The following is a 72,089-nucleotide window of genomic DNA, read 5'->3' as shown; positions in this document are numbered from 1 at the left end:
ACATTTCCTTTATTGGCTATAATTCTGCCTACCAAAACTAAATGCGGGGTGTCATAAATATTTCCCTTAAATTTCTTTTCATGCAGACTCTTGGTAGGCCATTTCACCTCCTGTCTATCACTGAAACACCAGTGACTTTCATGTCTATATTTCTAGGCTAGGTTACTCTACTAATATTAAGACAATGACTGACTGCTTACTCTATATTTTCACCCAGGTAAACAAAGTTACTTCAACACAACACACTCAAGCATAATCAGTATCTTCCCACACAAACATGGAATCCCTCTTCTAGTCCTTCCTTTGCTAAGCGGTACTGACACCCGTCCAGCTATCTGATGTAGAAATAGAGGAGATATCCTGGATTTTAACTCTTCCTCATACCCCAGAACCATTGCATTGCAGAACTCTTATGATCTCTAGTTCCTTAGTTTTCATGAACGCATCTTCTCCCCTCCTCTGCCCCCACCACTGTCTTTCTTTGAGTGAGTTACCCACCAAGTGGGAATGAGCAACTGCCTTTCCTCTGGGCACATTAATGTCTACCATACCATCGCTTTCCACGTCCTCTTTCCCCTTTGCACATCTTTCCTCTGTTGCAACCATCTTCCTCTTTTCTCATCCCAATTGCATTCCTGCTCAGACATTATGTTCTTTATAGTGCTTGTCCTGACTTAACTTAGGTTGTCATTCCCATCTCTGTGTTTCTGTGATATTTCTTGCGGCAGAGCACTTTTATCATTTTGTATTATAAAGATATATTTACTTCCTTCAAAACTATATTTTGAGCTCCCTTACAGCAAGAATTTTGTGCTTATTGTTAGGATTTATCCAGTATTCTTAACACCTGACACAGTGCTGGGCACATGCTTATAGAATGAATACAAGGAAGAATAAATAGCTTAACATTTCCAAAGAGATTAAACCCTTCCTCATAGCTATCTGCCACCCTTGTATTTCAGTTATTTAGTTGGCAAACAGAAAGAAAGTTAGTGAGTTATTGCATAATTTAGTGGAAAGAGCATTGATTAACCTTGAGGAGAACTAGGCTAATCCTAGTAATTAGGCATATGACCTTGGGCAAGGAGTCACCTCTCTGGATTTCTGCTGTTTTATCTTTAACATTAGAGAATAAAATTAGCTGATTTAGAAAAATACTTCCAAGTTTAAAATATTATAATCTAAAATGCGATCTTCTAAAATTCTAAACAAAATGGTTCTTAGTCTTAGATCCTTGGTTAGGATGTTTGAACTTCCATAAACTGTGTGAAATTGCATTCAAGTTTCTGTTGTTACATGCTGTGGAAGGGATTACTCATTGAGTAATATGTGTAATAATGTGTTCTCTTCCATTAATGCCATATACAAAGTTTTATTTGGTCACATGGCCACCCAGGAGACCCTTGTAGCTGGTCACCCTTCTGTTTCCTGGTCTCCCTTGTAGCTGGATGTGACAAAGTCACTAGGTTCTGTGTGACAAAAAGACTAAAGGAGTGTAAGCAAAAGTGATATAGGCAACTTCTTGTCATCCATGCCTGTCCTCCACTCTTCCCTCTCTTTTCTTAGGATGGAAGGTAAATATGATGATATTGAACCAGTTTGGGCCAAGAAGGGTGATATTCCAGGGGTTGACAGAACATTAAATCAGAAGGAACCTGGGTCTTTGAATGACTATATGTGGCGAAAGCTGTACCCCTGTCACCCCAGACTTCTGTGTAAGAGAGATTTACACCTTTTATTGTGTTTAAACCACTGTTATTTTTAGTGTTTAACAGAATATTGAGCCAATATCCAGCCTAGTAAATTTATATGTATTTATTTCTAGAAAAAGTGCTCGTAGATTTCAGCAAATTTGCAAAAGGATTCATTGGCCCATTATGGTGGTGAATTAAAGATTGCCACAGATTCTTTAACAGACTTCCCATTGAGAGTGGGTTTATGTCCCCTTTCCTTTTTTTTTTTTAATTTTTATTTATTTATGATAGTCACACACAGAGAGAGAGAGAGAGGCAGAGACATAGGCAGAGGGAGAAGCAGGCTCCATGCACCGGGAGCCCAATGTGGGATTCGATCCCAGGTCCCCAGGATCGTGCCCTGGGCCAAAGGTAGGCACCAAACCGCTGCGCCACACAGGGATCCCTATGTCCCCTTTCCTTGAATCTGTGACCACTTTGCCAAAATGAATACTGCATGTATAAAGGTGTGCCAGTTTCTAATCTAGGGCCTTAAGAGAATGGCAGCTTCTTCTTCTTGTCTCTTGGAAGATTGGCTTTTGGAACCTCACTGCCATATTGTCAGGAAGCCCAAATAGCCCAGGGAGGAGTCTGTGAGGAAATGCTCCATGGCCTCTTCTTTATTTCCTTTAAAACTCACAAGAAAACTATGAAGACTATATTACGATCCTGAATTACAAACGAGAAAAACAAAGGACAAGGACTTTAACTTGCCTGAGGCTACTATTAGGAAACAGTAGATTTCAGCTTTGAACCCTGGCAGTCTAATACTGAAGCCTTTATCACTGAACTTTGTTGCTCAATATGACACTAATATATGTTAGAAAAGTTATAAAAATTTAATAGATTTGTTATTTAACAGTCTCTTTCCTAATGGACCTATTAAATATTACTATGGTAAGCTAGTCTTCATATAATTCATTTCTATTTTGTGGCTATCCATGGAGACCCACAATAAAATTTTAAAATATTTTATTGTGATATAGCTAGCTATTCATCCTGCCCAAGAAAGCCCTGAGAGATGGAATTTTATAATCTTGCTAACAATTAACAAGTCCTGATCATTTCCGCCCCTTCCTTTTCCTAAGTATATATACTTTACGGTATCTTGGCATTTGAATTGCTTTCTACAACATGCACCTCATGTTCTATATTTCTTAGAGGTGTATGCCCTACATTCACATCCTTAAGTTAGCACTGCTTTTTCTGTACAAGAATCCAAGTGTTCAGTCTCTGCTCATGAGCCTCCTTAAGATTCTGTTGGAACAAGCCCAATTAATGCCTGAACATGACCCCTTTGTGTGGATTCATGCACAGTTATATGCACAGCCAATCTGCCAGTCCGGACCGACAGCCTCACACCAAAGCCTCCATTTCTCAGCAGGAATCCAGCAAACCAGATGTCAAGTGCATATTTCCTGAGTATTTTATGGGATCCACAGAGAGGCTCTCACAGTATGGTTCAGGCCTCAGTTTAGTGCAACTTGTCAAAATGAATTGTTTCATTTCTGTACCACAAATGCCAGGTTGAGGGAAAATTTTTTTAAAAAGAAATTCTGCATAAGAGTTTAGGCTTTCATGTTCTTAATGAAAATCCCATGGACTTGTGGTTGGGATAAGGTCCTGGGGCTGGGGGTGGGGAGTGTAAGAGTCTGCTTCTTAAGCAAGGTGGAGAGCAGGACAGTGTCCTCTGTCTCAGCTTATTCAACTATAAGGGAAAAGAGCTAAGACTCCCTTCATCAGTTCCATCACACCCCCAAGGTGGCTGGGCAGGTTTGTTGGCATTATGGCACAAGGCAGTGTTTTGAGGAGTTCTCCCTCCCTAACCTTGAGAAATGTAAACTATTGGCAACAGATCATTAGACAAATTCTCATTTGCTCTCTGGGGTTTTCTAACCTAGTGTCCACCATTGGATCACAAGTGGTGGTTTGCTTATTTCATAAATGTGCAGTAGAACTCTTCTTCCTAAATCCCTTGGCATTCATAAGTTAATCTTCCATGAAGAAGTTGCTTTTGTTGCACAATGGTTAAGAAGTTGGTGTCTGCATTAGACAGAGTGGGGTAAAATACTGATTCTGGAATTCCATAGTGAAGAATTTGGGCAAATCACAGAGTGGATTTTTACATGTCTAAGATGTGGATGGATATGGTACATCCAGTAGTACTGCCACTTAGCCAAGATATGATGTGTACTCTGCTTAGCTCAATGCATGCAGAATCAACACTCCACAAATATGATTATGCATTGCAAATGCTACTATTGATATTGATATTGCAATAACAATTATAATTATTGATTCTGATCCATTATTGCTCCTTCGTCAGCTATCGTACAAGATAGAGATCTTCTGGTGATGCAGAAGTTGTTTGTAAATTCTCCTTTCTAAATTACTAGTGTCACATTGTAGGTCCTCCATCCCTTTTAGCTGAGTTACATGGAAATGTTGTATTTTTCCACCATCACTGACTTTCTTTGTTAAGCCTAATTTTCAGTTACCCAGCAGTCAGCCACAGCCTGCCTTTCTCACCATAATGAGCTGTTGGTGCTGAGTGACACCCCATCTAACCTGTATTTTTGAGCTGGACAAGCACACTATTTCAGGAGGCTCAGAGCCAGCCACTGGGATTATAGGGACTGAGTATGGCTACTGTAAACTGGGTGTCTGTACTTGGATTATTCTAGGTGTTGACAAGGTCACCGTCTTTCCTTAACCCCAGCAGGCCATCGCTTTTGCTTTTTCTGTTTAAGCTCCTGGGAATCTTGCCTTTCCTGTAGGCTTGTCTCAAACTCCAATTTGTGTACTTCTGCTACTTATTTACTCTGTCCCCGCTATCCTATGGACTGATATCTAAGAACTATGTATAATTCCAAGAATCCACTTGACTTTAGTGGTAGCATTTACCACCTTCTATACATACTCACTCTATCCTTCCTTTAAAGTTTTTTGGCAAATTCTGTATCAAGTCCAGCCTACTTCTTCAGCCTTCCCTAACTATTGCAATCATCACTGATCCTTTGCCTCTTAGTATTTCACTTAATTACGAAATATATTTTCCTTTGTGGGTAACTTGTCTCCTTTATAGATAGAGACCATCCCTGAGCTTTCTCTGGTGAGTCCTTAACAGTCCTTAACTGATGAGTCCATTGCATATAATCTCTGTCAATGGATAGATCGACTAAATTGCAAAATAAAGAAAGGGCTTTCTGTGTTCCCATAACTGAAAGTCTTGGTGTCAACAACTTAATATTTTAGAGAATGAATGTATTTCAGCTAAAAAAATGCTAACATTAGAATCCTAGGACTTTGGTTCAAGTCTGAGTTCTTCCATCCACTCATTTGTTACAGAAATTCAAACGTTCTGACTCTTCATTTGCCCATATTTAAAATGGAAATAATGTATCTATCTACTATTTTTTTTCTTGAGAATGAAATTCAATAATTTGTGTGAAAATGTTTTGGAAAGCATGATGTTGTTATTACTGAGAACCCTCTATTTTACAAATAATGGTGTCAAGATGAATTCCTGGTATACCCTTATTGTGATTTTATTACCAATGTCCTTATATCATAACCAGATTATTAGTTTTGAACAAATGGCTTTGCTTCCAACATTTGGGTATGTTTGTGGTCTTCACTTGAAGATGTGTTATTGATTCAATGCTGTTTACCATTGGCGGCCTGTCAATTGAGAAGGTGATGGAGGCTGTCTTAATCATATGGGCAGATTCAGACTCCACAGAGGAAGAGAAGATAACTTCTAGAAATTTATGACTTCAAACATTGGTATAGAGAAAGGGAAAATTCTTTAAAAAAAAAAAAAAAAAAGGTAAGTGCAATTCATTGGTTTTACTGAGACCATCAGACCAAACCTCCATTGTCTCTGGCTTGAGTTGAGGTCACATCCTCTACTTAACCATGGGTAAGCTCTGAGAAGCAGAGTAGAGCACGGGTGATTTAGGAGCCCCTCACTGGTGTTGTGAACAAGAATGAAAGAAGCTGGATTTGACTTGGATTTTTCTCTTGAATCGGTTACTTTTTTAAAAGCTAGTTACTCCTAGCAAATTTTGTCTTTCCTATTCGGCAAATTTTTATTTAAATAGTCCTTCAGAAACAGTTCTTTGGAATTCTGTTTAGGAGGGTGCTTTGAACCTCTAAGATACAAAATTCACTTATTAGTTGTATGCTGTGCATTCCTAATCAGATCCCATTACACGGAGTCCTGCAGGCTCCGTGCTCAGGCAGTTCTCTTAAGAAATGATGATCTGCTCTTTTGCTCTTTTGGCAGCTGTGGCAGGGTTAGAAGCATAGTGTGCCACTTAACTGGCTTCTTTAAATACTTTGGGCAAAGCCTTTAGTTAACATTGTTGCTCAAGTAAAAATATTATTACACTTAGCACACTTGGTGAAGAAGAGGCATTAGGCTGGTGGACGAGGATGGTGGGATTTACCTATTGACGTAGACAGCTATTTGAAGACATGGCAACGTCACTTGCAGCATATCACAGCGTCTGGCAAAGGAACACAGTAAATGGTCACTAAATTAATGATCCATTCCATGGATAGAGCCCAGCCTCAATGTGATATTTAAGTCCTGTCTACAGTGTTCTTGCCACAGACAAAGTACTTGTTAGGCCTCTTCTAGGACACTTCTGATGATAGAGAGCCCCGCAATTCTGGACATAGCAAATAGGACTGAACCAAGCCAGAATGCAAGTGCTGGTTTTTATCTTCCCTTTCTGTCTCTTGCCTTCCATGATGGCAAGCACCTCAACCACCTTCCTATGCCAAGGTGGTCTAAATTCTCTCAGCACCTCTCCCGCCCTATCGAAATTTACTCCTAAGAAAGGCTTTGACAAATCCTTCCCTCTGAGGTATAAACAAGCAATTGTAGCTCAGAATATTACTTCCCCTTGGGGTCATTTGCATTTTATCAGAACATAAATCTTTAAATTTAAAGAAGTTAATCTCGAAGAGTAAAATTTCAGGCTTCTACCAATGGCTGGAAGAGAATGCCTCCATTCTTCACCTGTCAGCCGTAAGGCCTTCTGGGACCCTGAAATCATATCTTGTGGGCAGCTGTCTTACATCGTGCAGAATCTAAGAGGAAGCATAAGCAAGTATCATGGAATGCTACGGCCTCAAGGTTAGCAAAGTCCCCATTATTTTCTCCCAGGAATTTGCATTCTCCTTTCTGTTTTACCAACAACAAAATCTTCTCCAATCTCAGGGCACTGATGTATTTTATTAGTTTCCTTAGTAAGTCATTTTCTATGATTTTGGAAATAAAAAAGGTTTCTGGACTATCCCATTGGTAAAATATTCCATCTGGTTTTTGTTTTTGTTTTTGTTTTTGCTTTTGAGGCTCTCTATCCCCCTAAGGAAATAGAAACATTTTTACATTAAGGGAACTATGTTGTGGACACTCTAATGAATCCTAAAGAAAGACCCCTCAGTTTGAGGGAATAGCCAGCACACTGAACTGAAAGCAGTCTTAGCGCCAACCTTGGACCCAGGGCTGGCAATTAGCAGAAGCTCTGAGCATATGCCTGGATAATGAAGATTTGTAAACCGGGTCCTGCTGGCTCCCCAGTCCTTGTGAGGCCCGCTGCAGTCTGCAAAAGGTTTGAAGTGATTTTTGTCCCTGCTCAAAGATCTGTAGGATATGCCAGCAGAGTAAGAGGAGGGCAGAATTAAAAAGAAAGAACGTAAAAAAAAGAAAAGAAAAGAAAAGAAAGAACGTGCACATGCCTCCTGTCGCCAGATTGGTCCTGGTATGCGTACCTTTCCCCGTGGAATCATCGCGAGGCATTTCTAAATGGGGGTCTTGCACAAGGCTGAGGGGAGTCCTGCTATTGTTGCCATGAGGGAAAGTGCCTAAGGGGTAGATTCTATTTCCAGCTAGTTGCTTCCAATCAAGGATACAAATACGCAGATAGCAAAGTGGTGGTGGAAACAGCAAAACAAAAGCACGGAGTTGGCAGTTTGAGCACTTTGGGTATAGAGAACAGAGATTATTCCAGAGGAGAAAAGACAGCCTGCAGATTATCAGGGCACTTATAGAGACATGGGTAATGGCAAGAACATAGTCACAAATATTAATAGAGAACAAGGATGATTGCAGTGCATCTGAGCAGAGCATACTGAGCCTGAAAGCCCTTTCCTACTTGCCATGGTGGATCTTTCAGGGGAGGGAAGCAGGCAACATATTTCCCTCCCTTGCATAGTGAGTGTCTAGGATCATTAGGACCCGAAGTAGAAAAATGGAAATAATTTGACAAAATGCCCAGAGGCACCACATGATATAAAGCATGACATTTTTCACATATGTGTAGGCTTGTTTCAAAATGGGCATTGCTTCTAAAAAAGAGAGCTTTGAAAAAATGCAGATACAGAGTCAACTTTTAGTTATCTGAGCTAACACAGTTGTGGAGGGTAAGCAGGAAAAGTAGATTTTTTTTTTTAAGGCAGATAATCACAAGCGTGCATGTATGGTTCTACAGAGCAGTGTGTGTGTGTGTGTGTGTGTGTGTGTGTGTGTGTGTGAGTGTGTACAGATTTGGCATTCGGTGAGTTGCTTAATATTAAAATGGATTTGTCTTCTGTGGATACAATATAGGATTACTGAAGAAACATAATATGAGAGCTGATTTCTAGTATCCATGCTTCTGGGTAACCCCAGAGAAGTTAGATAACCTCTCTGGCTATCACTGACAAAGTGAAGGAGTTGGTCTTGCCATCCCTTTGAGGTACGTGGCAGCTATAAAGTGTGATGATTTTTTTTGCTTAGAGTTTCCAGGTATGTTCCAAGTGTCCTATGATGGTGAAACTATATATATATATATATATATATATATATATATATATATATATATATATAATGTATAGTATATATAATGTGTATACACACACACACACACACACGCACACACTAGGGGACATATGGAGAGGGCAAAGAAGAGGAAAAACAATTAAATTATCCCAGTGATGGAAAGGAAAATGAGTATTTGAGGGCAAAAGAGGTCTGGACTCAGAAGCAGGTACTGAGGGTAGGCCTAATGGTCTTTGCTGCAAGTATTTGTTCCGTGCTCTTAGAGGTTGGGCTCTGCATGAGCTGGGACTCTGTCTTTGCCCACAGGAATGGGGTGACCTGCTGTCTCCTGTGCAGGGAGGTTGGGGTATTATCACTGCTGGCCTCTATGCCTTCTTTGGCCAGTCCTCTCCCTATGGCCCAAATTGCAGAGGGAAGGCCAGCTCCCTAGCCATGCTGGGCAGGTCCTTCCCCTTAACCATGGGCCCTAGCAGAACACTATGTCTCCACCCACACACACCATGCTGGTGCAGCCCAAATGATAGTGAAGAATGGAAGGCAGTTTCTAGGAGTGTATGAAAGGGAGCACATGGGCAGAGGGTAGAGTTACCATTCAAAGATTTTTTTTTTTTTTTTTAGTTTTAATAAATCCAGTATCTGGCAATAGAACGATTGTCTCCTAATCCTTCCCTTCGAGTTATGTTTCCTTATGGCTGTCTAGTGCTCAGGCTGAGTTCTGAAGCTCCTGGCACTAGAGAACTGCCAAGAAGAAAAGACCATTGCTCATCCCTAGACAAATCTATGAAGAAAATCCACACAAAGAGGGAGAACTGGGTAGATTCCATCTTAGTTTTACCATGTGTCAGGGACTGAGGGAAGTCAGAATGGGATGAGGAAAGTCCATCCACTGAACTTCTGGGATTGGGGAGATGGAGGGAGAGATGCAGGACCTGGACCAGAGGGCCCAGGTGGGCCTGCTCTAATAAGTCTTCTGCAGGTCTCCTGGGACTATGAAAAGGTGCAGAGTTTCCCACACACACCCAGGGGAGAAGAGGGCATTTACCTGTGCAAGTGGGTCCAACGATATCACAGGGGAGTGGAAACCAACCTGGAGTTGAGGACCGTCATGTAGGCCCATGAGCAGGGTGATTGAGTCTCTAAATTCCTTCCACAACATGAGTTTTAATAAGCCACATGCTATTCACTTGTAAGATGTGCCTGATTTTTATTCAAAAGACTGCCTATTCTTATGCATTAGAGTATTTCCAATTTCTTTACAAAATTACACTTTAAATCAAGAACATCAAGGCAGTGCTTGGAAACATTTAATTTTCTTTGTTATCAGTGAAGTAGTTACTCCATTGGAGAGCCATAGCTCTGTGGCCTAGACCTGTGGAACATAAACACAAACTGAAAGAAAACAGACCTGCTGCATTGGAACAACCAGAAGGGGAATTACTCAAGGGTTCATGTGCTTTAAAGACTCCTCGGGTAATTCTGGTGGGAATCCAGCTTTAAGAACCTGTTTACTAACAAGGCCACTGAGATGTTATTTTCTATTTATAGATTTAAGAATCAGTTTGTTTTTAAGTCTATTCCCCTTGTGGTGTAATATTAGACAAGTTTCTGAATTCCTTGAAGAACTAAGCAAAGAAAAAACTGAGCCTGGTGGTGTTCGCTGAGAAACATGAATTTTTGCCAGCCTTGTGTCATGAAGTACACAGTTGGGTTTACTCTTCAAGAAGGGTATAGAAGCTCTCTTTTATAAGCTTTATGGGGAGATGGTGCCATCCTTGTTATTTTCCATGTGGAGGGGAATATCCAGAGAATCAGGGAGGTAGGTGAAAGTTTAGGAGCATTTCCCAAATCATACTCCATGCAATACTCATGTCCAGAGAGAGAGGGAGGATAAAGTGTGAAGAACAAATTAAATTTGTAAGATGAAGTATATGTTCTCCCATGTGAAGGTCACAGTTGGTATCAGAAATGTTTAAACTGATGGGATAGCCTACTGGAGGAAGAATTATTTATCTGTTTTTTTTAGCCAAATGATACCCTTTATCTTAACATTTTGTGGGGTGCTGGTCTACTGTGGGAGAGTCGACCTAAGACATCCTATGGGGAAGGCTTAATGCATAGCTCTCCAGTTATTATGGAAAAACAATGGCTTATCCTCCAGCTGTATAAATGATTATGGTCTTTCGTTCTGTTAATACCAACTGACTTAATCTTTCAGGCCCTCAGTATCGTTGCTTCTAAAGTAGGGACAATATTGGGACCAAGTGAATTAATTCAACTACGGTCTAGCAGAGTGTCTGCCATAGTGTGGATGCTTCACTGGTGCTTATATCTGGTTCTACTCCTTCAGAATTTTCATAAGGGTGTCTGAATTTATACCATGGCATCAAGTGCAAGACCAGTCCACCTACTTGCCTTGGTAAAGGCTCAGACATGTTCATACTTATTTACCTGAACTTGTTCTCCTCATACAAGAGCCAACTATGCCTCAAGCTCCTTTGAGGCAGAGGCTATGTTTCATTTACTGTTAAATTCCAGTACAAGGAGGCACCTGGGTGTCATAATAAGTTAACCATCTGACTCTTGGTTTTGGGTCAGGTCATGATCTCAGGGTCATAAGATCGAGCCCTATGTTGGGCTGCGTCCTCAGCTTGAGTCTGTTTGAGGTTCTCTCTCCCTCTCTTCTGCCCCTCCTCCTCATGCTCTCTCTCTCTCAAATAAATAAATAAATAAATAAATCTAAAAACCAAACGAACAAAAAACCAAGCCCACTACAGGACTCTCATGGTCTTCTTGGAGCTGTGTAACGGAGCAACCCTGCTATAAACAGTCTGATACATGGTAGGAATTTGGTGTTTTCAATTTTTAGTGGTTACATTCCTATCCTGCCTATTCTAGTTAGATATTTGGGGTTCCTTCCTCTTAGTGAAGATGAAGTTTAGTTTTTGGTGCCCTTCTCCAGACTCAGAATTAAGAATGGATGAAGGCTGGCTGGTAGGAACTTCAAGGTAGACCAGACATTACTCCTTCCTATCTGTGACACTGCAGTGTCTTCCTCCCTCATGTACATTCTGCTGTCTGCAGAACATACTATTCTTAAATCAAATCTATATTCATAGCACATAGTCCTAAAAGCAAAGGGTGGGGAAAGAGAGAAGGGACTGGACACTTAACTGATCATGTCACATATGTAGGTCACTCTGCCAGGCACTTCACTTTTGCTATCTATTTCAACCCTCACAACAACTTTGAGAAATAGATATTATCATCTTCATGTTAAGTGACCCCAAAATTTAAGTAAAGTAGTAAGCATACAGTGTAGTCATATCGTCAATAAATTAGAGTCAATATTGTTGTTATTCCCCTCCCTCCAAAGGAATAAACAGGCTCAGATCCATCAAGCAATTTTTCCAAGGTTACAGACTAAAAAAAGAAAAAAGGCAAAACTAGATTTTTAAAAAAATATTTTATTTATTTATTCATGAGAGACACACAGAGAGAGGCAGAGACACAGGCAGAAGGAGAATCCGGCTCTCTGCAGGGAGCCCGATGTGGGACTTGATCTCAGGACTCTGGGATCATGCCCTGAGCCGAAGGCAGACACTCAACCACTGAGCCACCCAGTTGTCTCCAACCAGATTTTGAACCATGTATTCCAACTCAAAAATATTTGCAGTTTCTGCTCCAATATACGGCCTTCCAGAATAGGTAAGGAATAGGAGCTGGGCTTTGTTCCCTAAGGTAAAATGCTACTTTCTTCCCCTCTCTCTTTTGTTTTGACCTTTCAAAATTGGGAAATATAACACAAATACAGAAAAAAAGAAATAATCATGAGTATATTGTCATGTATTATTAAACACCTAATTCTGTGAAAGCACCATCCCAGGCTTGAAGGAGAATATTTCCCAACTCCAGAAACTTCCATCCCAACCTCAGGCCCAGGCAAGGAAAGGATAACTACCCCTTTCTAGGTAAACTTCCTTGTTTTCCTTTATAGTTCATATGTCTCTAACCACAGGAATTTAACTTTCCTTGCTTTAAGAATATTACTTAATGGATCATATAGAATGTTCTGTTCTGGATCTCACTTCTTTCAGTCAGCAATATGCTTATGAGATTCATCATCCTATTGCATTCATCTGGATGAAAACTCATCCCATTCTTCCCAGAACTACCCTTTGCTTTTTTAATTTAAATTAATACACTTTATTTTCAGAACAGTTTTAGGTTCACAGAAAAAGTGAGTGTAAAGTGTAGGTATTTCATATCAGCCTGTTCACACACTCACACAGCTATCACTATTCCATACCATGGTGGTACATTTATTACAACAGATGAACCTCCAGTGCTTTATCACTATCACCCAAAGTTCATAATTCACATCAATTTTGGTGGTTGTACATTTCTATGGATACAGATAAATGTACAGTGACATGTATCCACCGTTATAATATCACATAGGGTAGTTTCACTGCCCTAAAAATCCTCTGTGCCCTGCCTGTTCTTCCCTTCCTCTGTCCAACCACTGGTAAGTCCACATATTTTATTATCTCCATAGTTTTGCCTTTTCCAGAATGTCAGATAATTGAAATCACACAGTATGTAGCCTTTTCAAATTGGCTTCTTTCACGTAGTAAATATGCATTTAAGTTTTCTCCATATCTTTACACGGCTTGATAGCTCATTTCTTTTTAGCACTGAATAATATCCCATTGTCTGTATGTACTACAGATTATTCATTCACTTACTGAAGGACATCTTGGTAGCTTCCAACTTTTGGCAATTATGAATAAAGCTGCTATAAACATTGTGTGCAGGTTTTTGCATGGACATAAGTTCTCAATTCCTTTGGGTAAATACCAAGGACTGTGATTGCTCGATCATATGCTAAGAGTATGTTTAGTTTTGTAAGAAACTGCCAAACTGTCTTCCAAAGTGGCTGTACCAGTTTTCGTTCCCACCAGCGATGAATGGGAGTTCCTGTTGCTCCACATCCTCTCTAGCATTTGGTGTTGTCAGAGTTCTGGATTTGGGCCATACTAATAGGTGTGTAGTGGTATCTCATTGTTGTTTTCATTTGCAATTCAATGATGACATATGATGTTGAATGTCTTTTCATATGCTTACTTGCCATCTGTATATCTTCTTTGATGAAGTGTCTGTTCAGGTCTTTTGCCCATTTTTAATTGAGTTGTTCATTTTCTTATTGTTGAGTTTTAAGAGTTTGAAGTATATTTTGGATGAGTCCTTTATCAGATGTGTCTTTTGCAAATATTTTCTCCCAGTCTGTGGTTTGTCTTCTATTCTCTTGACATTGGCTTTTGCAGAGCAGCAGTTTTTAATTTTAATGAGTTCTAACTTATCTTTTTTTTTTTTTTTACTTTTATTGTTTGCACCTTTGGTGTTGTATTTAAAAATCATCATTAACACGAAGTTCACCTAAATTTTCTCCCATATAATCCTCTAAGCATTTTATAATTCTGCATTTTACACAAAAGTCTGTGATCCATTTTAAAGACAGAAAATCGGTGTAAAATCGGTGTCTAGATTTATTTTTTGCATGTGGATGTCCAGTTGTACCAGTGTTATGTTTCCAAAATGCTATGTCTAAGATTAATTCATTATATTTCTGTTGGTCAATTTCTGGGCACTTTATTCTGTTCTATTGATCTATTATTGTCTATTATTCCCCTAATACCACACTATCTTGATTATAGTAAGTATCAAAATCAGGTAGGGTCAGTCCTCCAACTTTGTTTTTCTCCTTTAATAGTGTTCTGACTCTTCTGGGTATTTTGCCATATAAACTTTAGTATCAGTTTATCAATATCTACAATAACTTGCTGGGAATTTTTTTTAAAGATTTTCTTTCTTTCTTTCTTTCTTTCTTTCTTTCTTTCTTTCTTTCTTTCTTTCTTTCTTTCTTTCTTTCTTCTTTCTTTCTTTCTTTCTTTCTTTCTTTCTTTCTTTCTTTCTTTCTTTCTTCTTTCTCTTTCTATAGAGTATGAAATAGAAGAAAAGGCAGCAGAAAAGGGAGAGAGAGAATCTCAAGGAGACTCTGTGCTGAGTGCAGAGCCTGACAGGGGGCTTGATCTCATGACTTTGAGATCATTATCTGAGCAAAAATGAAGAGTCAGACACAAACCACTGAGTGACCCAGGCACTCCAACTTGCTGGGATTTTGATTAAGTTTGCATTGAGTATACAGATAAAATCAAGAAGAACTAACATATTGACAATATCCAGGGACATGGAATATTTTTCCATTTATTTATTTCTTCTTTGATATCTTTCCTCAGAATTTTGTCTTTTTTTATATGTATAATATACTTTTTATTAGAGTTATACCTAAGCATTTCATTTTTTGGTGCCAATATAAATGCTAATATGCATTTATTTCAAATTCCACTTATTCGTTGCTAGCATATAGAAAAGGAATTGGCTTTGTATATTAATCTTGTAACCTGACCATTGCTATAATCTCTTATTAGTTCCAGGGGATTTTTTTTCTCAGATCTTTCAGATTTTCTACATAGATGATCATGTTGTCTGGGATCAAAAGTTTTATTTCTTTCTGCCCAATCTATAGATTGTATTTCTTTTTCATGTTTAATTGCATTAGCTAGGATTTCCAGTACAATGTTGAAAAGTAGTGGTAAGAGGGGACATTCTTGAATTATCCCTGATCTTAGTGGAAAAGCATCTAGTTCCTACCATTAAGTTTGATATTAGCTGTAGGGTTTTTGTATGGAGGAAATTTCCTCTGTTTTTAGCTTGCTAAGAGTTTTTATCATGAATGGATGTTGGATTTTGTCAGATACTTTTTATGCATCTTTGGATACCATCATGTGATCTTTCTCCTTTAGCCTGTTGATGTAATGGACCATAGTAATTGATTTTTGGGTGTTGAACCAGCTCTGCACAACTGGGCTAAATCTTATTTGGTCATGGTGTTTGATTCTTTTTATTCATTGTTGGATTTGATTTGCTAATATTTTATTGAGGAATTTGGCTCCTATGTTCATGAGAGAAATTGGTCTGTGGTTTTCTTTTTTTAAAAAAGGTTTTATTTGACACAGAGAGAGCGCATAAGAAGGGAGAATTGCAGAGGGAGAGGGAGAAGCAGACTCCCCACCGAGCAGAGAGCCTGATGTGGGGCTCGATCCTAGGACCCTGGAATCATGACCTGAGCTGAAGGCAGACACTTAACCAACTGAGCCACCCAGGCACCCTATAGTTTTCTTTTCTTGTGTTGTCTTATTCTGGTTTTGATTTTAGCATAATGGTGGTCTCATAAAGTGACTTAGGAAGTTTCTCTTTATTTCTGTTTTCTGCAAGAGAGAATTAATGTAATTTCTTCCTTAAATGTTTGGCAGAATTCACAAGTGTATTCATCTAAGTCTGAAGCTTTCTGTTTGGGAAGGTTATTAGTTATTGATTAAATTTCATAGATATAGACCTATTTCAAAGGTTTATTTCTTCTTGTTTCTTGTTGTATGTGTTTTGGAAGAGTTGGTCTTTCATTTTTTTTCAAAGATTTTACTTATATATTCATGAGAGACACACACACAGAGAGAGGCAGAGACACAAGCAGAGGGAAAAGCAGGGTCCATGCAGGGAGCCCGATGTGGGTCTCAATTCCTGGACTCCAGGATGACGCCCTGGGTCAAAGGCAGGCGCTAAACCACTGAGCCACCCAGGCATCCCAGATTTGGTCTTTCAAGGAATTGGTCCATTTTGTTAGGTTATCAAATTTGTGGGCATAAAGTTGTTTATAATATTCCTTGTTCATTCTTTTAATGTCCATGGGACATGTGTTAATGTCCTCTCTTTCATTTAAAATATTAGTAATTTGTTTCTTTCTTTTTTCCTAGTTAGCCTAGGTAGAAACACTGATTTTATTGATCTTTTCAAAGAATCAGCTTTTGGTTTTATTGATTCTATGTTTTAAATTTCTTTGGTTTCTGCCCTAAATTTTATTATTTCATTTTTTTCCTGCTACTTTAGATTTAATTTGTATCTCTTTTTCTAGTTTCCTAAGATGGAAGCTTAGATAATTGATTTTAGATCTTCTTTTTTAATATATGCACTCAATGCTAGAAATTTTCCTCTACACACCAAATTTGTTGCATCCTACACATTTTGATAACTTGTATTTTCATTTTTACTTAGTTTAAAATAATTTGAAATATCTCTTGAGATTTCATTTTTGACTCATGTGTTATATAGAACTGTATTATTTAATCTCCAAGTATTTGGGGGTTTTCCAGCTACCTTTCTGTTATTAATTTTTAGTTTGATTCCATTGTGGTCTGAGACCTGATGTTTTATGATTCCTACTCTTTGAAGATGTGTTTTATAGCCCAGAATGTGGTCTATCTTGGTAAATGTTTCTATGAAGTAAGAATGCATATTCTGCTCTTGTTGGATGACATAATCTTTAGCTGTCAATTATGTCTAATTGATTGATGATCCTTTTGAGTTCCATGACATTCTTACTGATTTTCTGCCTGCTGGATCTGTCAATTTCTGATATGGAAATGTTGAAGTCTCCAAGTATAATACAGGATTTATCTACTCCTTGAAGTTCTCTTTAGTTTTTCAATTTTTCTTTTTCAGTTTTTGCCTCACATATTTCAATGTTATGTTGTTAGGCAAATACACATTAAAGAATATTGTATCTTCTTGAAATATACATATACACACATATATTCACAATATACACACACACATATATATTTCATACATATATGTATATATAACTTTCCTTGTTCTGAAAACTGCTCTGTCTGAAATTAATAGCCATTCTTGCTCTCTGTTGATTAGTGTTAGCTTGGTATATCTTTCTCCATGCCTTTACTTTTAATCTATATGCTTCTTTATACTTAATGTGGGTTTCTTGTAGACAAAATATAGTTGGATCTTACTTTTTGATCCACTTGGACAGCCTCTGTCGTTCAATTTACAGTGCATTTACTTAAGATGAATATTGATATATTTGGAATAATATCAACCACAATTATTACTCTTTTCTACTAGTTGCCCTTGTTCTTATTCCTATTTCTGTCTTCCACACTTCTCTTGCTTTTTGTGTTTTTAATTAAGCATTATATATAATTCCATTTTCTTTGCTTTCTTGGAATATCAATTTTATTTATATGTGTATATATATACACATATATATTTTACAATTTTTAGTGGTTGCCCTAGAATTTGCAATATACATTTATAACTAATTCAAGTCCACATTCCACCACTGTTTCATCTTAGTGCATGTGCCATATAATAAGAAAATTTTCCAAATTCTTCTATCCCTTCCTTTATGTCATCACTGTCATTCATTTCACTTATACATAATCATACATAAGCATATATGTATACTTTTGTATATGTATACATATATATGCAGAGATAATTGAATACATTGTTGCTATTTTTATTTTTAAAAATATTTATTTATTTATTTTAGAGAGAGAGATTCAGAGACAGAGTGAGCATGAGTGAGGAGAGGTTGCAGAGGGAGGGAAAGAGAGAGAGAGAGAATTTCCAGCAAACTCCCCACTGAGCACAGAGCCAATTGCCAGGCTTGATCTCACAACCCTGATATTATAACTTAAGTCAAAATCAAGAGTCAGACACACTTAACCAACTGAGTCATCAAGATGCCCTGCTATTATTATTTTGAACAAACTGTTATTTTTATATCAATAAAGAAAAATAAAAGTTAGTATTTTACCTTTATTTATTCATCATCTGATACCCATCCTTTCTTCATGTAGATCCAGGTTCTTTACTTAATTATTTTCCTATTCTCTGAAGAATGTCTTGTACCATGTTTTACAAGACAGGTCACTAGCAACAAATTTTCTCAATTTTTGATGGTCTGAGAAAATCTTTATCTCTCCTTCACTTTGAAGGGTAATATCTCAGGGTGCAGAATTCTGGGTTAGTGGTTTTCTCCTGTCAATTCTTTATTTCACACTACTCTCCATTTAATTGAATGATTTACGAGAAGAAATCAGGTTAATTCTTATCTTTGCTCCTCTATAGGCAAAGTGTTTTATTCTACTGGCTTTGGCCAAGATTTTTTCCCCTCATCTTTAATTTTTTGAAGCTTGAATATGATATACCTAGGTATATGTATATTTTAATTTATCCTGATTGGTGTTCTCTGAGCTTCCTAAATCTGTGGTTTTGTGTCTGACATTAATTTGGGGGAAATTCTCAGTCATCATTTCTTCAAAAATTACTTCTACAATTGATCCTTTAACAACGTGGGAGCTAGGGGCACTGACTGCTCCCCACCCCCACATACAGTTGAAAAGCTATGTATAATTTTTGAGTTGCCAAAAACTTAACTACCAATAGCCTCCTGTTGACTGGAAGCCTTACTATTTCATACTATATTTCTTACAATAAAGTTATCTAGAGAACAAAATCGTAAGGAAGAGAAAAGAAAATTATAGTACTATACTCATCAAAAAAAATTTTGCCTAGAAGTGGGTCCACACAGTTCAAACCAATTTTGTTCAGGGGTCAACTGTATTCTTTTTTTTTCTTCTTTTTCTGTTGTTCCTATTATGCACATATTATAGGCTTAGTATTTGTCCTAGTGTTCTTGGATAGTCCCTCCTCCTCCTCCTCCTCCTTCTTCTTTTTAAATTTCAGCCCTCTTTTGTCTTTCCTTGTCTTGTCTAGAAGTTTCTATTGTCATAACCCCAAGTGAAGAGATTCTTCGTTCAGGTATGTCCACTCTACTTATGAGCCTATCCAAGGTATTCTGTTACAGTGCTTTTTATCTCTAGCTTTTCTTTTTCATTCCTTCTTACAATTTCCATCTTTCTTACATTATCCACTTGTTCTTGTGTGTTCTCTATTTTTTTTATTAAAGCCCTCAATATGTTAATCATAGTTTTAAAAAATCCTTGTTTGGTAATTCCAAGATTCCTGCTATATCTGAATCTGTTTTTGATATTTGTTCTGTCTTTTCATTGTATATTTTTTGTCTTTTGGTACACCTTATGATTTTTGGTTGAAATGTGGACACAATGAACTAGGTAGAAGGAACTGTAATGAATAGGCCTTATTCGTGTGGTGATGAGTAGGGGGAGATGAGGGCACATAGTCCTTCAGTTAGGTCTCAGTCTTTAAATGAATATGTGCCTCTGGGCTGTGATCTTCACAGGAACTTCTCTTTTTCCTCCAACCCCAACTCCATTAGGTGGCACAGGATGCTAGAGGAGCCTGGAGTTGGGTATTTCCTTTCCCCCCTGTGGAAGTTTACTACCAAGTAGCATCAGGTATTTGCCTTCCCCAGGTCATTTAGGCTCTGATAAAACTGCAGCACATAAAGTTTCTCCTGAGGCCAAGCCAGGTTTCTTTTCTCCGTCTTCCTGTAGGAAACATGAGGGTGTTTCTCTCTAATATTCACCAGGAGAATTTTACAGAATTCCTCGAGATAAAACTCACAAAACCTGGGTCTCACTAGAATTTTTACCTCTTAGGATTCTCTGGACCACCCTCAGCCTCCATAGACTCCTCCTCTTGGATGTCAAGAATTGTGGAGATGGGACCTTGCAAGGCATTCAGCCACTGACCTCTTGTGGCCTGTCATCTACCCCAATAGCCCTGATAAAAATAGAGACTTAAGATTTAGAAAGAAGTTGTATAGACATTGGCTGTCAAACCTGCTCATTCAAAATATCTGGAAGTTCTTTGCCCTTGAGGTGCTGTAATGACCATCTCTGGTCTGTGGAGTGGAGTTTTCCTCTCTTTTTTGACTCTTACTTTCTCTGAGAAGACTGACTTATTCTTCTGTCTGTTTTTGCCCTTTCTGACTGAATTGATGGACCAGCAATGTCTCAAGCTTCTCCTTAGCCATGCCTACTTTCCCTAGTTCCTCATCTTGGATTCCAGGCTGACAAGATTTTGAGCCTCCATGACTCCCATTGTGTGAAAATTTGGTTTGTTTTTGTGACTCCTTCACAAATATTGGGGCCTGCCTTGGTGACACAGGAAAGAATCATGCCTCTTAGCCTTCCCAGGAGATAAAACATGGACAAAGGCAGATGTCCAGAGATCTTTACAGAGAGTTGAATCATTTTCAGGGTCACATGGCTCATTAATACTCTATATAGATAGGCATGGAAGCACATTTGCAAACCATGTTCTTAGAAGAACTAAGGGTGAGCAGAATCCTGGGACTTACAAGGAAAGAAACAACTCCCTCCACTCTTCCCACGTATCCAAATTCAAATGCTGTTTATGATTTTTATAATGGTATATACAATCACACAACAGAAAAGTGCCAGAAAGGGCTTCTGGCTAAGATAGACACCTAAAAAGTGAGGCATTTGTTTGAAAAACTTCAGGCTCTTGCCCTCCCCCCCATCCCTGCTGCCAATCCTTTCCTATGCTTAATATCCAGAGACTTGAAAGAAAAAAATACATGTTTTATTAAGTGTTCAAGAGCTCTGGGTAGCTTACTGTAGTTGCTTCCTACAGCCTCAGTCTGAGACAGTGACACTAATCCATGAACTGCCTTATCTCCTGGTGAGAGTTTTGCTCACTGCTCTGAAGATGAGGCTCCAGGGTCATCCCAGGCCACTCTTTAGCTTGGAGCGGAGGTCTACACACAGTGGATTTGGCTGTCTCACTGTAGCACCAGCTGGTTGTCTCTGGTAGGAAAGAATTGAGAGAGTATTTTACACCATGGAAATTGTCTTCCAGGCCCAGATGGACCGTCGCTGTTCTAGCTTTGACAGGCCAGGATAGATATATTCAGAAAGCCTTCCAGCTATTTAGTTACTCTTCCAAAACACTGTCAGCACCCATGCTAGGATGCAGGGAGTGGGAAGGAAGTCTAAGTAGGGAACTAAGCCTAGTTAGTATATATTTGCATAATTATCCTGCAGTGAATGGATGTGTGACTGGCGTCAGGGCGGCGGTCGCCTGTGGACACTAGAAACCAGAAGGAGTTGAGCTCCCCTGGGTCAGCATTTGGGACCCTTCACGCAAACTCCTGTGCTTTTTAAGTGTCAGGTTAAAAAAAAAGCAGAACTCCAATTCGGCTCACCTGGGAGCTAGAGAGAGGCGTGTGGGCCCCAGGCCCTTGGATATTCTTTCCTGTTCTCTCAAGGCCAGGGGTCAGCCTGTGACCACCTCTACTTGTGGCCTGTCTTGGAGGTGGGAAAGAAGGACTGGGAAGAGCAGTAAGCTCTTCCTGGTCACTGGGGAGCAAAGATGCGGTGCAAAAGCAAGTGTTTTATAAAAAAGATTATAGAGATACTATAGAATTCATGGCAACAGCACCCTGAATTTAAATATAGCTCTGTGACTGTTAGCAAAATGATGTGGTTATGAGCTGACTATTAATATAGCTGTTTGCCTGAGACAGACAGATGGGGGGGTGGGGAGGGGGGAGGGGGGAGGGGTGCAAAAGGGTGGGGGAGGGGAAGAGAGAGGGACCTTCACCTAAGCTATGAAAAATTCACTTAATTTTAGGTGAAATATGACCTTTTTAGGACTAGCCTTCACTTTTTGCTTTTTGCAACTTCTTAAATTAGAGCTTCCCCCAATTTTTAAATTGATCAGTCAGGCAGACTGAGGGAAGTAGGGTCAGAAAGTGATGGCCTTGGTTTACCCTACAATTCTTGTTTACTCTACAAAACAGCTTCCTAGGTTGTGGAAATTCCTAAAATGTCGAATATTGCCCCCATTCATGTCATTGTAATTTTTAAATGAAATTTCTTCAAGCTCCCTCGACCCACACATTTGAAAGAAAGGCAGTGCAATTCTTGATGTGGAATTTAGTTGTAGTGCTTTTCCATAAGAAAACCTTGAGTGTTTTTTTTATCTATATCTCTATCTTATCTCTATCATCTATCTATTGTTTTGCATCAGTCTCTAAACATATAGAATTAGACTCTGGTGTCACAATAATCTATACTTAAAAATTCGCTTGTGAAGTAGTTTTACTGCTTTACCGTTTTTCATTCAGCACATTAAACAAGTTACTGCTCTCTTTAGGTGGGAATTACTAATTGTGTTTTGACGGACCAGCAAATAATCACGGGCTGTTCATTGCCTTACCTAACTCTATTAATGACCCAATGATGGCTGATTATGAATAAACTTGAAATAAACTTCCTTAAAAGAACAGCTCTGGAAAGGAACAGGCTCTCTCAGGTAAGGCAGCTGACTTATGCTCCATGCAGTAAATGACTCTGTGTTTTAAGTGAAACACCAGACTGTTGGCTATTAGCCAGTTTCATGTAAATAGAAAAAAAATACTCTTCTCCTGTGGCAGTATTTCCATCACTTCTCTCATTTAATGGTCCAACAGGGTCTCGATTTTGCCCAAGATATTCATTAGAGGGGAAAGGAAAATATGAATATTATATTTTCCAATGGAACCAAAATTAGGCAACTTAATTGGGCTGGCTTTGAAGCACCACAACTGCCCCCAATTTTCTTTTTTTGTTTTAAGTTAACATTGCTTTGACTAATACAGATGAAGTCAGAGAGTTCATGAAGAAAAATAGACATTTCCTCTAAATAATCAATCCAAAATGAAGTCTTCCCTTGTCATTAGGGTTATGAATCACAAGGATAAGTTTTAGACTAGCTCTTTGAGTCCATTGAAATCATTTCCCTCATTCTAATCAGTGTACTAATACTGAGCACTCACTTGAGTTGGTGTGCAGTGGGCAGAGAAAGATGTCTGTGTCTGAGCACTGTCTCCAAGGGAGGGGTGTGAACATTCAGGATTGCACATGACCTACTAGAGAACCACTCCTTGCAGGAATTTATATTTCTTAAGACTTTTGGGTGGTTAGTTTCCCCTCAAATCCTTCCCCTGAAATTTAATGTATCACCTGGAATGGAATTTCTGAATGTATGAATTTCTGAAGGAGATGAATTCCTGAAATTCCCGACAGTATAATTTCCAGTTGACTATTTGCCTTTTCTAGTTTTGAAATGCCTTGGGCTAATGGATTTTCACTATCCGTGTGAAGTTTAAAATGAATGACACTACACTCTATAGTGAGAAAGGTCACAAAGGCTCTGATCATTCCCATAAAACACTCATGTGAACTGTATGTACAGTTGGCCCCTGAGCAACATGGAGGGGAGTGTAGGGGCACCGACCCCCCTGCAGTCAAACTTAACTAATAGCCTACTATTGATGGGAAGCCTTACCAACAACCTAGTCAATTAACACATTATTCTGTATGTCATATGTATTATATTCTGAATTCTTAGTATAAGATAAGCAAGAGAAAAGAACAGTATTAAAAAACATAAGGAAAAGAAAATACATTTACAGTGCTGTGCTGTATTTATTGAAAAAATTGTATGAGTGGAACAAAGCAGTTCAATCCTGTGTTGTTCAAGGACAATTATACTCGTGTGTGAGACAGACTTATATTTCTGTTAGGTCAGTGGTCATTTATTGATATTCCCTACAGAAAACACTATACTTTATGTTGTTGTTGTTTTTAAATAGATTTACTTATTTATTTTAGAGAGAGAGGGACAGCGTGAGTGTTAGGGGCAGAGAGAGAGGAAGAGAGAATCTCAAGCAGACTCCTCGCTGAACCCCATTTGGGGCTCCATCTCATGACCCTGAGACCACACATTTAGCCAAAACTAAGAGTCAGATATTTAACTGACAGCGCCACCCAGGTACACCCTTCATAATTCATATTTAAAAAAATACTACCCACTGAAAAAGCTACTCAATATTTTAAGATGCTTCTAACACAGGAGCTGTAGTATTGTTGTTGTTGTTGTTTTTCATTTTATGCCCCTTTTCTTCCTTCGTGTAATCAAAGATATTTTGACTTTAAGTTCATTGAAATCACTGGACATGCTCTTCATGATGGCCATGTTTCTACAAAGTATTTTGCAGATGAACATGTCAAAAATGTATGTTTGAACACAGCCCTCTCTGTATTTGGTTTTGACTTAAGTTCCAGTTACACTAATTACTGAGGCAGAACTGGGATTTCCTTTTCTCATTATTAAAGCACACAACCCCAATCATAATGGGTTACATTCTCCTGTCATCAAGACACTGATTCTCAATTGCTTAATGCCTTGGTCAGAGCTTATTAGCCTCTTGTGAGTGGCTGCTGGGCTAGCAGAGGCTGCAGAGAGGGAGAGGTTGCCAGAGGGCTTGACCTGCCTCCCAAAATGAGGGAATGAATAATGTCATTCCAGGTGTTTATAGAAAGAAAGAAAGAAAGAAAGAAAGAAAGAAAGAAAGAAAGAAAGAAGAAAGAAAGAAAAGAAAAGAAAAAAGAAAGAAGAAAGAAAGAAAGAAGAAAGAAAGAAAGAAGAAAGAAAGAAAGAAAGAAAGAAAGAAAGAAAGAAAGAAAGAAAGAAAAAGAGACAGAAAGAAAGGGAAAGAGACAGAAAGAATGAGAAAGAAAGAGACAGAAAGAAAGGGAAAGAAAGAAAGAAGGAGACAAAGCAAAGAAGAATCACATTATTATTGCAATGTTCCCAAACACCAGAGTCTCATTATGATAATGCAGTTTTTCTCCATCTGCATTTAAAATTTCACCTGAAAAACCCTTTATGCTTTCTTCCATTTAAAGTTTAAGTTAAAACAGAATCTGGCCAATGTCCATCAACATGAAGGAGGCAGCCTGGGAAAATGAGCATTCTCCCCAAGAAAGAGGTACTGCTTGCTGCCTTGCATGTTAAGAGGAAGACAGAGGCAGCAGGATTCTAGCAATTTTCAGGAAACCAGTCTTTGTGATGCCTGTAAAGAGGTTCCACAGATATTTATTGAGCAGCCTTGGGTGTCAGGCTCCTTACTAGACACTGGGAAAATTGAGTGTTTGTAAAATGGATGGAGTCCCTGATCTCAGGAGTGTCCTGGGGTCCACCTTGCGCCTGGTCACCTCTTTCTCCAAGCCCGTGTTCCATCACGTTGGGAGTTTGAAACCAGCCATGGCAGGTGGGTTTCTACCACCAAAATCAGCAAATACTGGGAATCAGGTTTTTTTTCCTACATTCAGAGAGCTGGTTGTTAAGCTCTCCCTGCACACCACTATTTACATTGTCCTGGAGGCCAGAGGGGAAACAAAGAATAAGTAGTAAGTCACATGGTGATTATACTCAGAAGATGAACAAAGCATGGTAGGGGATGGATGGAGGGATGGCTGGGAATGCCTGAAATATTCTACCTTCTGCTTGTTTTAGGCATTAGTAGATAAAGTCCTGGAGAAGGGGAGCCTGGAGCTTGTCCGTGCAGTTCTGTGATTTTTTACAAGTTTTACCATTTCTGAACCTCCGTTTTCTCATTTATGGCATAACTGGATTGAACCAGATGCTCCCTAACATTGCTCTCTGCTCTGCGATTCTCTCCTGATTTTTTAAGCTGAAGGCCTCAGTGGAACTTCTCTGGCTAAGCCAAAAAAATTCTATGGGGCAGAAACAAATAATATTTAGAAAAAAAAATCATCACCAGATTCACTACAGGCCTCCAGATATCTAAAGGTATTTATGAAAGAAACAGGGTCTCAGGGATCAAGAGGAATCAGGTGCAATTGCTACATGACCCAGATTACAGAGAAAAAAGGGGGCCTAGACTTTCTGGAAGTGTTACCTAGAAGACTTTGACAGAAGAAAGGCCTGCCTGTGTCTTTACAGCAGGGAACCAAACTCCATTGAAAAATATATATTTTTTCACATCTTTGTGCCCTAGTGATGAATACAGCAGGGCCCCAGGATGCTCCAAAGTTTCCAAATTGCGCTGCGGCCCCTGCTCCCTTTCCCGCATGGCCCAGCAAGCAGAGGAGAGAGACCACAGTGCTAATGGAACATGTCCTCCTTACCAGTGACCGGCTTCCTAGGGTCTGAAAGGCATCTCCCTCCCTCTGCAGGTGAGTGCCCCACAGCAGGGAAGGTGGCTCTCCGCCTTGCAGTCCAGACTGCGGGAAGGGATATGGTGCAGAGAGCCTGGACCCCGAGCTTAAAACTCACAAATTCAAGTTACCTTCTGCCGCTGCCTGTGATGTTTTAGTAATTCAGTTAAGTCTTTTGAGGCTTGGGTGTGTTTTTTTTTCTTTTTTTCCATCCATAAAATGAGAAGAAGCCTCATTGTCTCCTAGAGCTGCTCAATGGATTAAATGGTGATAAAATATACACTAGCGCTTGTGATAGTGCAAACTGTGTAATTATGAAGTATTATTACTGTGACATTTCCCCCTAATTAGTAGAATATTCTTTCTTCATAGGGGTTCCCCATTCTGGCTACAAATATATCTGATGCCACTTAGATCAAATTCTAAAAGGAGAGCGGATGGCCAGTCTTCAATGAGAGGGACGTTTTGTTATGGTTACGTAATGGTAGCACGGGGAGTTGTGGAGACAGGGTAGGGAAATTTGATGAGCCAGGCTCTCCTTAACACCGAAGGGATGTTTCAAAGCTTGGAGTAATTAGAGTGTAGATGCTGAACCACAAATAAACATATTTCCAATGATGAAAATAAGCCCCGTGGATGTCTGGATGCAGTAATTCTTTTCTTTACAACTTTGGAGCACTCTGCTCGCTGAAAAAAATAAAAAATAAAAGGGTGATAAAAGGAACCATGAATATGAAAACTGCCTTCATTCCCATCTTGATTTTTTTTTGTCCAGAAGCTTATTGTAGCCGCACACTGTCCTCTCCAGCATCACTAAAGCTTTTATATGACTTTAAATTTCAAAGCTACAGGTGGCCCACGAGTGCCACACTTCAAAGACAGTTTTGATTAAATGAAACAATATTTGTGTAATACAGACCCTGGATCTTTGAACTTTTCCTGTTCAATTCATCCTACAAAGGTTCAATCAGGAGAGATCAGAAGACAGTGCGCCCTGAGCCATTTCCATCTGTCACTCAAGTTTGTCTTTTCAAATATCTTTTATATCAATCCAGGAACAACAATTTATTTTGAGGATGTAATAATCATAATTCAAAAGCCACTTTCAAAGAGGCAGTGTCCTTTGCTAGCAAGGGTGGCGTAGGCCCACATAAGCACTATTTGAAGTGAAATTTTAAGCCTTGGCAGCCTTGTGATTCCTCGTCATGTTACAACTTGTCTTACTATTGATAACTTGCACTTACTGCCAACAAAAAAATCTAGCCCAAGAGACCCAGCGTTTGGTGAGTCTTTGTATCAGTGACTGGAGCATATTTCACTTCTGAATCTTGTGGTTTTGCCTTCAGTGAAAGAAAAACTGATCCTAACAGTTTTAAACTTGTTAATTCAAGCCATATGTCAGAAACCCAGTCTCCATATGGTGCCATACCACCTTATATTTACAGGGGGCTGCTTTTCAAAACATTATTCTAAAAGCTATATTTGCCCCCAAGTTAATATGTGTCATCCTGTGCTATTGAATACTGTTTTTAAATATCGCAGGCTAGGAAACTGCATGCTGATATAGCAAAAATATACTGGTTATTAAAAACTAATTACTGACTGTTTTATTGGCAAAAATGTGCTAATCACGTCCTTGAGTAGGAAGTGTACTGAAAAGGAGAACGCCTTGCCAATCCTCTCTCGGCAAATATGGCAAAAAGAAAAGAAGAAACAGAGAGAGGAAAATCATAACCTTGTTGATTATAAATAAGACTTGGATGTTTCAGTGCAAAGTGTCCACAGCAGAAGTACAGTCACAACCAAGAGACAAAATCTCTTTCTGGTTTCGGCTTTGAGGAGAAGGTGGAAATGAGGTGAAGACACAAATATCCTAAAAATCCAGAGACCAGCAAGTACCTCCTCCACTCCCTTGCTTTTGCACTGGGGTCTCCAGCCGGCAATCCTACTGACCTGAAATATTAAGGACGATTCTCCTATTGCCTATGGAGTTCACTTTCCCAAACACCTACAAGGAGACTACAGATGGATTAGAGCATAATTATCTTCCAACAGCTTTGTTTGCTCTGCAGAGTCCAAGCAAGCATGGTTTTGATTTGAGAGATGAGCTTTTGAACGCAGTTGGCACTATATAGACAGTCGGTGCGTGTAAAACATATCATTTCTTTCTTTTTTGAGATTTAAAAAAAAAAAGTGTTTTCCTTGTGTCTGTTTCCTAGTGGGCATTTGTATCTCAGTCTTACTTTGGAGACTCGCAAAGTTCACTGGCAGGATTCTTGTCCGTGGAGGACGGCTTGTTCTGCTATACTGCTCTCGCGGCTGGCTTTGATTCGACTCATTCTACACTGAGTCAGTTCTTCTCTTTTTGTGTTTATTTCTCACTTTTCTCCCCTGTTCCTTTATATCCTTTCTCCTGTGTAACTCCTTACCTTCCTAGATCCTTCTTTTCCTTCCTTCTGTCCGCCCTAATACGGGAGAAAAAAAAGGTAAGGACGAAAGAGGAAAAGGAGAGATCTAAGGAGATGAGGCGCCGAAGAAAATGGAAGGGCCCGCCAAGACAACTAGGGGGGGTCCCAAAGGAAGTTGGAGGCTCACAACTCAAACAAAACCAAACCCAGGGGGACAGGGCGGGCGTTTTTCTTCTTCTGGAGGGCAGCTTCGGGAGTTGCTCTTGCGTTTTCTTCTTTTCTTTCTTTCTTTCTTTCTTTTCTTCTTTCTTTCCGTACTTCATTACATTGTGACCTTACTTCAGTCCGTTTACTGCTGCCTCCCTCACAAATAAAAAAAATGGTGTGAGGTTTTTCTTTGAAACCTAAGAAATGATTCCAGGACATTTTCTAAATCATAAAACTGAATGATCTAAATCACATAGTTGTTATAAATATTACAATGCATTTAAGACTCTTCCCATGACAATAAAAAGGTTGTTATAGGCATAGTGTCCAACTGGCCTGTTCGATCAAGAGAGGCATAATTTGAGAGTTCACCCTTTTCCTTAGGCCTCAGCGAACATGCAGACCAATGCCTCCACTTTAAAAGCAGGACAAATCTGTAGTGGGATGAGAAACAATGGATGCATTCGAGGGAATGATAGGTTTCATGACTTTAGTAAATCTTCATGGTTTCGGTAAACCCTCACTTCTAAGAACAAAACTCAGCAGTTTTCTGAAATGAAAAACACTTATATGTGAATGGTCTGACTCAAGGATGGAGAGAAAAAAACATGCATTCAGGATATTCCCAGTTAGTTTGAGTTCCTAGCCAATCAAGCCAGAAGGGCACACAACCCCCTTAACCACTGTGGTGCAGGAAAGGGTGCAGTGAATGGGATGCGTTGCCTCTTACCCTGCGTCCATGCTGGATGGAAAGAACTCAGGCAGCACTCAGTGCAGGATTGATGGAGAAATTTAGTGCTTTTTCTAGACCAGTGGGTAAAACCCAACCCAAATAACCAACGACTTGATATGGTGCTCTATCATTTGCAGCTGACGTTCAGTTAAAACTGAGAAGTAATAACAAACTATGATTTCTGATAGCCGATTAGCCTGATCTATATCTTAGTCTGGGAAAGATGTCTTTTCTGATAATGCTCACTCAAATTTCCTGTCCTATGGAATGAAAGGAATGTTCCCAAATTAGTTCTGCAGTGAAACTGCTTAAAGCTTAACTCATAACCAAGGGAGAAAACTAACACCTTGCAAATGGATGTTTCTTAAAGATTTCAAATTCTTTAGTTGTTTTTTGTTTTGTTTTGTTTATTTTTCAGCGTTTCCCTCCTTCTTATGTCTCTCACAATACTGATGCTCTGTCTTGCCTCAGAGGCCATTAGAGAAACTTGTAGATCACTCCCCCCACTTTTTACTTGGTATTATAAGAAAATTCTGGTTCTGATATACATACACTCTCTAAATCCAAAGAGACACTTTCTGATTGATGCACACAATAAATACCACATGAAATTTTGTGAAGCTGAGGGCTCTCAAGTTATAAAAACAAGTAAGCTTTGGTCTTGGAAGAATGAGATGTTTTTGCATGGTTTAAGAATAAAAACATATTACCTTAATAGAGCCCTGTAATTGTGCATTCTTGGTATGGTGCTCTCAGGAAACATCTGGTACTGCCACTGAGGATTTATGGAAGACCAACCTGAGCACAATCTAGTATGTGATCGAAGCCCCCACTGTTTCTAGGATGACTCTCCTAGAACTTATGTGGAGGATGGCGGGTGATGGAATTTCTAAGGGAGTCAACTGCTGGACTGCTAGTGAATTCTATTCTAACAAGCTGAGCCACTCAGGACATATTAGGTTAACTGACCATCAGCAATGATTCCACGAGATAAATTACACACCGTGAAAGGCCCCCCAAGGCTGCAGCTTCTGATAAATTATTAATGTCACCGAATCAAAATGATTAAGTTGTAAACAGCATTGTTTTTTTTAAACTGAGGCTATTTGAAATAGTCTCCTGTTTTTTTTTCACATTTATCCTCTGATATTACCACTTCTGTTGTTTACAATAAGACTAATAAAATAATTGAGTCTTTAAAACATAAATAAGTAATGACATCATGTTGGAGTAAATAACAAATAACAATCTGACAGTAGTTTCTCCCTCCTCCATATTAATGATAGTTGCCTTTTCAGAATTTTACATTTCACTATATGTAAGCAAGAACATTTACACATTGTCACTACCATCTAGGATTTTGTTTTAAAAAATATAGAGTTACAGATTATGGCCTTTTGAAATAATGGCGTGACACTGATACTGTGGAAGGGGACTGATGTTTTACTAGAAACCGGAAGCGGGATACAGAGTGGTAACATTAATCATTTCATTTTCTTAGTCTAAGAAGCACTCTGCATATTTCAAAACTGCAGATTAGAAAGTGCTGGTCTGAAATATACATAATTTAATTTTAAAGAAAATAGAATCAAAGTCCTAAATTACATTTTCATATCAATTGCATTCGATATATGCAGTCCTAGTCTTTGTTTTCTTTATAAAAGTGAATATAGATGTTTTAAAATGATTTTTTATTGTTCTATTCTCCTTGGATAAAGAAATTTACTCTAATTTTTCAATCAAGCTATTACACCTTGTGAAATAAAAATTCTGTGATCAAGGTGCCTGGGTCACTCAGTTGGCTAAGTATCCAACTCCTTTGGCTCAGATCATGATCTCAGGGTTGTGGGATTGAGCCCTGAGAATCTGCTTGAGGATTCTCTCTCTCCTTCTCCCTCTGCCCCCTCCTCTGCTTGCACACAGACTCTTTCATTCTCTCTCTAAAATAAATAAATCTTGGTGCACCTGGGTGGCTCACTTGGTTAAGCATCTGCCTTCAGCTTAGGTCATGATCCCATAATCCTAGGAATGAGCCCTACATTGGGCTCTCTGCTTGGTGGGGAACCTGCTTCTCCCTTTCCCTCTGCTGCTTTCCCTGCTTGTACTTGCTCTCTCTCTGTGAGATAAATAAATAAAATCTAAAATAATAATAATAAAATAGATCTTTAAAAATCATATATATGTTAAAATTTTTTAAAAATAAAAATTCTGTGATGAATATGCAGATGCGTAGTGGTTACTCAGCAGCCATTCACCCTTACCCAACCTAGGCCTCCTTATAAATGGAACTTTGCTTTGTCAGGCATCTGGATGAGACCACTTGAAGTCAAGGTCAGCAGACCTTCCAGGCCAGCCTAAAGATGAGTCCTGATGAATGATGTCAGTTACCCTAATCTTCCTACTGGCAATGACTGGTTGAAGAGTCAGCATGTGTGCACATATACTCAGCGCAGTCAATGAGACCTAAGGGGGAGATCTACTTGGGGGTGGCAGCTGGGGACAGGGGAATGGGATAGGAGATGGATGGGAGAGAGAAGGTTTCTTTCCTGAATAAAAAGACAAAATCTCTTGAGACAAAAATCCTCCTGTCTGTCTCCTCCTTTTGACCTTAAACATAAATGTGATGCTGGAGATGTAGCCACTTCTGTGCTTTTGATCCCTGATGGCATCACAAAGCCAAGAAATCTATGCCAGCATCTGCCTCCCACTGGGCTTCTTGTCATGAAGACATAAGCTCCTGGCTTTTTTGGTCACTCTAGTTGGGTTTCTTGTTGCTTGTAGCCAAATGTGGCCTAACTGATATAATTAGTAGGAGATCGTGCTCTTTAAAAATGAGACCAACCAGTCTACCAATGTCCAATATTAACTCATGCAATGATATTGTAATTGCTTTTCCAGTAAAGTGACTATTTTAAAAGATACTATTTTTGTACAATTTCTCTTCCCTAATAAAAAAAATGTGTTATTCTGAAATCTGGGGTGATACTTCCTGAGTTAATCCCAATTAGATTTATTAGTAGAAAATGCTTGATATGTCAGAGAAAACAGAACCACAATTATTGCAATGCCTTGGAGGGACAGAAGGGCCTTTGTCAAACTTTCATCAACTTCTATTAACTCATTTGTTTGAACCCAGATGTCTGGATATTCCCCAAGTCTTCATGCCTACTAGAGTAATGCTGTCCTTTAAGAATTAAGGAATGCTCTAACACTTATCCCATATGCTGTAGAAATAGTCTTCTCCCTGACTGTGGTCGGTGATATTGCATTTATCCCAGTGGCCTTGGGGCTGATCTCAGGCTTCTTTTGTTGCTGTTTCCTTCTCTCCCCAGTAGTGTTGACCCAGGCATAAAATACAGTTACTTTCCCAGGGCTACATTTATTCTTTCAAAATATACTTTTTAAACTTTCAACTGTGTGGATAAAGATTCATGTTGCTGAGATCAAATGAAATACTGCCTGGAAGTGCCCAGCACGAGTGTACACATGAATGTCTTGCTTTTCATAGTAGAATCCTGATTATTTGCACAAACTCTGGCTTGATGGACCTGGATTTCAGTCCCTGCTCCATTCCTTTTTGACCCTTGACAGTATATTTGGTCTCTCTGAACCTTAATAAAATGGGACCATAGTACCAGCTAACACTTACAGTAGCCGAAAGGACATAATGCAATACTACAAAAAAACTACCTGGCAAATACACTATTATTATTATGGTTTTGACTTTTCTCCCCCCTCCAGCCTCTCTCTAGCAGATGCATGCCTGATATCACTCCTTCCTTTCATCTTGTGCATTAGCCCATGGATATCAAATAGCAGTTACAGTGCAAACTTACCCTAGAATTCATGTAATCCATGATGGTGTCTATGATTTATTTCATTAAAACAGAACCTTGCTAGGTATTGAGGATCTTATTTGATTTTTGTTTTGTTTTGATGTGTGGACTACATATTGCTTTTGATGTCCTTAGTGCTTTTACGGGCTCATTTGATGGGAGTTTGTATTTGATCTGGGGCTTTTACTTTCCTGAATCTCAAATATGTTTGCACAGAAAGAAACATTTATACTCTTTACGAATCCTCTCGCAAAACAACAGAATTCATGAGCACACAAGATGGTCTGTTTTGAGTTCAAAATTAGCTTATTCTCTTAGACTCTTCAGAAACTGGAAGATTCAATGGCCTTCAGTAAACTCCAGTTTTTGTCCTTTAGCTAAAAAGGGAACATTCTAAATATAATGAGTTCCTTCTGGGAGAGTTTTATTCATTGTGCTATACTCAAGTCAAAAACAACTGTCCGAAAGGTTTTGATGGTTCAACACATTACTGCTCATTTGGGTAAGGCCAACGAGCTCATTTGAAGATCAATTAGTTTATATCAGTGGAGTAACATACAGATTCCTAGGTGCCTTCACAGAGAATATTTTAATACAAATGCTTTATTTTTGTTTTCTTTTTTTTTAAAAAAAAAAGAAAAGAAAATGCCATTCTCTACATAGGAAAGGTGACATTTTTGAAAATCATTGACATTTTTCTGTATCCTGGGCTATTTCAAGCAGTGACATTATTAAATTAATTCAGCAGAAGTAGAAAAGTTGCCCACAGAGTATTCAGCCAAAGAGAAAGTCCAAATGTGTAAATATGATCAACTGCTGAAGAATTCACATATTTAGAATTACCCTTAATTTCCTGACCTTGAGCCTCCTTTTATCGAGTTGATAAGAGCAAGCAATAGGATTGGATGTAAATGTATGCATCATGTTTTAGCTCCGTTATTTCTGTTCATATGAACAATAGTTTGTATGTAAAAATATTAGTAAAAAAAGTATCAGTACACATGCTTAGAACAGCTATATTTCTGAAAAATTTATCTTCAAAATGGAATTTTATATATGAAACTCTATAAACAAATTTGAAGTACTCTGTGAGCTCTAAGATCACAAGAGATTTCTTTGTTATAATCTCAAAAAAGCCAAACTTAGATACGTAGATACTCTTCAGTACAAAGGTCATAAAGTGGACTTTGGGGAGAGAGCATAACAATTAATTCCTGTCTATAGTTACTTAACTAAAAAATAATTTGAGTTTAACTAGTGTTTAATATATAAACAATCTCTCACTCTCACTCAGTGTGAATGTTAGAGTCTCAGGGATGTACCCCCAAATGAGCACTGACCAGTCAGACCAGTCAGGATGAGCAGCAGCGACAGAGCTGCAGATGTTACTTAGATGCTATATCTTGGGGACATATGAGGTCTAGGAGAAGGGTCAGATTAGTAGGTATTTGGGGAGGATCAGGACAGTGACTATTTATATCCGGAATGAAACTGACTCAGTTCTGTATTTTAACAACCACTACTGCATTTCTCCTGCGTATCAATCCCACATGAGTCCCATATGGTGTCTGTGGTAAATGGAGAGGGACAAAGCTCTTCCATGTGGAGCCATGGATAGGGCAGTTTTACTCCTACAGGTGCCTGATACATCATCATGTAGTGAACACTGTTTGTGTTCCTAGCTAAGATGTAAGAACTGGATTCTGTTGTTTCAAGCAGACTGACCAGCACAAAATGGACAAATGATTTCAATTATTCTTGTAAAGAAACCAATTCATTTAAGATGCAGCTGGTGACATAGGCCATGTTAGCCAGTCAGTGGAAGAGCTGGTATATGCCACTCCTGGCAAAGCTCCTCTTCATTCACATTGAGACATTTAACATAATTAGTGACAAGTGGCTGAATGAAAGGAAATAGGAATGGATCAATAATATTTAAAATATGGATTTATGTCCAATATCAGTAATGTTGAACTACATTCTGAGTGTGTCCTGTATTTTAGATAATATAGAAAGACATGTTGTAGTTAGGGAGACATTTAAAAACATTGTCTGTAATCATCATCACTGACTCAAGCTTTTAAAAAGCTAAGTTTTAGAAATTCTAGTGCATAGAACTTGGTTAATTTCCTTTTTTAATTGCTCCCCCATGAACCTTTCAAGGTCCCCTTTTGTTTAAATTATACTTTTTCATATGCTATAAGAAGCATCCATGTTCATGAGTATACATGAATCTATCACCCAAGGCAACTAATGTTACTAATAATTTACATATGTCTATATCCCAGGCTTAAAAATTTTTCTATTTGGTATATGGGTATATGTTTATAATAAACATAATATAGCAATACAATAGTATTCTCCTTTTTGTTCTCCGAGGCCTTTTTTAAAAATTTGCAGTAATATCAAACCATCCATTTACAAATGTTCTGGTCTTCCATCAGCTGTAATTAAGTAGATATGTCTTTGGGATCATATAGTTGTTGGTATTCACTTTGGTAGATTCAGGAAGGGACAAACTAACAGAAGTGTATCACACAACTTCAGCTGGAAGGAACATCTGAGCATAACACACCTGAACTCTTAAGGGGGAAAGGGAGACACTTCATTTGTTTTTGAAGAGAATTTGTTGGAAAATTAGTGAACAAATAAATAGTCATCATAAATCAAAGGTATTAATCACTTAGACCTTCAGCCTAGGAAACAAAGTTTTTCTTTTTATAATACCCTCCCCTGAAATAAATTTACCAGTGAATCCTAAAGATTTAGTACAATAACTATACTTCATGGTTGCTTTATTCTTTTCTAGAATTTGGCAATATTTCCAATCTTCATGGTGAAACCCAATAATTCCTACAGCAATTTTGGGGGCTGAATGTTTATGAAAATTAGCCCTGGCTGTCTGAATTTAAGGCAGTGCAAATTTTAGAACACATTGTTACAGAATTTTCATCCAAAATACTGTCATTTTAGTACACATGTGTGTGCAAAGACACGTAAGTGCATATATATGTATATGCCTTAAGATATAGTCCACCCATTGCCAATGTAATGAAGCATATTAAAGGGGCCAGGAACCATATCTGTTCTACTTATTATTTTTTCCTCAGTAAATTATTTAGCAGAGTAAATGGCACATTCTAGATGCCTAATACATATTTATTTATTGAATGAATGAATGAATGACTATATATTTATTGAGTGAACAAATGAATGAATTAATACATAAAACTTTGCTTTGTTGATAAACTGTCTTGAGGCATATGTGTATCCTGTTTTTTTTTCTTTCTTTCTTTTTTTTTTTTTTTTTTCATATGTGTATCTTGTATACAGTTCTGAGCTTCCAAAACCTTGGCTGCAAAGTCCCATTTCTTACTCAACAATCCTCAGTCTCCCAAATGTTTCTGTTATCTGCAGTGACATCTCTGAAGGGCCATGCAGCCAAAGCTGGGAGACTGATTCTGTAATGCAGAGACGTCAGAGCCATTCCCAGTACCCATGGCAGGACTTTTTCCCTCTAAGGCACTTATAGATTTTTTTTTTTCATTCTTTGAAAGAAGTTTCTAGGGACAATTTTCCAATTTGGGGTATTATTGTATTTTCCATCAGTGTATAAATATATCTACCACATATTTACCACAATGTCCAGTCTTTAAAAGAAAACATAAAACCTCTCCCTAGAATCTAGACTTTTTCTCCCAGCTATAACTTCATGTTTCTGATATTGTCCAGGTTAAAAAAAAAAAATATATATATATATAAAACACAACTGAGCATAAGTTGTCTTTATTTGTCTTCTGTTTTCTTATCTCTTATTCTCTTTTTAATCCATTCTGCTCACTATTCTGTCCCTACTCCACCAAACTCCCCTCATCAGGGGGCATCAGTGAGCCCCTGTCTCACACCAGTGACACTTTCTAATTTTTATTTTCTTTGAAGACCTCAGCCACAGTTGACTTATTGGGCCCACCCCCTGTCTTCACTTGCATCATGATGCAATGCGACATTCCTGGTTTTCCTCCTGCTACTCTTTTAATGCTTTCTTCCTCCCCGATGGATCCCATTTTGTTGAGAAGCTATGCTTTGCATTGTAGGGAATCCAAGCTGTTCCACAAGTGTATATTTCTTCTAAATAACTTCCAAACTTTAAATTCCTAAATTCTTTCTTAACTCTCCAAAGTCATATATCCGACTATCTGGTTGAAATATCTACTCCGATGTTTGCATCACAAACTTTATATGTACCAAGGAAAGATCTTGAACCCTTATTCCCCAGTGCATTCCTCCCCAAACCTCCCCACCTAGCAATTAAGTGCACCATTCATAAGGAAGTCTTCAAGCTGGAGCCCCCATATCATTTACGATACTTTCCTTACCTACATTTCTCCATATGGAACTCTTAGCAATCTTTTGGAATGTATCTTCAGGATATAGCCTGAGCTTATGTTTCATCAACCCCATTTCTACCACATACATTTAAGGCATTATTTTTTGCCTCAATAATAGCCAATAACCTCGTAACTGACTCTTTTGCTTTTCTTTTTTTGCTCCTCTATAATTCATTTCCCCCAGTAAAGTCAGAAGGATTTTTTACATTCATGACTCATTCTCTTAATACTTCCTGCATCTCACCATCATACTTTGAAGTATGACCAAACTCTTGTGCAGAGCTTACAAGTTCCACAGACCTGGATTCTGACTCATTCTTCTTCTTTATCTCCTGCAACAACTTTACCTCCTACACCCCAACCCGAGTACAACCTTCACTCCACAGTGTTCTTGCTGCCTTTGAACACACCCCTATTTTTCTTCCAGTTTTTGGGCCTTGGAACCAGCTGTTCTCTTTTCTTGGAAAAATCTTTTTCCAGATATTTCAAGGGATTATTCATTTTTGTCATTCAAGATTGAGCTTAAATGGCATTTTCTCTGTTCCTTGTCGAAAGATCAGCCACATAATTGAAGCTGATAGACCCTCACCAGAAAAAAAAATGTCTTTATAACACATCAAGTTGCTTTCCTTTAACATTTCCCAATATATGACATTATCTTCTTTATTTTTTGCTCATTTGTCTTCCCCAATGAGGACAATGGTTTGACACAGGGTATGTATTGAATGAATACTTGTTAAAGTGATGTCTGGAACAAGGGAGGAGAGTGTACATTCCATCTAAGCATTTTTAGAGATACAATTTTTAAATTGAAAGTATTTCTGAGGTACAATAGATACACAATATCAGGCTTCTTCCTCAGCATGGTTATCTTATGTTGGTATTTTGAACAAGATAGCTAACTTCCAGGGGATGCCTATAGATTGCTCTTTGACAGTTGCTCAGGCCCAGCCTAGCAGCAGAGTTCCTTAGAATCAGTAGATTTGTGTAAAATTTCACTGACTTTCATATATCTGAGAAGTCCTATTCAGGAAAATCAGTTGCAGCATTGGCATCACCATGACCATACCCAATTTTAATTTTTCCTAGCCACCCAGTTAAGGGATTTTATAGAGTAAACAAGCATGAAATGAATTTTCCATAGTAATTTAGTTATTTAAGGAAGACTCAAGGTCTGGGAACACTTTGAGAAGTGGTGCCAAGTTCTAGACTTCCTCTTTTCCTTTTTCAACATTGATTTTAGTTTGACAAAAATACTAAAGACTATTAATTTGTTACTAAAAACAATTATAACAATTATAATATATAATCATGGTTCTTCCTTGGTAACTCTAGACAGTTTAAGATGGTTTATCAGTGTTGAGCATCCTGATAATAAATTGTCACAGCTCATTGAATGATGCTGGCTCATCTTTCGAGCCAGACGTGGCTTCATTACTAGCCCATTTTTTCTAATATAGAAAATTAGAACTTGGGAATCGTACAAGAATTATTTATATTAAATCATCTGTGAAGAACTGGAGGGTGGGTCTTATCTACCATCATTAGAATTCAAATGCTATGTAAATCATCAATTTTAGATTATTTGGATCTGGCACTAACCTGCCTCTATGAATACCCTAGAACTAACTTCCTGACCATGCATTTTACATATTTCTATCATGAAACATTTCTATTTAGGGCTAGCTCCCCGCCTCAAGTTCTTCTAAATATATGGCCATGTTCTCTTCTTAGTAAAATGGAAGAAAGATCCAATGTTCACTGTCAAGTCTACTAGAGAATTAAAAGGTGAGAGATTCTGATGACCAAGTCCATTTTCTTTAAATGAGAGAAGAAATAGACAAGTCAAAACCTGAATAGTATTAATAAATTATTTGAAAATATATGTATTAGGAGAGAGATAATTAATTATATAAATATAAAAAGGGACAAGTGTAGCCAGCAGGTTAATAATGAATATTTCAGAAGCTAGTGCTTAAAAAATATGTTTCTTAATTATGTTAATTTACAGATTTCTGAAAGAGAGGGTGTTAATGGGATAAAATAATTTCAATACGTAATATAAAGATGAAGCAAAATGAATCATGAGCAAAAAATAAGAGCAGATGACATACAAATAGGTTGTAAACATTATGGTCTCTTTTCTCATACATATACACTGATATAAAATGTTCTCTTTGTCACTTTAGATTTTAGAAATTGAAATTTAATGAAGTCTTTGACAAGAAAAGATAAACTCTAATAGCTTCTAGGATTTTTTTTTAAATATTTACCTCAAAAAACTAGACTTCTTAGAAGAGAATACTTGGTAGCCAAAAATAAGATCAGATTTTGCCTACAAAGCAAATAAACAAAGAGCTCTTTAACATTCAAGGAATTCAGGATCAGAGAAATCCATTCTGGGATGGAATCTATTTTACTGAAACTTTAACATCTATTTTCATATTTCCTTAAAAGGTATAGTCAAAGTATTAATATCAGTGATTGTCTATGGATTTGAATTGTGATTGGGCACCACAATTTGCTTCCATCTGACCTTTTGAGAGATTCTATTCCTTTTCATTCAAATGAAAATCACAGAATAATAGAGTTAAATTCAAGTTTGGAAATCACTGAAGATGCTAAATTCCAGGCCTTTTATTGTCCTTCACTGAGATAGGCCAGTTCAAACTTACTGCAAATGTTAAAAAAAAAAAGAGAGAGAGAGAGAGAAAGTTCGGAACTCTCTTCAAGGGGCCACCATGCTGACTCACTAGTCCAGGTCAATGAGAAGCTTGTGTCTTGGGCTACATGGGCATGCTTGTGGCTCATCTGCCAAAAGAAGCTCCTGTGCTGAGTGCCTAATGGGTGCCCTTCCTCTTACTTTTCTATCTGTACCATTTCTCTGAAGACATTCAAAAAAAGCATCACATTCTCTCAATAGAGAAAGAATTACAGATTAGAGATTAGTGATTTGAAAACACTCCTGCAGGCATTGAGCAATAAAGGAGAAAACCAATCCTACGTATCTTTTATTTGCAGTGAGATATTCTCTAAGAAATAGACACTGTAGTCTTGGAAAGGTCAATTCCAACAAATACCAGGGCTCAACTGCTGAACTGCCTCACATTTCAATTAAATATTTTTCTGGTGGTGTTGGGAGGTAATTCCATTTATTTACTCCATGTAAAAGAATTTACCCAGCAGGTTTTCCTGGAGGTGGTCTGGCCAAGTCAATTTTCTAAATATAAAGAAATATAAGAGTGTAGCAAATCTTGTTGGTTGCGAGGCTCTCCATGGAGCTCTTGCCTTTTTCTTCCTAAGAAAGCATTAATTTGACTGGGGGGTCTCTGTCTTTTTCCTATAACCACAGGCTTTCCTGGGCCAGTCGCTGAAGTCTCATGTCCCTTCAATGTGCTTAGTTTTGGAACAGGTGTGGCATAACTCAGAATGAGGTATGAGGGAGTCTCCACTGAATTATTTTTGAGGAAGGATTCCTTCTTATAAAAGTGAGAGTGAGGAAGACATTTATCTGCTTCCCTTGGACGCTGTCACGCCTGGATGTCACATCCAGGTTGACACAGCCATTTTTTACTGTGAGGGCAGCCAGCTGGAGAATGGAGCTGAAATGCCAGCGAGGGTAGAGAGCAATGACAGAAGGAATGCTGGCTCTCCGTGACATCACTGAGGCCCTGCTGTCACTCGCCCTTTCACTGTGATGCCCGAGGCTTCCCATTACACAAGATAATGCCATTTTCTTCATTGTTTAAGACAGCTAATTGTGAGTTTTCTGTTGTTTTGTAGAGAGTCCTAAGAGATATACAAAGAATATAGAAGTGGCCTTTTTCTCTGATATTTTTAAAATATGGTGACCCCTATCAAGGACTTCATACTTCCATCACTAAAGATGATGCTAAGAATATATAGTTGGCTAGATTACTATCCTCAGTGATGGAATATTCAAAATCTAATCAGTTTTCAGTTCAAGGAAATAACCGCTAATAAAAAAAAATACTTTTGGATCATTTCATGAGCTAGAGTACTTTATTCCATATGGCATCCTGCACGTCCATATGGCTTCAGGAATTAGAGAGGTATATTTGTCAAAATATTCAATCAATTGCAGCCCTTAAAGTTGATAATGTTATGTGTTTGGAGCATACACCATCTCTTGAATATGGGGGAAAGTCAAAGGAGCAAATGCCAGCCAAAGGAAAATCATAGTGAGTTTATATTCAGCAGAGAGAGAAAAGAAAGAAAAGAGCCCCGCACTGCTGTAATTTAATCTAAATCATGTGAACGATATTGACTCAATGCTGCAATAACCTACTCACGGGTAAAAGCAATGTGTAATAAGGTTTATTCAAATAAGAATGGGGCAGGAAATTCTGATTATTTTACATTTCAATTGGCATAATTTCAGAATTTCAACCATATATAAAGCAGTTACCTTGGAGAAAAAGACTGGTAATAAGCAAACTTAAACACCTTTAAAATATTTCAGGTTTTTTTTTAAACTCTTCTGTACCACTGATCTTCCCAACCCTACTTCAAAGACTGTTCTTAACCCCTTCTGGCATTGGCTGCCTGTAAACTGTTTGAGTTGTGACTGATTTGTGAATTCTTCTGCAAATTGGGCTTTCCCGATCAAGGGCTCAGGGAGAGTCGGCTGCCTGTGTGAAATGCACCACACCACCGACACTGTCCATTTTTACATCCCATCGTCTGCATCTGGCAGCTCTCAGAGTGAGTGGGGTAGGCCGCTCAGCAGGGCAGGCATAGGTTCCTGGGCAACAGGTTTTTTTGCAGGGTGAAAAAGACAAGCAAAGGAAAAGGGTAAAAAATGATTACGAGCTGAAGCTGTACTTCAGTGAAATTCTCCCAAGAGAGAAAAGGCACAACATGTAAGAGTCCAGGGCTATGTAGAAAAGAAAGCTACCCAAGAACAAGATCAGTTCCCCTGGGGGAAAAAAAAAAAAAGACTCAAATACATCAGTTAAGAGGCAGAGAAGTCTGTAAGGGCCACAAGGCACAAAGAGACCAATTTTGAAATCCATTTCATTTTAAATTAACTGCTCTTAGAACCGGATGCAGAATAGAACCAGAACAAGTTAGGTGAGTAGATGCAATGTTGTGTGTGTGTCTGTGTGTGTGTGGATGTATATACAAAGGAACTTCGACATGACTCAATTCAAAATACTTTTCGCTTTATCAGAGAATTATCCTCCAGATATTGTAGTGAAACTGGAATACCACAAGCATGATCTAATTCCCTTCATTTCGGCGCATTTTTAGCACTTGTCCATCATCAGAACCCCAGCAGTGCCCACCTCTGGGGTTCACCTTACAAATTGGCAAGATAGTGCCTTTCAAGCAACACAATGAAACTCCAAAGTTTGAGCTACAGCAGGCATGAACCTATTAAAAAGCGAACAACAAGCCAAGGTCTATTGAGCCTAATGAGGTGGCCTATGACATCAGGACTGATAGTACTCTCTCTTCCCCAAGTTTTGTCTAAACTCTTTGATATGTGCAGATCACATCTGAACACAGTTGGCCTGTCACAAGCTCATATGATGTGAGCGCCTGGAAAACAGTGCCTCCCTGCACCCATCAAGGGCCTGCTGTCCCTCTGGCACTGAGACACGGATGCAGGCATGGACTGAAGGCACCATGGGGTTCAGCCCCATTGTGGGGGGATGGGGTCTGTCCCACGCCTCCCTTCTCTGTGGAGACTTCCCTGACTTCCTCAGATCCCACTGGTTCTTTCTTTTGGAAACCTCTAGCTCTGAGTAATTTAGTGTTTAGTTACATTCTTCGAGTCTCTTTCTCCTCCCTCATCTCTCTGAACAGTTGCAAACTCCTTGAAGTAGGAGCCATGACTATTTTTCTCTTAGTTGCTTATCTTCAGTGTTCAGTGTGGTGTTGAGGATTTGTGAAGATGGTTAATTTGGGTGTGAAGAAAGAGAGCATTTCTAAAGCATGAGAGAAATCCTGCCCCTTGGGGTTTGGTGGGAGCATGGGCTGGGGATGAGACATAATGACATGAAATTAAACCACAATGACACCAGCCTGACTATACTCAGGGGGTGGCTCGAAGAGAATAGAATCAGCAAGAATTTGGAAACAGAAAAATCTGGGTTCAAAGCTTGACTTTAGAATTTATGACCTTGTAAAATTGGGCAAATAATCTGTTTTTTCATGAGGAACACTGGAATAATATGAGTTTCTTGCGTCTTTTGTGGGGCTTAAGGTAAACAGGGTAAACTCATTAGGTAGGATCTAACAAGAGCAGAGTGTCGTTCTCATTACTTCCTTCCTGCACTAGTAACCAGTGAACTTTTTTCCTGAACTTTTCCCTGGAGCTAATTTTTTCTTTCTTTTTAATGATTTTATTTATTTATTTTGGAGAGATAGGAAGAGCAGAGGGAGGGGGAGAAGGAGAAGTAGGCTGCCTACTGAGTTGGGAGCCTAATGGGGGCTCGATCCCAGTATCTTGTGATCATGACCTGAGGCTGAAAGAAGACACTTAACCGACTGAGCCACCCAGGTGCCCCACCCTGGAGCTAATTCCTGTTACCCTTGATGTTAGCTTTCTTGAGAAAATCCATAAGGAAATTCCTGTGAGGAAAGTCTAGGAATTCAAAAGCCTAGAGGGAACTGAATTACTGTGGATGATTAGTCCAAAGCTCCCTACTTATTAGATATATGGCCAGCAATTAGCAATTCCTAGTCATGTGTAAACACACACACATACACACAGGCACACACACTAAATTTCAATATAAACTTGTATCTATATAAGTAACCATAAACTACTGTGTTAGTTTTTCATTGCTGTCACAACAATTACCACAAACTTGAAACGATGTGACACAATGGATTATTATCTTACAGTTCTGTTCACATGGGTCTCACAAAGCTAAAATCAAGGTGTTGGCAGGGAGGCGAGTTCCTTTCCGGAAGGTAAGGGGAGAAAGCATTCCTTGACTTTTCTGGCTTCTAGAGACTTCCAACAGTCCTAAGCTCATGGCTTCCACCTCCTTAAAGGCAGCAGTGGTGGCCTAAGTCCTTTTCACTTTGCTCTCTTTCTGCTTCTCCCACTATGGCCAGGAAAGGTCTACTTTTAAGGATCCATATGATTATATTGGCCCATCTGGAGAAACCAAAATAAGTTCCATATCTTAAAGTTGTTAACCTTACACCTACAAAGTCCCTTTTGCCACATAACATATTCACAGACTTGCATGGTGAGGGCATGGACATTTTTTGGGGTGGGAGGGATTATTCTGCATACCACAATTAGGAGGCATGCATTTCAAACCTCAGGCATGCAGAATGCATATAACAACTGAGAATTTCTAAGCTACCTCCATCTATAAAACCAATCCATCTCTTCTGCAAACTTCCAACACTTCAAAACCCTTCTCAGGCTAGTGTGTCTGGACTCCTGCCTCCTCTAGACTTCGTTGCAAACATGAGAAGTCTCTAAACAAGTACTATAAAAACAAAACTCTCTGGGTCTCCTATTTCTATCTGAACCACCATCTTCTCTGTAGGACCTACCTTGGCCTCTAGTTGCTCAAACTGGGGTCTTGTGAGTTTACATTTCCTGAAAGCTTCAGGATGTGCAGAGCTATTGGAGACATGACCCACTCCCTATACTTCCCACCCAAGGTACCCACACTCTCAATCTGATGTCTCCAGGACAAGAAGGAGTCCGGGAAGAATATAATTCTATTTTTTGGGATGTTGCCATCCTATTTCTCATTGTAGGGTTATTCTTGCCCTGATCCTTCTCCTGTTCCTGCACATCCTCATCCTTTTTCTAGTCTCTTCATGCTACACACTAGTGCCCTGCTGGAAGATCATCTGCTCTGTAGCCCTCGGTCCACTGAGGCTCCAGCATCAGCATGTCCTGCGTGCTCTACTAAATTCTTACTCTTCATGTTAGGACAGGAATAGGTTTTAACCTAATTTGATCCCATTGCAAGGAATCCTGAGCTTGGATGGGAGTCCTGGGGAAGAGATGCTTTCATTCCCCATTTGTCTCGTCATACTGCAGGAAAGGTGAGGCTGGTGCCATCAGTGGCCACCACACAGGCCCTGGGATGAAGCCAACACAACAGGCTCAGAGAAAACATACAGAAAAGGTAGATCCTATTGGCATTGATTGACATTCAAATTCCAACCATTTCTGAAGCCATAAACTTGTCAGTTATATGTTACAAAATCTTAACAACTGTGTTCGTTTTAACTGGATTACTCCTCACTTTTTCTTTCTTGAAAATGTCAGTAATGCCTTCTCTCGCTGGGCCTCGTGTCTTCCTAAATAATATTATGCTGGATTATTGTCTTGTATAATATAGTTTGGGCTGATACAGCTGCTCTAACATTTATTTATTTATTTATTTTGAAAAATAATAACAGTGGTGAAACTGAGAGGGTGGATGATTAGGCCACATTCCTCTAAATGAAAACATACTGATGAAATCTGCAAGTCATTTTTTCCTACTTTGGAACTACTTGTGTATTTGCCTGGTTTTAAACATATGAATACTATAGACATTCACGTTTCACATTATGATTTTGTTCTGAAAATAAGAAGAAAAACACTTTTCTTAATATTTTCCAAGAAGATATCTTTGTATTTAAAGCCCTGTGTTTGATAACTTGAAAAATATATTTTCCTGAGAGGTAAGTATATGTCTCTTCCTACAGTGACTCTTTTCAGTATGAAGTGAATATTTTTCCTCAAGTTTGGCCAAGATAAGTACTGATTTGATGAAACAATTAGCATTTCATTTATTTGTCCCAACTTCTTTTTCAGAAATGAAGTAGATGGTATTAAGGGGTATATTGTGTTTTTTACAAAAATCTATCTGACCATTCATATGCCCAATGGAAGCTCTGTTTTTCTTTCCAATTGCCTAGCTTGCTATTCAACCGTGAGGTCTAATATTTTCCATTGAGGTGAAATTCAAATAATCCAAAGTAATTATTTAAAGTGTACACCCCAAAAGAAAACGCTATGCTCATTAAGTAGTCATTCCCAATTCCCCACTAATCCCAGGGCCTGGAAGACACCTCCTTGCTTTTTGTTTCTGTGGATTTACCTATTCTGGATATTTCATATAAATGGAATCAAACAATATGTAACTGTTTGCATCTGGCTTCTTTTACTTAGCATGATATTTTTGAAATTCATCCACACTGTAGCAGGTATCACTATACCTTATTACACATATATGCCATAATCCATTTATCCTTTCACTCACTCATGGACATTTGAATTTTTCCAATCTGTTGGCTATTGTGAATAGCACTGTTCAATTTTTTGCATGGATACCTGTTTTAAAATCTTTTGGGTACCTTTCTAGGAGTAGAATCACTGGGTAATCTGGTGATTCTATTTGACCTTTTGAAGAATCAAGAAATTATATGCCACAGTGGCTGCACTATTTTCATCCCCACCAGAAATGTGTGTTCCAATTTCTCCATATCACTAGATTTGCTAAATTTATTAATTCTAGTAAATTAAAAAAATTCTTTGGGACTTTCCATAAGTAGGATCATGCCATCTGCAAATAGAAATAATTTTTCCTTCAACACTTAGATGCCTTTTATTATTATTTTTCTTGTCTAAATTCTCTGGGTAGAAGAACTTCCAGTATAATGTTGAATAGCAGTGATAAAGGGGGGCATCCTTGCCTTATTCCTTAATTTGGGGGTGGGGGGAACTTTTAATCTTTCACCATTAAGTTTGGTGTTTGCTAGGCTTTTATAAATATCCTATATCATGTCGAGTAAGTTTTCTTCTATTCCTAATGTTCTGTTTTTATCATGAAGAGGTATTGAATTTTGTCAAATGCTTTTTACACATCAATAGGATCATCTTTGATTTTTTTCTTTGTTATGTTATTGTAGTGTCTCACATAAATTGATTTTCTTATGCTTAACAACTCTTACATTGCTGGGATAAACCCCACTTGGTCATGGTGAGTAGTCTTTTCCGTGTGTTGTTGCGTTCAGTTTATTTTTGTTGAGGAGATTTGCATCTATGTTAATTAGAGATGTCAATGATTTTTCTTTTCTTATGGTGCCTTTCGGGCTTTAATAACAGGATAATGTTGGTCTCAGAGAAAGAATTAGGAAATATGTCCCCCTTCTTGTATTTTTGGGAAGATTTTGAGAAGTATTGGTTGTAATCCTTTGAGTATTTGGTAGAAGTCATCAGTGAGCCATCTGGTCCTGGATATTTCTTGTTTGGAGGTTTTTGATTACTGATTCAGTCTCTTTACTTGTTAGAAATCTGTTTAGATTTTCTACTCCTTGATTCAGTTTTGATTATTTCTAGGAATTTTTCCATTTTTTCTGTCTATGCTAACTATGTTTGGTGTATAGTTGTCCTTAGTATTCTCTAGTAATTCTTTTCTGTAATATTAGCAGTGATAATTTTCATGATTTCATTTCATTTCACCTTTTTCATTTCTGATTTTAGTTATTTGCATCTTGTCTCTTTTTTTCTTAGTCAGCCTAATTTTTTCAAAGAACAAATCTTTGGTTTCATTGGTCCTTTGTGTTTTTTTTCCCTGTACTCTATTTCATTTATTTCCACTTTAATCTTAATTATTTCCTTCCTTCTTCTAGATTTGGGTTCAGTTTGCTCTTAGTTTTCTAGATTCTTAAGGTGCAATGTTAGGTTCCTAATTCGAAATCTTTGTTTTTAATGCAGGCATTTACAACTATTAATTTCCCTCTGAACACAGGTGCTGCATTTCATAAATTTTCCTGCATTTCTAATTTTTTTTTTGAGACAGCATGAGTGCATTTGTGTTTTCAGTGGCAGGGGAGGGGCAGAGGAAAGAGGAGAAAGAGTATCTCAAGCAGTCTCTTTGCCCAGGGCAGAGCCTGACAAGGGGCTCGATCCCATGACCCTGATATCATGACCTGGGCTGAAATCAAGAGTCAGACCCTCAGCCTGATTGAGCCACCCAGGCACCCCTCTAATTTTCTTTGTGAATTTTTTCGACCTATTTGTTACTTGAGAATGTGCTATTTAATTTTCATACTTGTGAATTTTCCAGATTTCTTTATGCTATGTGATTTTTAATTTATTCCATTGTGGTCAAAGAAGACACTTTGTAGGATTTCAATTTCTTAAAAGTATTGAGATTGATTTTGTGACCAAAATATATACTGGAGAAAGTTCTCTGTGTACTTAAGAAGAGTGTGTTCTGCTGTTGTGTGGAATGTCTGTTTGTGGGTTTACTGGGTCATTCAAGTGCTCTATTTCCTTAGTGATCTTCTGTCTGAATCATCTATCCATTATTGAAAGTGGGATATTAGGGTCCCCCACTATTATTATAGGACTATTTCTCCTTCAGTTCTTCATGCATTTTCCAGCCTTGTTGTTTGGTGCATCTATGTGTTGTATAATTTTTACACCTTCTTAATGATAGAGCCTTTAATGTATTACATATTTGGTCATTTATAACAGTATTTGATTTAAAGTCAATTTTATCTGATATTTGTATAGCCACTGTAGCTTTCTTTTCATTATGATTTGCATGGAATATCTCTTATTATTCTTTCACTTTTGACTTATTTGTATCTTTGGATCTAAGGTGATTTTCTCATAGACACATAATTAGATAGCCCTATTTTAACTGGTGTATTTGGTCCATTTATATTTAAAGTGAATACTGATAAGGAAGAGCTTACTTCTGTCATTTGGCTACTTTTAAAAATGTCATATATATATTATATATATATATATATATATATATATATATATATATTATATATATATAGTTCCTTGGTCCCTCTAGTAAATACTGCCTAGCATAAATACTTCTTTGTGTGTGTGTGTGTGTTTTCCCTTTCTCATTTTCGTTTTCTGTATATATTTTTTAAAGATTTCAATTTTAGTTAATCTCTACACCCAACATGAGGCTTGAACTCACAACCCTGAGATCAAGAATCACATGCTCTACTGACCTGAGCCAGCCAGGTACTACTTTTCTGTATATTTTTATATTATTTTTTTAGTAGCTAACCTGGGGATTACAATTAACATCCTAAATTTATAACAATCTCGCTTAAATTGATGTCATCCTAGCTTCGATAGCATACGTAAACTCTACTTCTATACAGTTCTCCCCCTCTCCCTTTATGTCACTGTTGTTGTTACAAAAATTGTATCTGTATACATTGTATGGCGATTAACATAGATTTAGAATTTTTTTATGATTTGTCTTTTAAATCCTATGGAAAAGAAAAGTAGAGGTACAAATCAAAAATATAATTCTGGCTTTGATGTTTACCCATATAATTACCTTTACTGGTGTTCTTTATTTCTTTATATGGCTTTGAGTTACTACTAAGCATCCTTTGATTTAATCCTAAGGGACTCTCTTTTGCTTTCCTTGCAGAGTAGGACTACCAACAACAAACTCCTTCAGCATCTGTTTATCTAAGGATGTCTTAATTTTTCTTTCATTTTTAATTGATAATTTTACCGGGTATTGAATTCTTGGTTGAAAGTATTTTCTTGTACACTTGAAATATGTCCTCCCCATCGCTTTCTGGCCTCCATGGTTTCTGATGGTAGTTGGCTATTAACCTCATTGAGAATTCCTTTTATGTAATCAGTTGCTTCTCATCTGCTGCTTTCAAGACTCCCTCTTTGCCTTTGTCTTTCAATAGCTTGATTAGAATGTATTCACTGTAGGGGTGCATGGGTGGCTCAGTGGGTTGAGTGCCTGATTTGGTTTGGGCTCAGGTCATGATCTCATGGGTCATGGAATCAAGGCTCACATCAGGCTTCCTGCTCTATGGGGAGTCTGTTTGGGGATTCCTTCCCTCTGTCTTCCACCGCTTGTACTTGTGTGCTCCTCTCTATCAAATAAATACATAAATAAATCTTTTTTTTAAGAATGTATTCACTATAGATCATAGATCTTTTTTAGTTTATCCACTTGAAGTCCTTTCTCCTACCAGAATCTGCAGATTCATGTCTTTCAACAAGATTGAGAATTTTTTAGCCATTATTCTTCAGCGTACCTTCCATCTCTTCCTCTCTCTTCTGGAACTAATATAATGTGTATGTTGGTAGACTGGTGATGTCTCACAGGTCCTTTAGACCATTTATTTTTCTTCATTTATTTTATTTCTGCTATTCAGTCTTGATCATTTTAATTGCATTATTTTTAAATTTACTGATTCTTTTTCTGCCTGGTCACATCAGCTTTGAAACTCTCTAGTAAATTTTTCATTTCAGTGATTGTGTTTTTCAACTTTTCCTATTTGTTTCCTTTTTCTAATCTATTTATCTTTACTGACATACTCTATTTGTTGATACATTATTGTCCTTAACTCCTTCAGTTCTTTGTCCATGGTTTTCTGTAACTCTGATCACACCTGAAACAGTTGATATAACATCTTTGCCTAGCTAGTCCTGTTACTGGGCTTTCACAAGGACAGTTTCTGTCCATTTTTTTCCTACCATGAATGGGCCATAGGTTTCTATTTCTTTGTACGTCTTGTGATTTTGTTGTTGGTGACAGTACCTGCACATTTTGGGTATTACAATGTGCTAACTCAGAGATCTGATTCTTCCCATGTCCCACTGTTTCCATGTTGTCTCTTTCAGAGAGTAATCACTTATTTGGTGAGTTTTCCAAACCATTTTTACAGAGGCAATATTTTTTTTGTGTGTGTCTTTCCAAAATCTGTGTTCCATTGTCACAGTGATCAGCCAGTGACCTAAAGTGATTTTCTTCAGTGACAACAAGCACTGTCCTAGTTTTGTAGCCTGAAAGTTTTGTAGCCACTTTTTCAGCACTAAGCGAGGCCACTTAGAACTCTACCTTTGTCTTTATCTTCTAGCACAGAGCCCAAAGATCAGCCAGGAGTGCAAGCTTTGTGTTGTCTCTGGTCTTTTCTGTGCAGGAAACCAGTCCTGGGCTCACATATTGGACTCCAATTGCCCAAGTGTTTGCAGTAGCCTTTCAAAATCCTTATTCCCCTGAGAATCTTCCTTCTCAGCTTCCTCCTTCCTAAGCTTTTTGGTGTACTTGCCACTTGCCCCAAATGGCTCTAGGTTGAATATGTCTTTAAATGCTTCCAACAGATACCACCTCAGGAAACCAAATGGGAGAGAATCAAAGGCAAGTCTTTGTGTTTGTCCCTCAGAGCCATCAGATAGGTCAAAACACACAGCCCTAAGTTTTAAAGAGTAAGGTCTATAACTCTCCAGCTCCACCTTGGCAAGCTGCATTAGGAATGCAGGCTGATGTCTCTACAGTCACTGCCAGAGATAGTGGCCAGTAAGCAAAACTGCCAAAATGCCTTTTTTACTGAAATTTCCCAGTTTCTTTCTTCATGATGTACTTCCCTGGTTGCTGCAAATTTCAACTAAAGAGTTCTTAGAAAAGTTGATTCTATCAGTTTTTGTCAATTTAAACATTACTTGAGTGGATGGATCGATGCTTGAAGCTTCTTCTTTCACCATTTGCCATGATATCACTCCTGAGTTTATTCTTTATTATTTTACTCTACAGGATGTGTGTTGGAGAATGACAAATGATATTTATTCTCATGGGAAAGATGACCCTTTGGTGGTGTAAAGTGTGCTAATGCCATGACAGAGGCATGCCAGCTGCTGTGGGAGCCTCTGGGAAAGGACATGACCTGATCAGAGTGATATGTCATAGTACTGAGTCTTGCAGGATAAACAAGTGAGCAGTGGGCTTAGAGGGCTCCAGACAGAGGAAATAGATGGTACAGATTTGAAAAATAGTGTGAAATGCTAAGTGTGACACATATTCTGGTGCAGCCATAGGATGGGTGAAGCAAGTTTTGACTTGATTAGATTTTTTTCTGCCAGGGGCAGCCTCAGTGGCTCAGTGGTTTAGCGCCACCTTCAGCCCAGGGTGTGATCCTGGAGACTGGGGATTGAGTCCCACGTCAGGCTCCCTGCATGGAGCCTGCTTCTCCCTCTGCCTGTGTCTCTGCTTCTCTCTCTCTGTCTCTGTCTCTCATGAATAAATAAATAAAATCTTAAAAAAAATCAGTCTAAAAAAAAGAAAAAGATTTTTTTTCTGCCAAAAATGTTACCTGGTAGCACTATGGACATTGTCAGGGCAGAGGCAGAAAGAAGGGTCACCAGGTCACTAAACACAAAAATAGGTGAAAATTCCAGCTAAGGCAATTGCATGGGGGTGGAGAGCATGTAAGGATTTTTGTCTTAATTTAAGAGGTTGAATCTGTGTAACCTGGTGACCAATTAAATGTGGTAAAAGAAGGTGTTGTACAAAATAACTCTCAAATTTGTGGCTTGTGTGGCTATCAATAAAAAAAAAATGGAAGAAGCCTTATGTTTGGCAAGGGAAAATGATGAGTTCAGTTTTAGGCTTACCATTTCTGAATTTCCTAAGGAACATGCAAGTGGACTTGACTTTTCAATTGATTTTTCATTTATTTTACAAATATTTGTCAGAGTATCAGGGACATAGGAGAAGTGTCTAGATTATTGATATACACATAAGAATCATCTAATACAAAACCTATGTTTTCTAAACTGTTAGCTGATAAGTTTTTGAAACAAAAACAAAAAAGAACACTCATGAAAGGTTTGTTTTTTCCCCCAGCCCAAAACCAAAGCAAAGCAAAACAAACCAAAAACTCATTTTTGAAAGAAAAGTTTTTCAGAAGAAATATACATAAAAGGCTGTGAATTGAGAATACATGAGGAACTTATGTGCATCAATAATAAAAATAAAAACAACCAATAAGTGGCCCAAAGATTTAAACAGCTTACCAAAGAAGAGAACAGAGGGGCCAGTAAGCACAGGAAAGAATCTCACCCTCCCTAATTCTAGAAAAGTGCAAACTAAAGGAGATATTGCACCACTTTGTACCCACCAAAATGCTTGAAGTTTAAAAGACTAACAAGACCATGTATTGATGAAGATGTGAAGCAACTGAAATACCCATATACTATCTGTAGGAATGCAAAATGATATCACTGCTTTGGAAATAAGTTCAACGGTATTGTAGAAAGTTAAACATAGTTCTGCCATATGACCCTGTAACCCTATTCCAGGCATCTACTCAAGATGAATGAAAGTCCACATCCACACAGGTACTATTATGTCAGTAACAGCAATATTCATAATAGCCCCTAACAACTCGCGATGTTCATCAACAGGTGCTTCACTACTCAGCAAAATAACAAAGTATTGACACATGCAACACCATGGATGAACCTCTACAATAACGTGCAAAATGAAAAACATCAAAGACTATGTGCTTGTCTTAGTCTGTTTGGGCTCCCATAACAAAATACAGTAGCCTGACTGGCTTATAAGCACCAAGATTTATTTCTCACAGATCTGGTGCCCAGAAGTCTAAAATCAGGGTGCCATTATTGTTGGGTTCTGGGGAAATCCCTCTTTAGTGTTGTAGATTGCCCACTTGTCATAGTGTCCTCACATGGTGGAAGGGGCCCAAGAATCCTGTGGAGTTTCTTTTATAAGAATACCAATCTTATTCATGAAAGCTCCATCCTGATGACCTATGTACATTCCAAGGGCCCAAACTCCTCATATCGTCATCTTTGGCGTCTAGGATTGGTCAGACCAGAGCAATACCATATATTCCATTTATGTGAATTTCTAGAAGAGACAAAACTATAGTGGCAGAAAGCAGATCAGTGGTGGCCTGGGGCTTGAGGTTAGGAGAGAGACTTGATTGAAATAAGCCATGAGGAGCTCTTTGGTGCCAATGGAATAACTTTATGTCTTGATTGTAGTGGTGGTTATGTGACTGCAAGCAACTGCCAAAATTCATCAAATTGTATACTTCATGTGGATAGATTTTATTATGTGTAATTTGTACCTCAATAAAGCTGAAAATAAGGAACTAATCCCAATAATAGAATGAAGTGAATATGAATGCATTTAATAGGGATCTTTATAAATAAGCACTTGTTGAAAATAGTAATTTGTTATCATGTTGACATCAGTTTTGTTCTGCAATATCACTTTGGCCTTTTAGAAGAATATACTTGCCAAAAGAAGTTGTGCTGTCTTAGATAATGTGAGGCAGCCCCACAGCAAACCTTATCTCTACTTAACTTTTTGAGATATTGTTACAGGAATCTCTCTTTTTTGCACCCTCAGTAATGGCTAGGGTCATGAAAATTCTTAACAGCACAGTGCTGTTTCATACCACTTTAAAATAGTAGTATGGACAGCACTTTGTTGTCTTTCCCATCACCTACAAATGGTTGGTGCCATCTCCTGGAAAGAACTGTCCCACTTTGGGTTCTAATTGTAAGCATAGCCCTCTTTACAAGAACTCAAATGCATTATTTGAAATGTGGCAGAGCCGTGAGTTTGTACTGTGGCCACTTTATACCTCTGTGATACATTAAAAGGTGTAATCCAACTGAAATGTAAATCACTGTTCTTGAAAACAAATCACAAATGGAGATAACAGGGCTGCAGAGCAGCTTTAGGCTTCGGAGGGCCCACCTATTTCTTTCAGGTCTAAATTGCAGCTACACTGCTATCAAGGGTAATAGGGGGTTGCTGAGGCATGCTGATTACAAGGTGATGGTAAACAATGCTTTTAAACGCAGTGCCTGAATAGAGGAACACACAACATTAATCACTCAAATTCAAAAAGACTCACAGGAGAAAAGAGTGGTTTTCCCATGTGCTATAGCTCTAGCTAAGCCCTGTAGATAGACCACACAAGGATCCCCTGGTAGGACACTTTCTTTTTCCTTAGTGATCCTTAGTGATCATCACCAATGTATGTCAAATGCTAATTGCTAGTCCATTGGTAAGAAGAAAAAGCAATGATGAATTTTGTTTTGTTTATGACCATGATGAGCTATCATTACTTTATTATTATTTTTATTATTATATTCATTACTATTACAATAAATGAGGTTTCAGGATTTTAGGAGTTGAAAGGGAGAGAGGAATTATACAGGTTTCTCTTACTTTGACTTCTCTTTCCTTGGTAGAAGGTGATAAAGATACTGCATGAGATCTTAGGTCCCTTCTGAGATAGAAAGGTACCTGAATGGTTTCCAAGTCCTGGCTCCCATGCTTAGTTAACTGAATGAGTAGCTCTAGCTTGTGAAACTCTAAATTCTGAATGGAATTCAGGACCGAGTTTGCTACAAGCTAGTGTGTGTTCAGGCCAGATGGGCACGCGAGTGACTTGAGACAAGAGTCTCCTGGTTGTTTGGCTTGGATTCCTTTTTTGTGCAATTGCTTATGTAATGTTTATACCTATAGAGAATACCATTTATAGTTTATATCTTCTATACTTAATCAGGCCAGAGCCAGAAATAATTAGTCCATACCAACTTCAACTTGCTGGATCAACTAACTCACAAATATGTAGATCAAATCTCTTCCCTTCTTTTGCTAAGAACTTTAAGCAGGTTGTTCTATTACATTACATCCCAGTTCCTTAGTTTAGCATTCAAAGTTGTCAGTGATCTGGTTTCATCATTGTCTTTCTTAGTATTATCTTCTACTTGCCCTACAAAAGTTCACGCCAACTGACACTGGTTTTCAGTAACTCTGAGTTTTCCTCTTTCATAAATCATGTCTTCCTCTTATGTTCTCGTCTAGGAACAACATGAGTTGATTGCATAATGAAAGGTGAAAATTTCTATTCTGTGACAGATCTCTGAAGTCAGAAGTTGTATTTACAAAATAAATTAATATTATCCATATACTTGAAACTACAACTTAATGGATTCTCACCAGTTAACCAGTATTCCCATTCCTAAGTGACATAAATCCCCAAATTAGCATACACCTGAGAGTGGGGGTAGAGAAATTTCTCCTACTGAAACATTGCAATTCTCTACCTCTAACACCTAAGTATTTTATAAATAAGATGGCAACACAGGCCTATTTTCCTAGGGTGGCCCATGATTAATGCCTGTCACCCATGCATATTTTTAAACAGACCCCTTTCATCTGTACAAGTGGATATGAACAACTAATCATACAGACATCCAACTCGTAAGCCTAACAAAATAACACTGTAAAAGTTAGTTACATCTCATTTAAGAAAAATAATATCACAGTTATAAAAACATAATTAAAGGCACTCATCCAAATAAGCCACAGTTAGATACAAGTGATTTCTTTTTTCTATAAGACAGCCAGAGCACCCTCAGCTGTATATAGTGTGGCTTCAGAGATGCTAGGTATGATATGATTCTTATGTGTTAATGTTCAACTGGTTTAGCCCTTCAAAAATAGTTACACAGAATTGCCATTTAATTATTACCAACCCCCACAAACAGTACTACACCATATCTTATTCTGCAACAAAGAATAAAATACATTGGAAGGAAATCTAATTATACCTTATCTCTTAGACCATTCCTCTCCTACAGGTTGCAGACTGTAGGATTCAAACTACAAAATCAAAGCTACTTTAATCATTTCTAGCATGAAGAATGAAATCAACAAAGTTTATATCACAAAGAAAGAAAATGTTCACATATTTAAATTTTTAAAAACACAGGCCACTGATGTTATTCACTAGAATAGTCCTAGAATAGAATACATGTAGGAAATGATGCTCATCTTAGGGCAGTATTTAAAATCTTATTATATGGGATGCCTGGGTGGCTCAGTGTTTGAGCATCTGCCTTTGGCTCAGGTCATGATCTGGGGGTCCTTGGATGGAGTCCCATAGACTACCCCCACTCTCAGGTGTATGCTAATTTGGGGATTTATGTCACTTAGGAATGGGAATACTGGTTAACTTGTGAGAATCCATTAAGTTGTAGTTTCAAGTATATGGATAATATTAATTTATTTTGTAAATACAACTTCTGACTTCAGAGATATGTCACAGAATAGAAATTTTCACCTTTCATTATGCAATTTAACTCATGTTGTTCCTAGACGAGAACATAAGAGGAAGACATGTTTACAAAGTTCAACTCCAAATTTCAGTTGTAATCAAACCTAGTAATAAGAATATACTGTCCCTTCATAGTTTCTACATACTATTTAATACAATGCTTTGCGATCATAAAGTTTGCTGGTATATTTATTTGTTTGTTTCACAAAGCTTTAGTAAAAGACATGTAAAAATGTTCTGGAGTGCTTTGTCTAATTGTGACTTTTATCCTCAGAAGCAACCATTTTCCCCTTGTTCATGACCTAAGATCTTTGAAAGTATCAAGTGTGTCTTGTAATGATCAAAGTATTCAAAAATATACGACAAATGAAAGGTAGCTTCTATTTCATTACAGATTCAATTCAATCACAAAGGCAGCTGACAGGACAAATTTGTAACAAATTGGGCAATTCAAGAAGCTATATTAATGAATGCTATGAAACACAGGGATCATTTGTGAATGGAGTTGAAAAATACACCTGTTGTTTCCAGGTAGTGATAATAATCATATATCTAGGCCATAGGATAAGGCCTGCTTTCTTGGTTCATGCCCGTTAGGAAACAACCCTTCATTGTTACTTCGTATGTGGAGAAGCCTTGCAAATGGTGGGGGCGACAGGAAACAAAGCAGTAGGATTTATTTAGTGCAACCCTATACTCGGACAGGTGCCACTTTTAGACATTTTAATTGATCTCATTTGTTAGTTATACCTGTAAATCACACTGTTATCATCCTTGAACAAGGAATGGAAACCAGAAATTGTCACAGACTAAAGATAGCAGACCAAGTCCCCAAATGGACCAGCCATATAGATTTACTGGCTTAGTTTCACAACAGTACATTAGATTGAAATTGGATATCTGGAAAAATCCAAATTACATGAGGCCTCTTGTTTCTTTATATCACATTGACAGAAAACATGGTTTAATATTCTTCCGTGGCCAAGACCGCATATCATATATTAAGATGTGTGTGGATGTGTGTGTGCATGTGCGTGAAAGGAACTTTTGAAGTTGTGAAAGGGTCCTCTGTTTTAGTACAGTAGGTAGTACTGTGGTACAGTAAATATAATGCTTATCCAAAGTCTTGTTAGAAAGTACCACTTTGCATCTGGTTACAGTACTCTCCAGTATCTGAATGATGGAAAGATATGAACCAAGAATATCAATGGATTGAGAATAAAGAGGCATTCAAAGGTTGTGGATTTCAAGGGAGTCCCAGCCTGGGTGGTGGTGGGCTGGGGGAGGTCTTGCTTTTCTATGTTCTTTTAATGAATCACTCAGGAATAGATAACCTCCATAGGATCCCTGAATGAGGATGCTGCTGAATTAAATGTAACTTCAGCAGAAATCCCATTACCAGAAACATACCAACAACAGTCACTCAGCATAAAAACAAACCTATTTGGTTTTTGCAGCAGCTTTTCTAGGCTTATTGTACTCATCAGTGACAGTGTTGCCTAGACTTTGCATTGTAGATCCATTCCCATGAACATCATCCCAAGTACTTAGCATCAGCATCTCTGCTGGCTGGGACTTTGCTTAAGTGGAGGCCAAGCCAAATCCTATTTTAGCTTCAATGCAGCAAATTGCTATGTGAAATACAATCAACTTCTCATCTGCAGTAGCAAAAATTGTGGTTAACATAATGAAATCTGTGTTAAATTATTAAATGTTCTGAAATATTTTGTTGTGATCACACTTAACAATGACTATGGCCCATGCAAAATATTGGTATAACTGGCATATTGAAAAATGGCTATATTTGTACTAAGTAAAAGACACACAAAATATGCTCATTTGATCAAATCTGAACTTTCAATGATCACCTTACAATCCCTAATATAAGTGGTAAAGTGTTCCATTTGACTTTTGAAGTTTTCCTTTATTTAAAACAGATTAACCGTGTTTATAAATGAGGTAAAAGCAGCATATAAACACTCAGAAAATATAACATAAGAAATAATAGGGACCCCTCGGTGTTGCAGTCCATTGAGCAACTGGCTCTTGTCTTTGGCTCAGGTCATGATCTCAGGGCTTTGAGATGGAGCCTTGGGCTCTGTGCTCAGCATGGAGTCTGCTGAAGTTCTCTCTCCCCTTCCCTCTGCCTCTCTTCCCTCTCACTCTCTCTCTTCCTGTCTCTAAAATAAATAAATAAGTCTTTAAAAAAATAATAAATAATAAAAGATTTGAGGTGAGGCACTATGGCAGATGCTGTTGCTTAAAATGTATGAAAAATCTGTTACTAGATATTCATCAAATCCATGATTCTTAATCTTTTAGGGACATGGGACTCTCCAGCAATCATATTTAACTCTCTCCTCAAAAGTGAAATTAACACACTTTATTATGCCAGATTTTATGTCTAGAAATTGATTCCCTTCACCATCAGATTATTAAAATAATCTTTAGTCTTGTGTTCCATGAACAATTTATTGGCTTTTTTTCTGGAAGATTTTGAAATCAGCCCACAGTATGCAAATGAACCAAAATTAAATTTTATTCTGCTCAAATTAAAATTTTAACGGGAAGGCTGTCATTGTGTAGTAGAAGCTGTATTTGCAAACTGAGGCATGGTCTTTGATAAGGAAGCGATCTTTAGCTTGATATCAATTTAGATGTTTTGGTCTGACAGCAGTAAATGCTGAAACATCTCAGCTGTAGCTCTGCCATAGCAAACTAAATCCAGTGTCCTCTAGCTTAAGTTGCTAGATGAGAGGAAATTTGTGTAAAGAACAACCTGAAATCTCTAAGTTTACTCAGGTTGAAATCATGCAGCATCATTTCTTTTGACTACAGCTTAATTGGGTTACAAAGCCTGCATTGCAGGCCTGGAGGCCATGTGGAGAGCTTTCCAAGCCTTAATAGTAGATTCACAATGGACATCCTTAGGTGTAGAGTCAGCCTCTCCTCTGAGAAGTGGTTCTTGGTCTGTTGGTCTATTACTATGACTTGGTAGAAAATGACCAGGCCCATGTCAAGCATGCTGCCCATCAAGAACAGGGTGCTAACTCAATTGATGTTGACACAAGATCTGGCATGTCGGAGAGCACTAAAGCATCCAGTGGATGAAATGTCATAAAGTGGATGAGGCTAGGGCCAGTCATGCACATGAAGGGTGCACGAGCCATTGGCTAATGTTCTGATTGTGCCCACCCTTGCTTCCCTGCCACCATCTTCCAGTGCACATCTACAAACTCATCAAGTGTGCATTATGACCAAGAAAAAAGATCCAACCTGAAAAACAGGTGACTGGCATCACTGAAAAGAGGGTTTAGAGGTGTTTTAACTCCATTCATATGTGAAAAACTGTTCAAAATGGTAATCCTCTCCATGGACAGAACTTCAGATTTTTCTGTGATTGTGAAAGGAGAAAGCTGAATTTATACTAATTCACAAATTGTGGCAAATTGGCCAGATGGCTAGGGATTTGGAAAGGGAAATTTAGGGATTGACAATAAAGAAGTATATGGATAGAAGTCTAGGAATAGATTCCAAAAGTGAGAATATTTGTATCTAAAGTGAATGTTCAAAAAGTCCTCCACTGCCAGAAAGTCTCCTTGGTGTCTGTGGGCATATTAGCTCCACTATCGGTGTGTGGCACACAGGTTCATTTTCCAGCCTGTTCAGTATTTTCCCAGTTGGCCATGATGGCAGAGATGGGAGCTATGGAGGGCTGAGTGATAAATGAGGAGATAGGGCTGCTGCTCTGCAGTGGGGTAGGATGATGCCCTGGGTGTGGAGCAGGGTTGAACTCCTAGGATTTCCATCATGTTAATACTATTTAGAGAGGATGTTAGTAGAAGATGATGGTGATCCTTTAGCAGAAACACCACTAAAGAGTCACATACCTCAGAAATGAAACTGTGGATCACCCTGGATGGCCTAAAGAACTCTAATCAGCTCTGTGCTGGCCAAAGGCAAAATGAGGTTGGTGATGGAAGAAGGAAGTTGTATATGTGCCACCCATGACCAACTGGGAAACAAAGAGTTGAATCTGTCTGTATTTCCTTTCTTTTGGGTTATACACAATAATATATATTTATAAATATATGAAATAACAAATATATATTCTATTATTATATATTCATTATATATTATATATAAACTATGTCTATATAATTTGTGGTTTCCCTCCCTCACTTCTCCAACTTGGGTGGGTTGGTGGTAGTTAAATTATTTAATTTTTTGCCAAACATCACAGAACACCAAGACCTGAGTCCTACCCAGCAAGATGAGGAATAGACATTGCCAGGAATATTGGGTTTGGAGCTAGATGGTGATCAACTGACAACACGTTGATGGTTTCCTCTGAGCAGAGAATGGGTGTATTTCCACTTCTACAAGGAAGAATTGCACTGAGTTGCATGATGAGTTGGCACCTTTTATTTGGAGGTGTTTCAAAGGGAAGAAAAGTCTAGTAGGAACAAGAGAAACATTTTGCGCACATCCTATTCCCTGAGCCTGGGAAGGAGTGGGGAAACCAGAAACACGGATGCTTGCCATAGGGCTTCTTTAGACAGCTGGAACTCCTACCTGGGTTAGCCTCCTGGCTCCTTTCACCTGCCAGACAGCTGTAGCTGAATAGTTCAATTACCTGACTTGCTCCATCATAAGCAAAACAAAACAAAACAAAAGTATGACAAGCTATGCAATAAGACACAACATTCATAGAGAGCAAGATTAGTGTGAAAGAGTTGACAAAAAACTACTTGAATTATATATATATATATATATATATATATATATATAAAGAGTTAAGGAAATTCAAATGTAGCACAAAGGAGACTTTCTAAGAATTTAAAAATTTGGCTTTCTTACTACAAAAATCATGGAAGGAGGGGATGGGATACTCTAAACCCAAATTAATGGGTAATGTCTTACAAAATGTAAGAAATAAGTCAAAACACTCAATAAAAGTATGAAGAGATATTAGTCATAGATACCAAGTTTATTATTAGACTTTCTGTATGCAGTGCTGGAAGGTATCAGAGGAAAACTCTAATGAATGAAGAAGGATGAAGATGTGACCTAAGATTATTTTTACCCAGCTGATACCTTTAAAGGAGAAAGAAAAATATTAGGGAATGTACTAGATTTTAGTGAATGTATCATCCCTGCAACATATTTGAGGTAAATACCCAAAAAAGTACACTAATCAGACTACAAATATATCACAATAGAAAAGTTTTAGATTTAATGTACTATAATTTCAAAGTCATTTTATTTATAGTTATTGCTTCTTAGTTATGTCTTGTTAGAACTCCAAAGTCTTAAAGATATTCTCCTGTGCAACCACAAGAAGATTGTCTTATTTTTTATGGTGAGAACTATAGTCTAATCAGAATTGTATATGTTGCATAGTAGGGATCAAATTTCATCTTTTTTTCCCTTAGAATATCCTATAATTGGCTATCTTTTCTTTCCCACTGTTTAATGACCTCCACCACATTTATTAAATATTCTTAGAAGGTAAATACTACAGTTATAACAGTATCTTGAAGAGATTCAAAGATATCATATTCTTTGATTAATTTATTTATTATTTTGAAAATGTACCATGATTGAGATAGGTGAGAGAGCAATTTAGACAACACAATTTCTGTTGAAGCCAGTAGCATTAATAATGTGCTAGACTCCTTTCCATAGATTATGCAGTGAATATGAAACAACAAAAGGGTTTTTTTGAAATAATTTGCAGTATTTATGTAGAGTATAAGAAAGCATTCCACAGCTGAAAATTCGCAAGGCAGCTCAGAGTTTGGTTTGGGAAATGCTAGTATATTCATTAATAATAATTCAATTCTATAAAGTCATAATGATAGCCATCACATGATTATATCCATTCATGTCATATTTTTCACATGAATGTAACTTCATTAATATGTCAGCATGACTCATACCTCAGGTTATCTCTTTTGCTTATTAATTCTTTTCCTCTATCGTCACTCAAACTTTGGTGTTCCAGGTTGCCTCTTCCCAAGCACCAGAGGGGAAGTGTTTTTCAAGGCTGTTTATTTCATGTTTTCTAGAGGCACAGTGGTCAAAGTAGGTCATATAGTCCAGATTTAAGTAGTGGAGGAGAGATAGATTTCAACCTTTTGTGAGAACAGTGGCAAGATCAAATTGCAAAGAAGGTTGTGCAAATGGAAATTTGGAGCCATTTGGAGAGCTCCTCTATTCGTTGTATAAGGACAGTACTTTTTGCAGCATTTGCTCCAGAGAATGCACTCAATAAATGTTTGCTGCCTAACTGACTGACTGAATGAATGAACACTGAGAAAGTAAACATTCACATTTCAAATTGAAGAATAACTTTATGTACAATTACTTTTCTTCTTTTAGACTTGGTGCCTTGCATTGGTAACATGCTTAGCTGTTCCTTTAAGTTATGGCCACTCGTTCTTATTTTAGATTAAGAAAAGCAGTAAAAAGCATCCACATTTCATCATGGCAAAGTGTTAGACTACATAACAGGCTTTTGCAGGTTAGAGGTTTTAAACATCAAAATTATGAAAAAGAAACAATTTCAGCATTTTGTTAGTAAGGGTAAAAATGGAATCCATAGTATCAACTGGAAGATATTTTTTCCCCCTGAAGAGGAACAGATAGAATGGCATATGCTTTTCTAAATGTGGAGCTGCTGAGTGCTGAGTACAACTAGCACAAGAGTAGCAATTAGATGACTCAGCTTTGAAAATGCTCCTTAACTATACTATGCAAAGTCAAGTGGTCTCGAATGAAATATAGTGAACACCATGGTTTTAATGCATTGTATTTATTTCAGGGTTTTGTTTTTTGTCTTTTCTTCTTTACTAAGTACTTGGATTAGTTTGATTTACTACAAAGCTTTTTATACTTAAGAAGCCATGATAGGAGGCACCTGGGTGGCTCAGTGATTGAATGTCTGCCTTCAGTTCAGGTTGTGATCCCAATCCTGGGATCGAGTCCTGCATTGGGCTCCCCTCATGCAGCCTGCTTCTCTGTCTGCCTCTGTCTGCCTCTGTCTCTGTGTCTCTCATGAATAAATAAAATCTTAAAAAAAGAAAAAGAAGTCATGATAGATTTTTTAGGACCTGTTCTGTGTGTGGCCTAGGAATTGAAGAGGACTGCATTTCCTATCATCTCCAACAGATGCAACAGTTGGCTTACTGCAAAGCTGCTCATCAGAAAAGTTTTTTTAAAGATATGAACTGAAATTTTCTTTGTGACAGTAGTATTGCCAGAGTTATTCCGTTGTAATCTTCACATGTGATGGGTTAATGTCTTTAGACATACTTAACGAAAGCTGCCATAAGCATCATATTTCTTGGTTCTATGATTAGGTTTCACAGATTTGGGTACAATTAGCTAGTTTCCTACTTCATCCTACTGTTTTAATTGCTTCACTCTTTTTCTGTCATTCATCAACTCATCTGCCTGGAGGTCAAAATGGGACCAGTTACTAATCAAGGCCAATGGCAACCATGACTGTTTTGGGGCACCATGTTTCATCTGTCAAGGGGCATCTATCACTTCTCTCCCTGTCAAAAAGAAAATTAAATTAGACTAATATAAACCTCTATTTTTGCCCTGATTAAAGGCCTATGTCTTCCCTAGGCATTGCCTGACATGATTTTGACTTGTGAAAGACTGAATGTTCTTATAACATCATTTGGAGAGAGTGTGCCTGTCTCCCTGGGTCATTATTCTTCAGATTCACTTGTTTTTCATGGACTATGGGCTAGATAATCTAGATCTCCTTTGGGGTGTTAATTAAAAAGAGTATCCAAAATTAATCAACGGACTCACTAGGGCGAAGGGGAGCTGTCTGAAGACCTTGGAATATAACATGCTTCTGGTGCAGAGAAATGAGCCTTCGGCTATCGACGAAAAGCAAACAAGTGTACAGACAGCAATGTGACATAAAAATTCATATATATATACAAGTATACACTCATTTTTCTTGTCAGCTTGTCAACTTTAATTACAAAGGTTGATTTGCTATTTGGCAGATCACAATGTAGTAGATGTTGGCCATTTGAAAAACATCGTGTGGTCAAGGTCTTAGAACTATGGCATAGGATAACAATGGATGAGTGATGTGTTTTAAGGTCCACGCTGAGCATAAAAATTCTTGCATTGTAGCTGAATTGTAAAAACTCTGTGATCCTTTCAAGAAAGAATGTATTTTATCTACAATAGAATATTGATAATGAATAAAATTTTGATTTAGAAGGTGTAGTTTCTTCATACTTTGCAGTATGCTTTTTTTTTGTTTCTTACTTTATTTTAATATATTTGTATCTGATACTAAGAATTTTCTAAAAACTCTAGGCTAAAAGTAATCTTTTTAGCAAATCTTGAGTTTTGAACATACTAAGAAATAGCTTTTGCTCTTTAACTTCAACAAACATTTTTATTTCACTTCTAATTTACAGAATTGAATATCACTTTTATAGTGCTTATTTAGTTAGATGTTAGTATCTCACAACTCGCTGTTGTTCATTTCCACCTAAAGAGAAATCTTGATGGTCAAACCAAAGGTCATAGATTCGCATCCTGTAACTGAGATTTTCAACATCTTTTTCGAAGTTGAGAGATTAGAAACATCTACTTTTATCCGTTAGCATTCTAAATGCTGTTTGTCAGATGATAAGCTTGGAGTGCTTACATTCTATAAAGATGGTACACCTTCAAAGCCTAGTCTTGCCTATAGTGGGCCTATAGAAATGAAGTTGTTCACTGATCTCCATGAGTAATGTTTGGATCCTGAGTTATGCCTATTGGTCCTGATGTTTGGCCTGAATCTGGTATTGGTAGAACTTGCAAAATAATATTTAGTACAATTTGCAGACAGTTGAGATTATTCAATTATAAAAAGTAAGTATTTTCTTACCTCTAACAACACCCTGATTTAGGTTTGCCAAATTGAAAGAAAAGCATTTAAGGTAAGTCATTCTTTGCTGTATGGAAAATGGCATATCTTAATTCTCTAACTTAATATTACTTATTCAACAGTCTTATTATATATAATTTATTTCTAGTAGAAAATATTTACCTAAAGGTTGTAAGATGTTCCTACTTCATTGTATCAGGAATGTCCTAACGAATTGTATTTCTTAATTCATTTTTTATTTAATCTTCTTCATTCATAAAACTATTTTATGTGTCATTATTTAGTGTCAATAAATTTACTATGCACAAGATAGAAATTTCTACAAAAGACAAAGAGACATTTCAACCATTTGATGGACACAATACAATTTTGTTTTGCTTTGATTTTTGTCTAATTACAATAGGAAAAGCTTTAAAATGCAAAAGGAGTTTTCAAACCTTTATAAAATATTATTTTCTTAAATTCAGTATTCTGAATGTTGGCAACAAAATAACTTATTTATGATATTCATATTTGTTTCTATATTTCTTGGGATACTTGATAGCTTAATGGCCTTTTAAATATTTTCCCCAAGGACCATGCTCATTTCTACTTCTTTCTACTCTCACTTTGAAAAAGATTCAATCTAAGTATATTATCTGCTTGATTAGTACCTCCTACCTGTCATTTCAAAGTGTAATCTTATAATCAGACTAAACATTCCCAGAATCCTTTCAACTCATGTTTGCCTTCATTCAACAAATTTTTACTGAGTTCTAATGTGCATGATCTCACAGAAATTACATTCTCTTGGGCACATCATTTTCCTGTAACAATATACACCATTATTTAAAAAATATTTTTTAGTGGCAGGTAGTTGTAAAGAAAGTAGATGTTTTTAAGTCATTTATCATGTATATTTTTGAGATCCATTTAACCAAAACATACTCCTTGTTTGTTAGGTCAGCCTTGTTATTTTTACAGTTTTTAGTTAATTTAATCTCCATTTGAAGCCACTCTTAGAGTAATAAAGGGGAGCACAGAATAATATCTATATCCAAAAGTCTGAGGGGTAAGGTCACCACTTGGAATACTCCCTTAATAACCCCTGAATTAAGTAAGTCAAAAATTTTGGAACTATAAAATGGACTATGGAAAAGAGAGCAACATGACCAGTTGGTTGTGACATATTAGAATTCATATATCAAACCAGTAGTAGAAAAAGATCATGGAAACTGGAGACTACCACATGGAATAATGAAACATCACAGAAAATATAACAAGATAGAGAAAGCTGTGTTTGCAGGAACCCTCACATGTATATTATCGCATAGAATTGCCAAAGTTGAAAAGAACAAGCCTCTCTGAATGGGACAAAATAGTGAGATGTCACAGAACCCATGATCTGACCCATTTGGCCACCAACTGTCATCATAGGAGGGCTGGTTCTATTTACCATAGAACTTTCTTTGGATCAGTAGATGAGTCATATTAAGATGAAGAGTTTCATGGGCATTCCCTATGCAGTGTTAAGTACCTCTTCTAAATCAAATACCAAAGAACTACTTAAAATTACTGTTAGACTTTCCATAGTGCCCATATGTCTCTGTTTGGCCTGGCACCTCAAATCTTTACATTTTTTTCAAATCTTATGCCATTGTTCAAATAAGTCTTAGAACTTTTCTTTGGAAGTTACTTGTGTGTTCTTTAAAATATTATCATTGATAACAAATGTACTTTTGAGTATGTGTTAGATTCCCTTAAAATTGATTTTAAACAATAAAATGGTCCTTTGATCTTGATAAATTAATTTAATGACCAGAATACCTGATTCTCTTCTGGATCAAAATTGTACTACAGGGGATCCCTGGGTGGCGCAGCGGTTTAGCGCCTGCCTTTGGCCCAGGGCGTGATCCTGGAGACCCGGGATCGAATCCCACGTCGGGCTCCCGGTGCATGGAGCCTGCTTCTCCCTCTGCCTGTGTCTCTGCCTCTCTCTCTCTCTCTCTCTCTCACCGTGTGCCTATCATAAAAAAAAAAAAAATTGTACTACAACTATAAAATAAAGGGACTCACAGATAAAGTACAAAGCCACTTCACTAAAAAAAGGGGTTTCAAAATGTCCTAAGCAAAAGAATTATTGCAGTGAGTTTATGGTCTATCAAGTTTTCAGATAGGTCAGTATTTACTTTGAATTCGGGTACTGTTTGATTGTTTTCATATGCAGTTATATTTTATATTGACAGTTTATATTTATATTTATAGTGAATTTATTTCCAATAAAACATATTCAGTGGGTGATCTTTTACATTCCATAAAATAGTCACTCCAGATTTTGCCTAAAGATTTTTTCTTTTTTTTGCCTAGAGATTTTTGATCAATGATCTGCTAAGATTAAAAAAAAATTTTTTTTTGAAGAAACTATTTTAAAACAATCATTCTATACAGAGTTTGGAGATTTAAGAAATATTCTACCCTGAAAAACAGAACAATTGGAAAATACAAGTGTATATTTTTTTAAGATTTTATTTATTTATTCATGAGAGACACAGAGAAAGAGGCAGACATAGGCAGAGGTAGAAGCAGGCTCCATGCAGGGAGCCCAATGTGGGATTTGATCTCTGGACCCCAGGATCACACCCTGAGCTGAAGGTAGACGCTTAACCACTGAGCCATCCAGGCATTCCAATACAAATGTATTTTTAAAGGTTAGATATGTTTATTATAAAAGATGCTTATTAATTTCTTAATATATGGCATTTTTAGAACATTTTTTTAGAACAAAACTTACTGAATGTACATTACCTACTTTGATTCTCATAGTAGTCAGGGAATATATTATTAACAGTTTTTACAGACACGGTACTAAAAGATTAGTGAACCTCTTTTACCTAACCATCAATGAAAAGAGACTGGACACCAAACTCTCAAGTACAGTTACACTCAGACTGGTGAATTTCTAAGGATAATCTGAAGCACTAAGATTGCTTTAGCAATACATGAATATCTGGGGTAGTCATACCACAATACCAGGATATCACACCTTAGTGCAAAAAAATCACACATGTTGGAATATAAGCACACACAGAAAAATGTAAATAAAGTATATATTATATGCAGCATAGGCATATATACTCAAGGAGTATTAATATTTATTTTTTGCTGTCATTCAAGTACTGACTTATGTTTGGAGACTTTAAACTCATGGTAATTTATAAATTCACAGTAGGTACTTCTTACAGTATATTTAAAATACGAGATTTTTAAAAAATCAGATACTTATTTACTTAATTGATATGCCTTAGGTCTTAGATGCTTTTGGACAAAAAATTTCTAGTTGCAGTTGGCTAATCTAATGATTTAGAAGGAATATTTAGGTCAAAACATTCTCACCAACTTGTACTTATTTCTGTACTATAACCATTGAATAATGAAGAAGCTTTCAATTCTGGATAATAAATCACCAAATTACCAATAAAATGTTGAACTAGTTCAACTAGTTGAATTAATAAATATAATTAGTATCAATATAAGCACATATGTCTTCACTATCATTTTTTTTCATTTTTTATAATAAATTTATTTTTTATTGGTGTTCAATTTACCAACATACAGAATAACACCCAGTGCTCATCCCGTCAAGTGCCCCCCTCAGTGCCCGTCACCCATTCATTCCCACCCCCTGCCCTCCTCCCCTTCCACCACTCCTAGTTCGTTTCCCATAGTTAGGAGTCTTTATGTTCTGTCTCCCTTTCTGATATTTCCCACACATTTCTTCTCCCTTCCCTTATATTTCCTTTCACTATTATTTATATTCCCCAAATGAATGAGAACATATAATGTTTGTCCTTCTCTGATTGACTTACTTCACTCAGCATAATACCCTCCAGTTCCATCTACGTGGAAGCAAATGGTGGGTATTTGTCATTTCTAATGGCTGAGTAATATTCCATTGTATACATAAACCACATCTTCTTTATCCATTCATCTTTCAATGGACATCGAGGCTCCTTCCACAATTTGGCTATTGTGGACATTGCTGCTAGAAACATCGGGGTGCAGGTGTCCCGGCGTTTCATTGCATCTGTATCTTTGGGGTAAATCCCCAACAGTGCAATTGCCACTCTGGAAAACTGTGTGGAGGTTCCTCAAAGAGTTAAAAATAGACCTGCCCTACGACCCAGCAATTGCACTGTTGGGGATTTACCCCAAAGATACAGATGCAATGAAACGCCGGGACACGTGCACCCCGATGTTTCTAGCAGCATTTTATTTTTTCAGACAAATGATTTGTCTTCTTGTATCTTCAAAGAAAAAAATTCTGCAAACTATTTTTAAAGTTGTAATATTCTTTATTTTCAAAGACTGTGTTGACTTTTATAAAAATAAAGAACAGATCCACTGGAATATGACAGAAATTGGGAAATTTCTGAAAACTTTAAGACACGTGTTATCCATGTTCACTTCAATAAAATTTTGGTGAAGGTGGTTTGAGATGGTGGGTGGCATGGGAAGATCCTCAACTCACCTCCCTCACAGATACAACAAATCTATAGCTGCATATAGAACAATTCCCTCTGAAAAGAGCATGATAATTAGTTGAATAGCTTCTCCACTACAAGGGATAAAGGATCCATATCAAGATGAGTAGGAGAGACAGAGATGTCAAGAACCCCACTCCTGGCATGGAGAGTCACCATTTGGAGGGATCTCACAAATGTGAGCCCCTTCCTGAGAAGCAAGGGGTTTGTGTCCTACATCAGGCACCTCAACCCTTAAGACTTACACTAGAGAAACAAGCCCAAAACATCTGACTTTGAAAATCAAAAGGGCTTTACCCAGGGGAACCACAGGGCTATAGGCAATGGAGGGTCTTCTGTTAAGGGTTCCTGCACAAGCTCATCATCCTGGGACCCACTGAAAAAGCAGTAGTTTAAAAAAGAGCCAAGACCATATGTGAAGAAGATTCACTTGCAATTTTTAAGCATCTGTTAGAGAGGGAAAATATTATTGGGGATTCTCTCCAGGGACAGGGGCACTGACAAGTGCTATTCTTATATTCTCTATCTCCTAGCACTGGTGCTGGGGGAGCAGTTTTCTATTTTCACTCTACCCTGTTAGTGACCCCTACCCTACTGTGGCCCTGCTAGAGGTGGTATGAAGGTGCCCCACTCTCTACTCACTATCTTTGTTCCTGTAGCCTTACCAGAGGCAGTGGGCAGGTGCTCCATTTCCCCAAAATGGAGCCAGTACACAATGTCTACACAGAGGATGTCCCTTGAGTGCT

Source organism: Canis lupus, chromosome 10 (genome assembly GCF_011100685.1).
Source record: "Canis lupus familiaris isolate Mischka breed German Shepherd chromosome 10, alternate assembly UU_Cfam_GSD_1.0, whole genome shotgun sequence".
Lineage (NCBI taxonomy): Eukaryota > Metazoa > Chordata > Mammalia > Carnivora > Canidae > Canis > Canis lupus.
This window is presented reverse-complemented; position numbering follows the sequence as displayed.